General features: G+C 37.0%; 2 non-coding genes across 2 annotated transcripts; both read left to right on the top strand.

The window, feature by feature from the left end:
* The first annotated feature begins 18,868 nt into the window (after positions 1–18,868).
* LOC118021458 lies at positions 18,869–19,016 on the top strand. Its single transcript, XR_004682188.1, has one exon. It is a non-coding gene; the product is annotated as a U4 spliceosomal RNA (small nuclear RNA).
* A 40,790-nt stretch (positions 19,017–59,806) lies between these two features.
* LOC118021468 lies at positions 59,807–59,913 on the top strand. The gene has a single exon (XR_004682192.1). It is a non-coding gene; the product is annotated as a U6 spliceosomal RNA (small nuclear RNA).
* Positions 59,914–69,286: the final 9,373 nt, after the last annotated feature.

The following is a 69,286-nucleotide window of genomic DNA, read 5'->3' as shown; positions in this document are numbered from 1 at the left end:
ATATATATATATATATATATATATATATATATATATATATATATATACAAACTCTTGTGAATATATATATATATATATTCACAAATACACCCACACAAGCACACAGGCACATGCACACACACAGATACATGGGTATTCCAACATCTGACAAATAACACTAATGGCAGTGAAGATAGTCTACTAATACAATGTGTAGTGATGCAGATGATATAACATGTAAAAGATTTATCCTTTCCTTGAAGACACTCATATATTAGATATGAAATTAAAACAGTAACATAAAAATATGCCTATTTTTGTAGCAGAGTCTAAAGGAAAGCAGTATATGGCCTAGAAATGTAGTATCATGTCACATAACAGCTTGAGACTATCAGCAATTAGTCTCTTAAGATTTAAAGTAAGATACACATCTACCAGGGCGCCTGGGTGGCTCAGTCATTAAGCGTCTGTCTTCAGTTCAGGTCATGATCCCAGGGTCCTGGGTTTGAGCCCCACATCGGGCTCCCTGCTCAGCGGGAAGCCTGCTTCTCCCTCTCCCACTCCCCTGTTTGTGTTCCCTCTCTCGCTGTGTCTCTCTCTGTCAAATAAATAAAATCTTAAAAGAAAAAAAAAGATACACATCTACTGCATTGTAGAATTCATCAATGTTATGTATTTATTTGGTTCTGAGTGGAAACAGATTTAAAATTTCCTAAAGACAAACTCTGTAAAACATAATCTCAAACAGCAGAGAGGTGGTACTTAAAAATCACTGTAAGAAATTAAACATTCTCTTTGTAAACACTTAAATAAACCATAATCTAGTTTTATGTAGGAGGCTTTTAATGTTCAATATATAAAATATTTTTAGCAAGGAGCATTTATGAAAATATCACACATTTAAATCATGTTTATACATACATTCTAAAATGATATTAATATCATGTTTTTTATACATCAAATGACTCTTCCCAATTAATCCATGAGCTTTGGGGAAATTCAATTGTCATTTTAATTATGTGTGTAAAATCCCCATGTTCAAGTGAAAAAGTTCTGACTCTTACCTAAGGAATGAATAAAGGTTAAAGAAAAGATAATTTATTTTCCACCTTCACAGATATAAGTGGAAATATTTTAAATATGTTTCTATTCTTTGAAAATTGAAAAGGGAAATAGGAAGTAAAGGTAAGAGATTATAAATGCCCTTCATACAAATGTCCCTCATTTCATAGTCTTCAATATTTGGGGTAAATCCTATAGATTTCGGTTTTAATGAATTATCTTCTCCCATGCGAGTTATTTAGCTTACCTGGTCTTATTCCCATCCTTAAATCAGTATTTAATTTAAGTGCAACATGAATGAAAATCATTCTTGCTCAGTATCCAGTTAGTCTGGATATTTGAGTATAATATCTACATCTGTATCTCTATTGATCTGTGCATGTGAGGTTCATTCTTTAATAATAATAGTAATAATAATAACACTTATTATAATTATTATAATAAGAGTTATTATAACAACAAAGCAATAGCCAACTCTTAAGCATTTACAATAATTGGGCACTGTTTTAAGCACTTTATGTGCAAAAACTCATTTATGTTTACAACTCCATGAGAGAAGTACATATCATCCCATTTTACAGATAGAAATGGATGCACAGAGAATCTAGTTTTTCCAAGGTCACACAGCTAGTAAGTGGCAAAATCTAGATTCAGACTCCAGTAGATTTTCTCTCTTAACTATTGTATTGTGTTGCTCCTTCAATCCAGACATACCAAGTTATCATGTAAATCACAGTTATATACTGGCATGCTACATGGTGCCAAATTGTATATAAAAACATTACATGTAACACATGATCTTTTTCACAGATAATCCTATCTTTATTAATGCTCCTAAAAAAAAAAGTTCCTAAAACTATTATGTTCTTTTCAATTTATTCAGATGACCTCAATTAAAAAAAAAGTATACATTGATTCCCTTCCAGGCCCCAAGAAACGCACCAGTCCCATGTCTCACTTAGCTTGAGTGTAGCAAAGGAGATGGAGACATAAACCAACAATTGCAATCTTGTGACCAGTTTAATAATAGAGGTAAGATTTAGGAAAAAAAGTGGCATAAAGGAAGGACTGTTTGTTCCTGTAAACACTTCATTTCTTCAATTTCAGAGATGTGCCATCTTTTTAACACTATAATTTTAGGCATCAAGGAAACCACAATAAGACCCTCCAAATACCTCATTACAATTAAGTGTTACAATCTTAACAACTACAATGAAGATACATCTTGATGTGAATGGTATAGTGCTTATATTTGCCTGATGTCTCACTCTAATTATTAATAGTACTCTTTTCAATTTCAAAAGTTACATGATTTGACTGAAAAATGACAAGGTCTGCCTAAAAATCCAATAAAATATCCTAGCCAGTAGGTATAAATCTCTCTGTGTCACATGAATAAAAGGGGAAGCTTCCAATATGAATACCTCTATAACCTACAGACAAAATTCTTGTACTTAGGGTTGTCGAATATAATTCAGATATACCAGCACCTGGTTATCCTAGGTAAAGAACTGCAACATTTTTTGCCAATTCAGTAATGCTGAGGGCAGTGATTAAAAAACAAAAGCAGGGACTTGTTTAAAGAATGCACTGGTCAAAAACCATTGGAAAGAAGTCATTAACACTAAGGACACAAGTTAATTATAACACTGTGGAACCAGACACTATTCAGAGGGCTCAGGACATGATAACTCCATTATACATGATAGCCAAAGTGGACCTTTCAAGATAAAAGAAAGCTTTGCCAAAGCTGTGTGTTACTCAAAACTATATGTTATGTTACTCAAAATTATATTAGTCTATGTTTCTGGAAGCTATATTATGAATATACATTTTTCTCATTATCTGTAAGAGGAAGAAGAATTTTTTGGAAAGAAATTAGATCATACTACTGGCATTTAACAAACATGAGGTAAGTCAATAGCATTACAATAGCCAAAATAAATTAAAATATAAACAAATGACCTAAGATACTCAGTGAGAGACAAAGACATTTTAAGACAGAACCAGTGTCCCTCCATCTAGTTTTGGCCTTTGCAATAACCTTAACTTTTAGCCTCACTCAAAACAGGTGTGCTGTGCTAGGGCTGTGAGTGGCAATGGATTCAAATGGAAGCATTCCCTTCATTTCTGCTTAAGAGATGTGTGTTTGCAATTTTACCCAAAGAACTACTATCATAATTTAAGACCACAAAATATGTCCCTGCCGAACGAATGGCAAAAGGCTAGCATAACCGCCTTAAAAGCCTTTAACTGTGCCTTTACTGACTTCAACCCAACCTTACCCACACAAGACCTAGATGGGCAGTTTTTGAATACTGGTCTTTCTATGTATACTCTTTCCTCATTTAAAAAAAAAAAAATCACTGGGGTCAATTTTATGTATGTATAAAGCTGTTCTATCCTTAAAGTTATAGAGATCCTAATATTTTATAAAGTTGGGCATCATTTTTTTAATTGTTAAAGCCAATGGAAATTTGATAGTAGTCAACTCATTCACTCCAAGTGCTTTGTCTGGAAATAACCAAAACCTCTCAAAGTAGTTTAAGGGAAAAAAAAAGAACATATCATAAGGAAGGGCTAGAGTGAAAACAGGCATCAATAAGAACATGAAAAGCCATCAGAAATGGAGTTTCTCTTGGCTTTTATATTTTCCCATTTTTTTTTCCCTGTGTCCACTTCATTTTCCTGTTTTGGTCAGTGGATTTTCTCTTTTGACTTACTCTTCTAGATACATGGTTCCTAAAATAGAATTATCCAATAACAGTATTACAACCTGATTATAAATGTCCTAAACTTAACTGGTTAGAGTTTTCTGGATGTCAGTTCTAAACTCCTAGGAGAGAGAAATTCATTTGGCTCCATCTGAATAAGATGTTCATTCCAGATGGAATCCATTGTATCCCAGTAACTGGAGGCAGAGAGTGATGAGGACTTCCTGTAAAGGAAATGTTTCCAAGTTCTCAAGGGTAGGTAGGGATTTGTAATATGTATCTGTAATGCACCAATTTTTTTTTGTGTGTGGATATGTTTCTGCCTCTCTTTTTCCTTTTGTAAATCTATAAGGCCCAGATTTCTTTTTTTCCTAAGTTTCTATTTAAATTACAGTTAGTTAACATACAGTGTAATATTAGTTTCAGGTGCAGAATTTAGTGATTCATCACTTACATACAATACCCAGTGCTCATCACAAGTGCCCTCCTATAAGGCCTTAATTTCTATAGATTTATAGATCTTGATATCAGAAGGGGGCAAAGTAGATCTTTTTATCGGTGGGGTAAGTTTCCTATACTTTGTTCTTTAAAATTCTACAACTCTTGGCCCTTTGTTTTTCCATCTGAATTATAGGATCAGCTTATCAAATTTCATGGAAAACTTGTTTTTAGTGGAATTTAATGAATGTGTAGAGAAGAACTGACATTTTAAAAATATTGAGTCCATCTGTAAGAACAGTGTATTTTTGTTTTCAACTATGATTTACAATATTCTCCATGAATGCATTGCCCGTTTACTATTAGATTTATTCCTATAAATCTATGGATTTTGGTGCTATTGTGAATGAGTTATTTTCCCCCCACTATATTTCTTTTGGGAAATTATTAATATATTGTAAGACTTGATTTTTATGTGTCACTTATTCAATTACTTTGCCAAACTCTCTCACTAGTCCTAATAGTTATTAGTTTGACATTTTGTTAGTTATTCCAATAGTGTATAAGAACACTATGGATTTTTGCATATTCTTTTATGCACTTTGCAAAAACTCTCACATTAGAACAACTAGTTTGTATTATTTTTAATCATTTTCCTTGTTTCTTTTGAGGTGAATGTTTACCTCATTTATTTTTAATCCTTTTTCTTAAAAAAAGTTCATATAATACTATAAAATAAAGCTAACATTTTTAACTGCATTGAACTGGTTTTGAGATAATTATATCTCAAAACATGTATGTGTGTGTGTATATATATAATATTTTAAAATTTTCCATTCACTTCTAATTATTTCCTGTTTCCCAGAATTCCCACTATAATTTAACACATAAATGTGTTATTTAACAGGACATTTAATTTTTTTATGATCTCTGATTATTAGTGTCATAGAATATGATTTATTGCCAATTATTTGAACTATGTTAACACTTCCTTTGTAACCTACTACATTATCAATTTAATTATTATTCTATGTATGCATTTTTGGGTATAGAATTCTGTACATATTTATTATATATTTAGTCTGCTTCAACTAGCATTCCTTGAAATCTACTAATATAATGGAGGAATCCACTTCTTCTTGTAATTATGCCTGTTTCACTTTAAATATTTCAAGACTCTTAGTTCTTAGTTGCAAATAAGCTCATTATTGTTAACATTTCTTAAGTGAATTTTTCCCTTTCTTTTTGTCCATGATATCCTTATTAATATTTTACCTTAAATTCTATGCCATCTTATATTAATATTGCTGTACTAGTTTTCTTATGGTTAGTATTCACATCACCTTATCATACCTCTTGCTAGCAACTTATAGCTGTATTAAAAAAAAATCTAATCTGTAATCTGTCTTTTAATAGATGAGTTTGAGCCATTCACAGTATTTTAATTAACTAATATATTTGAATTTATTTGTACCATGCTATTTTGAGTTTATATTTTATGGTTTCTATCTCTTTGTTCTCTATACTGCATTCTTAATGAATTCCTTAAATTATTCTTCCAATTCACTGCTTTTCTCTTCTACTCTGATGTAGAAATTATTTTTCAAATTTTAATAACCATGATTTTTATTTAAATGTATAGGATTTGTTCTCTTTCATGCCTAGCCATTTTCATTGTTCTTTTAAAAAAAAATTCCTTGCCATTTAAAAAATAGAAGTATTCTTCCATTTATCAATTTCAGTATTATAAATGTAGATATCCAAAGTCTTTATTAGAATATTTCATAAAATTAATTTAGCTTGAAGTGAATGTGCTAATTCTTGATTTGATTAGCTGTATTTGGTATTTGATTTCTTCATGTGCTTTAGAATTTTTGTTTATAAGCTCATTGTCACTTTCTTTCTCTGAGTTTATTTCTCCCTGTCTCCATCCTAATTTGTGGTTCTTTTCACCTGGCTTCTTGATCCTCACATGCAGAACAACCTAATCATATCATCAGATTTGGGGGCTTCTGTGCTGTGGGGACAATAGAAACATTGCAGATTCTGTCAGCTGCAAAGTCAGTTGGTTGTTTTTGTGCTATTCTTAACAGGGAGGCTCTGTCTTTAGACTTGCAGCTTGTTAAAGTTGCATTCCAGGTTTCGGTTTGTGTTTTCTCATGAGAGAGCACCACTTCCAATTGTTGGATTCAAATTGTGAACACTATCAAATGTTTGTATTTATCCCAGTATTGTATGTGTCATATCCTAGGAAATGGCAGGAATGGGAACTGGAGGGGAGAAAAATTCAGTCCTGCATATTAGCTAAAAAGGGTGTTAAAGGGAGAAGAACAATATGTGCACTGTCTGTCTCTGTTTAATAATGTCCATTTAGGATTATCTCACAGTAATATAGTGAGATAGTTTACTCCTAAGAAAGGCTTTGTTTAAAAAGCTTCATTGATCAATGCCAGTTTTAACAATAGCAACAGATATTGGTTGAGTATATTGTCTTTTACTCTCTTTGATTAGTGCTAAAATTTTAAGTAATAAGAATTTAGAATTTTATGTTTGTACTGGAATTAAAATAAAAAATTAGTAAAATTTAAAATAGAAAAAGAAGTTAGAATTAGATCAGAAATGCTGTGGAATTGATTTTTCAAATATTTATGATTTATCCATAAATTATACTACCACATATCCTTTTATGGAATTCAAAATATGTAGAACTTACATTTGAACATCATTATGTTAAAGAGAAAGAAATGATTTGTTATTAGAGGTTCCTAGGCCTTCACTAAAATGCTTGTTTCCAAGGATTCCTTAGGGCTTGAAAGGTCTATGTCCAAATGCCTAATGGAATCAAATCTCCTTTGTCATGAAATCCAGGTACATGCATTTGAAGTAGTTGATATTATTTTCTCATTTCCTCACACTTGTAGCAGAAAAGCTGAAAGTGGCCTGTATAAGGGATCACAATCCCATAGAGAAACCTGAGAGAGAACTCAGCTTTTAGATTTCTAGGCTTTTTCTTTTCCACTTCATTTTATGTCACACTCTCCCTTTCTTTCTTCCTAATCTTTGCCATTGTGACGATAATCTTTGCTGCCTTAAGATGATCTCAGATACTTAAATATATATATATATATATATCATCTTGCAAGATTTTAGGACTGAGTCAAAGCAGGTTAGTATTTGCTATGATCCCACGAAAGTATGATCCTACTAAAATATAAAATAACACCTAATACAGGCGCCTGGGTGGCTCAGTTGGTTAAGCGACTGCCTTCGGCTCAGGTCATGATCCTGGAGTCCTGGGATCGAGTCCCACATCGGGCTCCCTGCTCAGCGGGGGGTCTGCTTCCCCCTCTGCCCTCTTCCCTCTCGTGCTCTCTGTCTCTCATTCTCTCTCTCTCAAATAAATAAATAAAATCTTAAAAAAAAAACACCTAATACTAAAATATAAAATACCTAATATTGTATAAATTATTCTCATTAAATAACTAGAGAAAAGAAATAAAAAGTTATTTTAGTGCTGAAAACCAATTAGCCAGTGACTGATTTAGACTACTATCATGTTTCAGTTCCAAAACGCATGACCAAAACATAGCAACATCAAAATACATTGCGACCACTCCTCTGGTTATTTGTGTCACCCTCCTGAACCATATCATGGCGTATGGCTGACCTAACAAGCTATCAAGTCCTGACAAGTGTAAAATCCCTTTCATCTTATTCAGGGAAAATGCCTACTATATGTTTACTTTTCATTATAGGAAAATACATCTTTATGTATTACCTCATCAAAAACATGCTTTAATATAACCTAGAAAATTGAGTATGGTTCCTCAGATACCAAAACAATTCTTGTATGGGAAAAGATTGAATTAAATTGGGATTTTACTAGAATATTGAGTAAACACTTCATCTTTGATATGTTAACGCTACCTGGGGACCTTGTGAGGTTTTTGCTTTCCAATTTATAAATTAGAATTCTGCTGTAGTTGTGACCAAGTACAGAGTTTTTGTTTTAAATATTCCTACTCAGGGTTTTCAAAGTATTCTGCCAACCACAAGAATAGTTTTTACATGTTTAGGTGAGTCAGTGGAAAGATTAGATTCAAAACACAAAAGATTAGATAATCATTTTTCTATTATCCTGAGAAAAAGTTGGTAATTCCATAGCTGTTTCTTACATTATTGCTAACCATAGCTGGCCATAACTATTTCCTGAAGCTAACAGATGTTATAGTTAGATGCTGTGGAAAATCAGGAGTGTACCACCCTGTGAAAGAATAATCCTGACATTGGGAATGACTCCAAGAGGAGGTGGCTCACGGGTAGGTCTTTAAAGCGATAGGAGGTGAGAAAGTAAGAAGTGTTTTACCCAAGATAGTTGAGTTAATTTAACTCACCAAATACTTAGAACAATCTATAATAAGTAGAGTTAACTACAAATCAGCACTGCTATGTGCTAGGCACTACCCTAAACATTTAACACAAATTATCTAACTTAATCTATTTAAAAACTTGAGGCAAACACTATTAATATTTTCACTTTAAAGATGAAGCCCTGAGGAACAGAGAGATCACTCGGCCAGTAAGTGGTAGAATCAGGATTCAGTCCAGAGCAGCTGACTCCAGAACCTACGCGGCTAAAAACAAGGATCTTGGAGTCGACTGTCTGGCTTCGAATTCTGATTCCATCTACAGCACTTAGATTACTGCCTGCTATGGGGTGAGTGCCTAATAAAAGTCATCTATTTTAATTATGTTTATTGTTATTACTAATAAATTGCTATGTCATTGCTACTTCTCTGTGGCTCTGTGTAAGTTATTCAATGAACTGCAGATGATACAAATATGATAGATTGAAGGTCTCAGTCTTCAGTGAACTTTCAGTTTTTTAGGAGCAATAGATATATACCCCAGAGGTATAATAGGCTTAGTATGGAAGAGATTAATTCCAACTGGAAGAGATTAAGGAAGGCCCCAGAGGTGGTTTTTGAGCAGAACATAGGATGGGTAAGCTTGCATTTGCAGAGATAAGAGGCAAGGCATTACGGGGTGAAAGGACAGTATGCACAAAGGCATACATTTAAAAATGTTCAGAGTGTTTTGGAGAATAGCTTGATTTGTACTTAGTTTGCATAGAGGGAGAGAAAGGCAGTAAGAAAAAAAGTAAGGAAAGCAGCCTTAAGTTTAGATTTCATGGAGCCCGGAAGAGGTCTTTAAACAAGTCAGTGATGGATCAAAGGCATTTCTGGAAGATTATTTTGGGAGCAGGGCATAAAGTGGAGGGCAGGAGGGCAGAGGTATCACTATAGGCATGAAAACCAATTCAGCCTTGTTGCCATAGTTCATTTCACCTTCATTATTCTAATGGCACACTCTATCATTAATTTTTATGTGTGTCACTGGACAAGTCCCTTACTATTGTGATCCTCTGTTTCCTCATCTATAAAATAAGGATATGATCACCAGCTTCTAGAAGTCATGGACTCGCTGTGCTTGACTTTGTGCTTAAACTGTCACGAATAATTTTTGTTCATGATGATGGTTGACAGATAGGAATATCATTCCTTTCTTGGCAAATTATTTTTAATATTTTCATTCATTTGGCAAATAATTCTATATTTTGATCATTTTTTTACCTTATTTGCATTTCTTATCAACTAATGGTAAGTTGAAAGCCACATTTTATACTTCCATATCTAAATAAAAATTAACATATCATATAGGCTCAAAAAATACTTATTTAATTCATTAATGCCAATATGAAGTTCTCTGCCTTTATGGTCCTTTTCCAGTGAGTTTTAAAATTTACCAGACTTAGTTTTCAGACAAATTTGATATATAAAAGTAAAATGATTATTTGTTTTCCCATCACTGCTATGTAAGCTAAAAAATACATATTTTTATTGTATGTATTTTTATATCTTATCTCCAAAACCAGAATATATACCACACAAAAGAGTGGAAGAGGATTTTTTTTCTCAAAATAAATATATACAAATCCATACAGTATGGGACAGTTATATAATGATTATTTTTAAGATTGAAAAGTCTAAATATATATTCCATGTAAAGAGAGCTGACCTCAAGTTAAATGACTTCTACTTGGAACTTTTGTTGTGACTTTCACATATATTTTCACATTGCTCTTTGACTACAGTAAAACACAGATCCCTTGATATTTGAAGACTGAATGTCCCCTAGATACCTCAAGATGCTACAGTAAACAAAGTCCTGTTGATCTGAGAAACCACTAGAAGTAAATCTTAAAACTAATTATGGCTCTCCTGCTGAGAGTTTCTTTAAGAGCCACTTTCCAATTTCTGACAACATTTGCCATTCTAGTACAAATACATTTTTTTTTTTCAGAATTCACTTGCATTTCAACTTCAAGGTAGTGTTTGTCTTTCATTGTGAAATAGGGAAAGGTTATGAAGAAATTTCCAAGGAATTAAAAATTAACTTTTAAAATCCTATTTTAATTTTGCAAGAACCTGATGGATCCAGTTCTAACAATCATAGAGTTACATAACTATTTTATGGATTTGGGATGGTGTGTCATTGCCACTTTTGGCTTTGAATTAAAAAAAAATCAGTTTCTTAAAAATAAACTCTCTGAATTGATTTTATTGCCAATATAAACCTTAGTGAAAAATTACCAAACTTCCTTTATTCTTTTGGTCACCTTAGTTTATTCCCCACAAAAAAACAAACACAGCAGCAATGAATTGTACTATTCTCTGACCAACACAGCAGAGGTATTATTGCCTGTGGATGATACACTCTCCCCAGTCAGGAGTTGCATGGAGATTTTCTACATTTAAGGTGTCTCCCTGGCTGACATCATTTTTGTTCTAGAAAAGGAAATGAATTGGATTTAGTCCAATTTGTCTCTAAGCTCCGTATCTTCACATTTGTTCAAAGTCTTCACATTTGTTCAAAGAGAAGAATCAGATCAACAATAAGTCTAATTGGGCTATTTTCACCAATTAAAAAAAAAACTTGTTATTTTAAGATTAATTATTTGATACTTAGGCAAATACCATATATAAAAGAATTAGTTATATGAATACAAAAATTGAATTTGCATTAGATTATCAAATGCTAAGGTTTATTGTCACCATCTTAACTAAATAATTCATGCGAAGCATCTCATAGTCTCTATATTAACAACCTGAATGGAATGAAGGCTACTATTTAGAATTTACTAACATACCTAGTAAAATGTGTAAAGTTAGTTTCATTAACTAGGTTTACATAATGCATTTTTCTTATGACAATCATACCTCTTATGATATTCAAGGATATATCCATTTAATAAATTTTAAATGAATGACTCACTTTTTTTCTTGGTTCATTGTCATTTGACTGAACCCCATAGTTATATCCAGTAAGAAGTAAGGTAAAAATGAAGTTTCTGTCAACTATTTTCCACTAGCAAACATAGTGACTCACCTTCCAAATAAAAGCATATCAACATGAAAGTTTCCCAAGGGTATATTCTAGGTCATAATCTTTATGTTAATGAATTCCTTACTGAATAGTAAATCGTAAGAATATATTACCTTATTCCTATAATACATTACCTGTCAGCAGGTAATTACCCATCAAAACCTAAACAGAGAGGAAGATTGCCCTGTGACACCAGTGACCCCTACAGGTAAAATTAAAGAAATGTACACTGTAATTGGGCAAAAGATACCTACTGCATATTAGAATGTAGTTAGCTAATGCCAAAGCATAACATTTATCAGTAACTCCCAATGAGACTTGTTATTATTTTCTAATTGCCATTGGAAATTTTGTAGTATATAGAATAAATCAAGCATATATTTTAATATTTTAGCTATTATTGAACAAATTTACCTTATGCATATTACCTAGAGTTTCTAGAAAACTCTGTCCAGATAGGGCCTTTAAAAAGGTATTTGAAGTTATTTGATTAAAGTGCTAGAAGAGATCACAAATGGCTATCTGTTTTATAGCCTGCCTGATAATTAGTTTCAATAACCAGCTAACTGGGTGCTTAAGATGTATGCAGCACGGCACACAGTGTCTCTACGAAAGTTCACAATATGGATACGTATACTTCAATCTCAATTTAATGGCATATACTTAATGCCTACTCATTTGTTTAATATGTATGGAGTGCTTATTTAATATATCATTATGGGTTGGGTCCTGAAGAGATATGAAAAATAGCCAACAATTAGCATGGGGAATTTTTTAAAAGAACAATGTATCACATTAATGGTTTAAACAAATGCAGTTTTAACACTCTGATGGTAATAAAGAGAGTAGCCATCAATTCAACCATTTCATATATATAATTGAGTCATTATTTGTAGTACTTATATCAACATTATAATTCCCCAGAAACCTATGAGAGGTATGAATAGTTTTTATAGCTAAACATTTTTCATGATCTCTTATATTGTTTTTCAGAAGGGATAGAAAGTTCCATTTTTTTTAATTTGTGCTTTGGAATTCAGTATTAAGTTTATCTTCATTTCTTTTTTTTTTAAAGATTTTATTTATTTATTTTGAGAGAGAGAGAGAGGGAGCAAGCGCAAGCAAGGGGAGGGGCAGAGGGAGAGGGAGAATCACAACCAGACTCTATGCTGAGTGTGGAGCCCAAAGTGGGACTTGATCACATGACCCTGAGATAATGACCTGAGTCTAAATCACGCATTCGATGCTTAACAGACTAAGTCACCCAGGTGCCCCTATCTTTGTCTTTTATGTTCCCAATTAACCTATGTAAAATGTGAGGCACGAACAGGAGAATGATGACTTTTGTTACTCTTAGAACATAGTGATGGAGGTATATTATGGTCAAACACAGTCTTTATTATTATTATTATTTTTTTTTTTGGGAGAGTGCATGTGTGCATGTGTGGGGGAAGAGCATAGGGAGAGGGAGAGAAAGAATCTAAAGCAGGCTCCATGCCCCCTGATGCGGGGCTCAATCTCATGACCCTGAGATCATGACCTGAGCTGAAATCAAGAGTCAGATGCCTAACCAACTGAATCACCCAGGCACCCTAAAATATTGTCTTTAAAAGAGCTTTCAAGGGGCACCTGGGTGGCTCAGTCGTTGAGCGTCTGCCTTCGGCTCAGGTCATGATCCCAGGATCCTGGGATCGAGCCCCACGTCAGGATCCCTGCTCCGCGGGAAGCCTGCTTCTCTCTCTCCTACTCCCCCTGCTTGTGTTCCCTCTCTCTCTGTGTCTCTCTCTGTCAAATAAATAAATAAAATCTTTAAAAAAATAAACAAAGAGCTTTCAATTAGCTATAAAATTCCTAAAATCTTAACTTCGTCACTCAAACACATAACAAAAAGCAAAAATAAAAGCAGAATATTCCACACCTTGATATTTCTTTGATTTCCTCCATATAATAGTAAGCAGACTGCCAAAACCAAACATAATAAAAATGTACCAAGACTTCACAGGGAAACCAGGTATTAAATGCCTATTCATTTTTTCCATAAATATTTAATGAACACCTAATATGGGCCAGGCAATGAGACAGAAACTGGGTGTATTGTGGTCAACAAAACAAACATATTCTCCAGAGCTTAACTGTCTACAGGGAGACCTAGCAATAAAAGGTAAACAAATTATAAAGGGTGTTAAGTGCTCCTAAGGAAATAAACAAAGCAGAAGGTGACATGAAGGAGAATGACATGGGGGAATCTAATAGAGTAAGCAAGGCAGGCAGCCATGAAGAAATGTTCCAAATATGAACTGAGGCCTGAATAAATAGAAGGGACAGCCCTGGAAAAGCAGAGGGAAGAGTGTGAATGGAGGATCCTGGGAAGGAAAGAACCAGCTCGTGCTCAGAAACTAACCCCAAGCTAGCTAGGGTGATGGTTGGTGTGCAGGGTGTAATGAGCAGTAGCACAAAGGAACTGAGTTCAGAGCCGGACGCGACTTACGAACCAGGATGGGGAGTCAGAGTCTCATTTAATGTGTAATATTCAGGTAGGGACTAACAGAAGCTTCTCTTGCTGCTATGTAGTGATAAATTACACATGGAGATGATTAGAATGGGGAGTCAAGAAAGGATATTTCAGTGGATAAAACCTAATCTTACCATTGGAAAAAAGTCAGTTATTTCCTCACGTTCCTATAAGTTGACAAGGACTGGGGATATTGTCTTAAAAATATCAGTTGCCATATTAAGGCTAAAGTAAAAAATTTGTGATTGCATTGAATTCAATATTGGTTATACCAGGTAAATACATGCACAGTCATACTGACAATGGCTACAAATGCTGAGTCTGTGGTCTACAATTAACTAAAGCAAAATTATATCCCTTTTAATTTAAAGAGAAGCAGAAAAAAAATTGATCAGTCTTCAAAAAGATTAGTGGAGAAAAGAAATCTTTCAGGAGGTAAATTCAGGGTGCTTTTTTTTCCCCCACTATAACAAGCACGGGCCAAATTAAAATAGCAACAAAACAGTCTGTACATAATGCCTAACAGTCAAGTCAGTGAGGAAAATTAGTCAAGCCAGTTATATGGCTATGGGAGAATTCAGAAGGGTGGGTTTTCTGCATTTAACACTTTATAAGAAGTGACTGACTCACATAACTATAATTACTTTGTTCATTTATATGTAAAATGGATAGAATAATTCCAGCATAATGGGATTTAGGGAGAGTTGTATGAAAAGTGTCCTGCCCAGAGCCCGGGCACATAGTAGGCATATGGTTTATAACCAGAGTTAGGGGCCTATCTGAAGAGAATCGGGATCAGAGACAGATAGATTTAGGGGTTTATGGAAACTTTGCTGAGTCATTAGCAGTTAGTCAATAAAAGAGATTAATTTCAACTTATTTAAAAAATTTCATCAGGCAAATCATAAACTAGGAAATTCTGTTCTTCAAACATTTTAGAATTTTTAAAATCTAACAAAGTGAGAAGAATGTAGTAATTAGACTGAGAAGGTAAGAGAGTCAGTGAAATTCAAACATAACACTAAGTACTCCAAACAATTTTGTTTCTTACTGGGATGTGCTTCTTACCCTCTTCCATGTAAACATATCATCCAAAACATAAGTAGGTTTAGGGAAAAAACAACTGAGAATTGTATGTTAAATTGTGTCCTTCAAAAACATATACTGAAGTTCTAACCTTTAGTACATCAGAATGTGACCTTATTTAGAAGGGTCTTTGCAGAGGTAATTAGTTAAGACGAACTCATACTGGAGTAGAATGGGCTCTTAATACAATTATGACTGATGTCCTTTTAAAAAGGGGAATCCAGAGGCAGAGACACTCAGGTAAAAGATGGCGATGTGACAGCAGAGGCATAGATTGGAGTGATGTGTCTACATGCTGAGGAATACCAAGGACTACAGACAAACAGCAGCTGCTAGAAGAGGCAAGGAAGGATTCTTCCCCACAGATCTCAGAGAAAGAATAGCCTTGACAGCACCCCGTTTCAGGCTTTTAGCCTCTAGAACCAGGAGACAATACATTTTAGTTATTTTAAGCCACCCAGTTTGTAGTACTTTGTTACACCTGCCCTAGGAAGTTAATACAAGAGTAGAGCCACATGGAGGCCCAGCTGATTGTAGTCTTCACTCTAATTTTTACCCCATCAAAACAAGAGACGCTAAAGACCACATGGAATGAGAGGATACCAAGAGCATTGAGTTCTTAACCTTAATTTTGATCTGGCCAACAGCATGCCTTAACAAAAACCAAACCAAACCAAACAAAAAAGCAAACAATCAACCCCCGGGCCCCCACACATTAATTATATCTTCTCTTCTGAGTCATTTATGCCTCATTAAGTGACAGACAAATGTTTATCACTGCCAGACCTCCAGGGCCTCCACAGCTGTAGAGAAATAAGGTCTACTCCACTGACTTCATGCATCTTTAACAAGGGTGCCATTGTGGTCGAACACCAGAAATCTCTTTTATTGGTGATGATGTACGTGACTAAAAGAACACAATCTGATTTTTTTTTTTCAGACTCAGGTACGTGAAATCGAGCTTACAGTGCTGCAAGTTAGGAAAACCTTGTTTTTAAGGCTGTAAACTGCATATAACTTTGTGAATGTATTCATACGCATGATATTAAAATAGCTTATGTGTGCCTAAAATCCTAGATTATAAAAATAGCACCTGGCTAAAAACTGGATTTTTTTAGTCGCTGCTCTCCCTTTCTGTGACCATTATAGTTTTCTGTGTCCTATCTTTCCTGCACAATCTTATTTGCCATCAGTCTTAATTCATTTTCACAAACAAATTAAGGCAGAGAGCCAGGTGAGGTATGCAACTCTACTCTCTTATCATTCACTTCCCTATGCCTCTGTCAGAATCAATAAATACTCATTCAAAGGGGCGGGGGGGCTAAGCAACTCATTAATCCTCCTGCTCACTGCTTCCAAAAATGGGTGGCTTGTTGGGAGGCCTCTGAAATCCATAGTGCAAAGTGTAGCTCTTGAGCACTGTTAAAGACCCAGCAATACAGCTGTAGAGCATGAGAAGAGGGACTTACCAGTAATAATTACACTGGTGTACGTGTGTTCCATGGTAGGTTGTCTCCTCATTGTTTAAATCTGTCCTTGAACACAAGCAACACCCTGGAAATTTCCAGTATTACACAACACTTTTCAAAGCACATAAAAAGAAAGTTCTTCAAAGTCAAAAGAGTGAATAGTGGTTGCTGACTTGTTTAGAGTAAATACTGAAGGAGGTGGTGTGCAGAAAACCTTTAGCAATTCACGCGAGGAATGTGGACATCAACACCATAGAAATTCACATATAATACGGGAGGTTACAGGCAAATACAGACTCTGAATGGGTCTCTATGCTTAGGTTTCTCACTTTCCGTGACCTTAAAGCTAGAAGTGTGATATCTTGGGCTTACTATTTGAAATCTTTTGTTGCCTCCAGTTTGGGAGATTTTATTGTTATGGATTTTTGAATTCTAAGAGAAGTGATGTGAAAAATAACATCAGCCTGAACTTGGTAACCTCTACTTTATTTTATTTTTTTAGTTTGACTTGCCTAAAAGCCTTTATAGCTGCTGTTTATTATTTCAAAACACCATTAATACTTACTATGTGATTCATTTCTATGTAAATTTTTCTTGTAGAGAGCTTTGATTTAGAGCAATGTATGCATTAGGAGGAAAACATAGTATAATTATTTACTCAAAAAACAAGAGAGAGGTGGGTTGAAGGGAGCATATCCCATGAGACTTAAGACTGACAGATTTGCAACAAAAAACCTTTTGTCTGGAAAGTAAGAAAATGATCCTAAGAACCAAGCACAATATACCTCTCATCTTGTCAAAACCAAAGAAGATACTTTACATGTGCAAAATGTCCAATTGTCTATTCTCATACACAACTAACTTGGAAATACATCTTACTTGGAACATAACCAAATTGAAAGTAAAACCGGTAATCATAAACATGACACTTTTATAGATAAAAAAATAAAACTTAGATTTTTCAGTAGTAGGATTTTGCTGCTTCATACTTTCAAGTATTTATTCTAGTGAATTAACTTATTGATAAGGTACAACAAGGTGACAGTTTATCAGTTAGAGAGTACAGAGCATCAAAATCTTAGGTATATTAAAAATAAGAGCTACTGCCTTCTAAGAACTTATAATATTCCAAGCATAATGCTAAGCTCTTTACTTAAAATATTCCCTCTCATCATCACAATGAACCTATGGAGTTCATAGTATTATTTTCATTTAAAAGATGAAGTATCTGAGAATCATTGAAGTTAACTAACTTGCCCAAGATGAAATAACTGAAAAGTGGCAGAGTTGGCGGTCACATGCAGGTTTGTCTACCCTAAAGTAAGTGTGCAGTCTGCTGTGCCCAAGCAATTGTGCTGACCAGATATTAGAGATGATAAGTCTTACCAATTCACTGGATTTCCCAAACTCAAAATTATTCCCCTCCCTTCTACTCTCTCCCCCTTTCTTCTTTCCTTTCTCCCTTGCTCAGTGTTCTCTCTCTCTTTCCCTCTATTTTCATTCTACTCCAAAATAAAAATATGATTTGAAGGGACATATCATGAAGTACATGTATAATAGGACCACTACAAGCTCCCCAAGAGATCATATGTCCATAAGTTTATGGGATATATAGGATTAAGAGTTACAACAGCACTCCTTTTGAAACACAATATTAACAAACAGTTCCAACACTTTATCCATTAATTTAGTGCTCATTCATTCAACACAATGCATTGAGCTGCTCCTATGTTCTAGGGATTGTGACAAGTCCCAGGAATGGGAAGATGAATGTATTATAGGTCTTTCCTTCGTGACAAGTACCTTATTACAGACAATACCCACAAAATAATGTATAAAGCTGATGGGAATAGAGGGCCTAAGTAATGGTGTTCAGGGGAGTTGAAAAGTTTCCACAGGAAAAACCATTTCAATGGGTCATAGAGAATAAGGAAAGATTTTCTAGGAGAGAGAAGGGAAAGAGGTATCAGTATTCCTGTAAAAGGATGAGAGAAGGCTTGACCAGCTCTGGGACTAAAGCATGGGGTTATTCCATGTAAGTGGTAAGATATAGGGTAATATACAAAATTGGAAGGTTTGTGGATTAGATACACAAGATAAGATATATAAGCAATTTGAATGTGTACTAAGCCTTGTGTTACTTTTTTAAAAATATAATTTGGAGCTTTGCGCAGTGGCAGTATCGTAGCCAATGAGGTTTATCCGAGGCGCGATTATTGCTAATTGAAAAATGTAATTTGGAACACTCTCCCACTTACAAAAAAATCACAAGTATACAACAACAAATTTTTTCCTGAACCCCTTGAGAGTACATTGCTGATGTGACATCCCTCGTGAATTCTTTACTGTGTCTCCTACAAATAAAAATATTTTCCAATATAACCATAATACAATCTCAAAATTAAAAAATCAACATCCAGGCGCCTGGGTGGCTCAGTTGGTTAAGCGACTGCCTTCGGCTCAGGTCATGATCCTGGAGTCCCGGGATCGAGTCCCGCATCGGGCTCCCTGCTCAGCGGGGGGTCGGCTTCTCCCTCTGACCCTCTTCCCTCTTGTGCTGTCTCTCATTCTCTCTCTCAAATAAATAAATAAAATCTTTAAAAATAAATAAATACCCTTTTGGTACCCCTCATCATTCTTTGTTTCTATCACAACTGGTTCTAAACTCTTCTTGTTCTTTCCTTAGCTCTTGAGTCAGCCATTTCCCCAAGGATTCTCAGTTCTCTATAATGAAGAGTGATATTTAGAAGTCAAGATCTGGATGTACTCAATGCTGTTGGAGTAGGGCACAGTTACTGCTCTTGGGCCCTCTCATTGGACAAAGTTAGGGAATATGCATACACACATACATGTATGCACATATATATGTATATGTGTGTGCATACATGCACATATAAGGTGGCAGGTTGCATTTTCCAAGATGGCCATAACAAGGTCTCCCAACACACATGAACTACATGATTTTTTTTATGTAGCATGTTAATGCTCCTCTCATTTGGAAATTAGATCTATGCCGATCCCCTATCTTGAATCAGGGTGCTATGCATGCACATATATATGTATATATGTGTGCATACATGCACATATAAGGTGGCAGATTGCATTTTCCAAGATGGCCATAACAAGGTCTCCCATTACACATGAACTACATGATTTTTTTTATGTAGCATGTTAATGCTCCTCTCATTTGGAAATTAGATCTATGCCCATCCCCTATCTTGAATCAGGGTGCTATGCACTTTATTGTGTCCCCTTAAATTCATATGTTGAAGCCCTAACCCCTCAGTGTTATGGTATTTGGAATGGGGCCTTTGGGAGTTAGTTAGGTTTAAATAAGGTCATGAAGGTGAGGCCCTCAACATAGAATTAGTACCCTTATATAAGGAGACACTAGAGAGAGAAGGCAGCTATCTTGTCAGAACCCAACCATGCTGGAACCCTGATCCTGATCTCCCAGCATCTAAAGCTGTCAGAAAATAAACTAAACCTCTGTTTTTAAAGCCACCCAGTCTTTGGTATTTTGTTATGGCATCCTAAGCTGACTAATACTTGTCAGTATGGCAGAAATGCGACTAAGGGACTTCCAATCTAGGTCTTAAAAGATTATACAGCTTCTTTCTGGTCCTTTTGGAACCCAGTCATCATCCTGCAAAAAAGCAGAGAGCCACAAAGAAAGGACAGGTGTATGTTCTATCAAGAGCCCCAGTAGAGACCCCAGGTAATACAGCATGGAACTCTAGACATGTGAATGAGCCTTTGGGTGATTCTAGCTCCCAGTTACCAAGAAATCTCCAGCTTTCAAGTCTTTTCATCTGAGTCCCCAGAGATAAACTGTCCCAGTGTGACTTTTTCAAGGTCCTGATGCACAGAAATCATGAGAAATAACAAAATTATCGTTGTGTTTCAAACCCCTGCATTTGGAGATGATTTGTAATGTATCAGTACATAACAAGATCACATACTTCCAATTATACAATGCCACTGGATTCATTCTAGTTGCCTCTCTTTCTGTATTTGTAACTCCCTTCTCACACTGGGAAAACTGACTTCCATTTTCTTTAATATCTTTTACTTGTTTGATAAATCCTCCTGTATAAAACTAATCTTTTAAAACTTATATTGCACCTTCTTCTATGTGGATGCTCTCCTGACTCTACTTGGACCTTGCTACCTTGAGATAGATCTCCTCATAAATTTCTTCGTATGCACAATGTATGTAATGACTGAGCAGAGTAACTGACAGAAATAGATAAAGATTATCATAGAACAAGTAACTAAAACTGTGGTCCCTAGGCCACAAACTTTCTAATAATGCTTTCATAGGAAAGAAGTAGGAAATATAAGATTTTTATTTGCTTGTCTCTGCTTCTTTTGGTTTGCTTATTTTGTTAAAAGATATACACATCAGTCAAGTTCAAAATAAAAAGAAAAGACACCTTTGAACTTGCTCCCTACATACCACATACCACGTTTCTGGTTGTTTCCTTCTATATCTACCTACAAGTAAGGCAAAATTATTAAAGAAATGCAATCAATCTCTCAGTAGTAAGTTTACTGCCTCATAGTTTAGTACCTACCATAGTACCTAGTGTATTTATATATACTATATATGTACGATACACACACACACATATAGCAGGCATTCAATGTATTTCTTGAATGAATGAGACAAGATGGTAATAAAACTGTAGCTCAGTGATTCTTTAAAGTTCCTCAAATGAGATGGACATCAGAAATGCCATAAAGATACATAGCAGGACAGACTCAAGTCATATACTTCAGAAGATATAGTGGGATACAGGAATCTAGTGATCATAACATTGAAAGTTAGAATCACTTTTAACTCTTTTGACTGTTTCTAACAGTGGAGATAGTATACTTCATCTCTATTAATACACAGACCATTCTTGATTTATCTGAGACATCTATTCAATTCCTGAGAAGACAGATGAGAGATTTAACTGATGTATGATCCTAACACCTTCCCTCACCCATTCTTAGATAACCATGTAGCTGTTTTAGAGAAATCCATGAAGAATTTATGTAATTTAGTCTGCAAATAGTGTACACTATGGAGCCTAGTCTTCTAGTTTGATTTCTTTTCATTTATTGTTTTACTTTTTGGTTTTCATGGTGTTACTTCTTGCATTTCCTTTTTTTTAAAATTTTATTTATTTATTTGAGGGAGAGCAAAAGCGAGAGAGATCACAGAGGGAGAGGGAGTAGACTCACCCCTGAGCAGAGAGCCCAATGTGGGGCTCCATCCCAGAACCCTGATATCATGACCCGAGCTGAAGACAGATGCTTAACCAACTGCGCCACCCAGGCACGCCACATTTCCCTTTTCTTACACTATTTATCTCTGATGTATATGTTTTTTTCAAACACTGTCATATCAAAAATTCTATCAAATGACATTTTCCCCCCAAATTTCTTCCAGTTTTCCTGCTGCAGTCAAGACTACCTGCTTTCCAGGTTTGTTGTCTAGCAGTTCTCCTAGAGCCTCATTTCACTGTTTTCTGGGGCAGGATCTATTTCTCTTGGGTCTTATGTCTTTCTCTTTCTTGATTTCCAGTGTCACTAAAGGTACCTGCTAATGTTAGGTATAGGAGAAATAAAATTTTACATGTATGAAAATTTCTAAAGGATAATCTTTACATAAACTCTAAAGTAATTACTAGGCCACTCCATTCAAATGTGTGTAATAAAATAATTGCTTTCCCTAGCTCCTTTCCCTTAATCAGTTTGAATTATGGGCAATATACTAGAGAAATGATAACTACTTTTAAAGTTCACAGAAATGATTTGGAATCTTTTTTATTAACAAACTTGGGAAGCAAACTTTAATTAATATCAAAGCTTTTTACTATATACTAGAATTCATTCTCTCTAGAAATGGTTTGTATACTAAGTGTAAATTTATATGTGTGCATATACCTACAATACAAATCCTTAGGTTAAAACTAATTTTTAATTAAAATATTTGCCTCTTGGGTGCCTGGGTGGCTCAGTCAGTTAAGCAACTGTCTTTGGCTTAGGTCATGATCCTGGGGTCCTGAGATGGAGGCCTGCATCCCCGGTTCCCTGCTCGGCAGGGAATCTGCTTCTCCCTCTCCCTCCGCATCTCCCTCCCCTCCCTGGCTTGTGGTCTCTCTCAGTCACTCACTCCCTCTCAAATAAATAAATAAAATCTTAAAAAAAAAAATAAAACATTTGCCTCTGACTCATCCTCTTCTTCCCATTGGTTCCCTTCCCCCCAATACCACCGCCAAGAGAGTAAGTGTAAGAAAAATTCTGGAGCTTTTAAAGTACTGATCAGAGGTAAGAAAGTCAAGGAACTTTGAAAAACAGAATTTAGAAGGACTAATCCTGGGAACATCTGTATATGTGGTGATTCCCAAGGCACTTTCTTAAAGTCATGACAGTCTACAGATTAAAAACTCATTTGGGTTAATATTGCTTTCAAAAACGTGAACATTTCTGGGACGCCTGAGTGACTCAGTCGGTTAAGCGTCTGAGTCGTGATTTCAGTTCAGGTTATGATCCTCATGGGTCATGGGATCCAGCCCTGCACTCAGCGGGAGTCTACTTAAGATTCTCTCTCCCTGGGGCACCTGGGTGGCTCAGTCGTTAAGCATATGCCTTCTGCTCAGGTCATGGTCCCAGGGTCCTGGGATAGAGCCCTACATTGGGCTCCCTGCTCCGCGGGAAGCCTGCTTCTCCCTCTCCCACTCCCCCTGCTTGTGTTCCCTCTCTCGCTGTGTCTCTCTCTGTCAAAAAATAAATAAAATCTTAAAAAAAAAGTCTCTCTTCCTTTTCCCTTTGCCCCTCCCCCACTCGCTGTCTCTCTTAAAAAAAAAAGTGAACTTTTCTTAGTTTGGTAAAGTGGTGTCAGATTGCCACACTTCAAAATTAATTATCTGTCGGGTTTGGCCAGCAAACCCTGAGACAATGAATGAAAAGATTACTCCAGACACCTTAGTAGGAGAAAGGAGAGACCTGGGGACCAGACGCTCTAATGGCGAAAGGCCTCGAGCCAAGCTTTGTCTCCACTTTTATTGGGGTCGTAGCAATACACCAAGCACAAGCGCAAAACAAGGAGGCAAGGAGTTCATGAAGTACGTGACCACCACAGGTGCCTGTTTTTCTTCAAAATTTAAACATTTACTCCCTAGATGAGAACCTTGAGCCGCAGTAAGAATCTGGCTGCTTTCAGCCAAGCAACTTCAAAGGAGGCCCAGCGTTCCGGGCACTCCTTTATTTTTCAAGTTGTCTCACCCAGGGTGGCATATACAAGTCACATTTTGACTATCCAGGCACCGCGAATTCCCACAATTATCTCCACCTTCACCCCCTTGATGTTTCTCTAACGTCTAGCCAGGATTATCAGCAGTGAGTCAGAGAAAGTAAAGATAATTTTAGTGAATGGTAGAATGGGCTCTGGGCAGTTCCGAGGCATCCCAAATGTGTTATCAAGTTAATGTGGCTCTGGCATCAGTATCAAAAGGTGAAATTTGTCAGGTAAACCCATAGGAAACAGAAGAGGCTCTAAGAGGGTGAATGATAGTTGAGGCAGCTGCTTCACCACAATAAGATAACAGAGAACGGCTAGGGGTAAACAGGAGCTTAACTGGCTGTGATAAGACTGGGACATTTCCACACACTCCAGTGTTCTCCCACAGCACTTAAAATAAATCCAAACTCTTCACCAGGACCTATAAGGCTCTACAGCATCAGGCATTTGTTTATTTCTTCAGCCCCATCTCATACTATGACTTTCTTCTCAGCTCACTAAATTTCAGCCCCATTGGTATTCTAGCTATTTCTTGAACAGGATAACCTTGTTATGGCCTTAGGCCTTTGCACTTGGTGTTCCCTCTGCTGGGAACGCCCAGCCCCAGATCACCTGGTGTCTTTTCACATAATTCATGGCCCAGCTCAGATGTCACCTCCTCAGAAAGGTCTTCCAATTTAAAATAGACACTCTCCACTTCCACCAGCCCCCCTTTCTGCATTCTCTATCTCTTCTCTGTTTATCTTCCCAGCACTTATCACTTTCTGAAATTATCTTGTTTATTTATGTCCTATTGCCTGCCTTTGCCCTGAGTCTCTAAGTACTTGAGAGCTGAGACTGTCTTGTTACCTTTGTGCCCCGAGTTCCTAAAACCATGCCTGGCTTGTAGTAGGTATTCAATAAATGTATGTTGAATGAACAACTAAATAAATGAGTTGCAGTGATGATGGAGTAGAAATTAAGACAGAACATCAACTTGTTGGTCTGAGAGGGTGGAAGGAATGGGAGTAAGGAAGAGCTATGATGTAGGAGACAATGTGTTCAGGATGGAATAAAAGCTCAAATTTGCCATTCTGTGACATGGAAAAGTTACTTACCCTTGCTGAATGTCACTTTCCTCAGCTGTGAAATGAAGATAACTATTGTAATATGTCCAATTTAAAGATTCAGTTAGGTGAAATAATGAATATATATATACATAAAGAGTAAGGTGCAGAGAAGGTGCCCAATAAATAGTAGACATTATTACCATCAATACTGAGCCAAATAAATTTCTGCATGCTTAGTGTGTTGACACTGAGGATGGGAAAGCTCAAAAACTTCCTATTCAATTTTCTTATTTTTCTAAAATATGCCTTTTTATACGATTTATTATATGTTTATAAAGGTAACAGTAACTTTAGTGTATTTTGCATATCAAATAAAATATTCATATAGACTTGGTTTTCAGATGCAGCCAAATAATAAATTGGACCATAAAGTATGAATACTATACCTAGCGATGAAATAGTAGTATACATGAATAGAAGAGACATAATGGTTGGTCATAAAATATGATTAACCTAGTTGAAACAAAAGGCCTTAGTACCTCACAAGTGGTGAACTCATTAGTGGGTTATAGGAGTTCCACATGAGTGAAGAAATCATGTATAATGGTTGCTCATTACATACCCTATTTATTCGTAGGGTGCCTTTTTTGAAGCTTGTTTTTTCAATTAAGTTTAAGCAAGAAGAGAGAAAAGTATAACTTAAGAATATATTTAAAAACAGTATTATTATGGGAACTTGGTCTGTATTAATCAAAAGAAACTTAACCCTTAATGATAAAGTGTGTTTGGTCTGTATTCCATGTCTGACCAAGCCATTTAACACTGCTTTCAAATCAAGACTTTTATGAAGCAGAACGTTTTGATGGGCTATTTCTTCCCTCTCTCCTTTTTATTATTACTATTACTGCTTCTGTAGCCTGATTCACTACCACTGCTGTGACTTTGGGTAGTACAATTAACCTTGCTGGGCCTCAGTTTCCACATTTGTAGGACAACAGTGTTGCCTACTGTACCTCATAACTTAAAACATGATACTACTTGTGAATGTTGGAAGCACTTTAAAATATCATATGCATGCAGTATGTTATTGCAGAGCATTCAGTACAGTGGCTTTTATATAATTGGGTGGTCAATAAATATTAGCTGAATGAACAGAACCATTATGATAACTGGCCCAGCCTTGCTAGACAGAGATTGGAGGGATAGGAGTCTGACTTACCTCCTTTACATGTATTTATATCTGTAAGTGCCAGGAACATAGGAAACATACAAATGCTTGCCTCATATTTCTCTCCATTAAGATAATTTGAGAATTATTTCACCAATGCTAAGGCTTTTTTGTACATAGTAGCAAATGTTTTAAATATGTCTTCATTTGAAAATTTTTTATCTTTTTAACTGGTGTTTTCTTTTTCAAGTTTTTATTTAAATTCAAGTTAACATACAGTGTAATATTAGTTTCAGGTATAGAATTTAGTGATTCAGCACTTACAACACCCAGTGCTCATCACAATAAGTAAACTGGTTTTCAGTAGGAATTAGTAATTTAGTAGATTTTTTTTATGCTTCTATCTCAATACAAGTAGTATGCTCCTTGTCTAAGACATAACTTTCAGTTTACTAGTACTAGGACACTGCTTCGTTTGTCATCTATATTATCTATGTCATCTCCATTTCTATGCATATAGATATCTATATAATATATATAATTATCATGTATCAGATAATTACAATTATCATAGTTTATTTAAACAAATATTTTGCTTATTCTGGTATAGTTAATACCTCTATAATTTATATTGTGTCAGGCACTTTTCTAAGTGCTTTGCTGTGAAAACCTGCAGCTTGTGAGGTGAGGTACTCTTATTATCTACATTTTGCAGATGAAGAAATTGAGACCCAACGAGATTAAGTAATAAGATCAAGGTCACACTGTTCATAAGGATTAGACCAGGGATCCACACCCACATGTCTGGCTCCAGGTTCCATGCTCTCAAACCTTACCCTACATTGCCTTTACTAAACACCTATATGAAATGAAGCCATTTCAAATATCAGTGTAGAGAGTTAGGCTAGCTGCCCAACCCAAAGAAGATATTTTGAACTTGGCTAGTTACTCTGAAAATTAATCTGCAAAGTCTTTTTGCCTTCATTAAGTAGGTATACTTTTTTTTCCCCCTATGCAGTTATGACCTCTTCCAACATAAGGACCACTCTTGGGGTGCCTGGGTAGCTCAGTTGTTAAGTGTCTACCTTTGGCTCAGGTCATGGTCCCGGGGTCCTGGGACTGAGCCCCACATCCGGCTCCCTGCTTGGCGGGAAGCCTGCTTCTCCCTCTCCCACTCCCCCTGCTTGTGTTTCTGCTCTTGATATCTTTCTCTCTGTGTCAAATAAATAAATCAAATCTTAAAAAAAAAAAGACCACTCTTAATTATTTCTATTTTTCCTGAGCCTGATGTATTGCCCATCACACACCCAAAACATTGTTGAAAAAATAAATAAAAGAATGACTGATGCAGTTAATTGGCAAATTAAAGGAAGGGTTAGGGTAACTGGATGCTTCAGATAGAAATTTTGTTCTTGAGAAACAATAAAATATTTTGGTCTCCATTAATCAAAGGAATAGCCTGTATTAATCTATTTCATTGGGTAAAAAAAAAAATCACTAATTTAATTAGCTTAGTCTATCATTTGTGCCCTTCAGTCATAAACTATCAGAGATTATTCTTGTGATTATTTTAACAGGGCCCAAAAATTGAATTTGAAATTTGAGTACATAGCATTCTGATGATACCATAATGTTGTCTAACACTACAAACACAGAATTTTATTCAAATACGGATTTTCAGCAGCTATTTCAGTGTCTTAAAATATTACAATACATTTAAAAATCTAGTAAATTGGGGCACCTGGATGGCTCAGTCGGTTAAGTGTCTGCCTTCGGCTCAGGTCGTGATCTCAGGGTCCTGGGATTGAGCCCTGCATCGGGCTCCCTGCTCGATGCTTCTCCCTCTCCCTCTGCTGCTGCTGCCCGTTGTGCGTGCTCTCTCTCTCTCTCTCTCTCAAATAAATAAAATCTTAAAAAAAAAGAGGAAGCATAAACAAGACTTTTTCCTTTGTCTTCTCACCAAAAATTACAACTTTATCTTTTTATAATGTATACGGGTTAAAGCAAAACTCTGTTGACTTGGACTGGCATGTTTTAGGATACACTCTTGTACTCCTTAAATACTGAGGATACAGGAAGGAAAGATGTAAATCAAATAGAATAATTCCTAGTCATAGACATTTATATTTTTAATAACTTGTCCATGGGAATTATTATCTAGCACTACAACACTTAGATCAATTTATAGAGCTTAAAAAAATAAGTTCTACAGGTCTGAATCTAATTTAGGGCATATGAAAATTCTTGATGTTTTTAAAAAAACCTCAGATAAATAGAGCAGCTTTCTTTACTGAAATAAAACACTAAGTCTCCCTGATTTGAGTCAGGTAATGTTTTAATTTTAATAAAATTGACCTTTGAGTGGGACAAAATAAACAGATTGGCTAGTTCATAAACCCTGCTATATACAAAAATATTTCTTAATACATGCTTAGGCCTTAGAGTTCAGGAAAGCAGGCATGCCTGGCAGCTAGTGGTGTTGACAGCTGAGCAACTCCAAGTAGAACATAAAGGCAAAAAGAAAAGCTCAAAAGGAAAGCATCTAGGACTCTTATCAATGAAGAATCTCCTTCTTGGTTTTTAATTGCTAAATTCTTATCCTGTGTTGTTTTAATAGGATAGACTTTCCTCAGAAACTTACTTACTTTTAATTACATAAAATTCAGAAAAGCATTATTTTATTTGCATACTTTCTTGAAATTTTTCTTTTTTATTATTTTTTAAAATATTTTATTTATTTATTTGAGAGAGACAGAGCTAGCAAGAGAGAGCACAAGCGGGAAGAAGGGGGAGAAGCAGTCTACCCGCCAAGCTGGGAGCCTGATGTGGGACTCAGTCCCAGGAACCTGGGATCATGACCTGAGCCGAAGGCAGACGCTTAACCGACTGAGCCATCCAGGCGGCTGCAATTTTTTTAAAGTAAGTAATAATACATATTCTCTATTACTATATTTAGCTATAATTTTTCCTGTTATATAATATTCCATTGGGAGAATATATCACAATTTTATCATTTTGTGGCTAGACATCTGGGTTGTGTCTAGTTTTTTTTTTTTTTGCTTTTATACACAATTTTTCTATAATTATAATGAAAACATAAATTGAATGAATTAAAGCAAGGGGCATCAGACTAGATGATACCACTTGCATAAAGCTCAAAAACAAGAAAAACTTTGTGATATCTTGTTTGGGGGGTATATGCATATATAAAGAAAACTATTTTTTTAAATAATTTTTTTTAAGATTTTTTATTTATTTGCGAGAGAGAGAATGAGAGACAGAGAGCATGAAAGGGAGGAGGGTCAGAGGGAGAAGCAGACTCCCCGCCGCGCAGGGAGCCTGATGCGGGACTCGATCCCGGGACTCCAGGATCATGACCTGATCCAAAGGCAGTCGCTTAACCAATTGAGCCACCCATGCGCCCCAAGAAAAATATTTTTTAAGTAACAAAATGTTAAACATAAAATGCATGAAAGTGATTATTGCTGAGGATAAGATGGAGAGAAGCACACTAATTTAACAGTATTTGTAATATTCTTCTAAAAATATGTTTATGGTGAGTTCAAGAAGGTCCCTTTTTAAAATGTGCTTTATATCTTATGTAATATTTTGTATATATAAAGTGTTAAATGTTTTCAAAATTAGAAAATAATTATTACATTTGTTTTTCAAACCAACGCTGTGAGGCAGGCTGACTGGATAGAACTGCCTTTTTTTACAGATGAGGGAAATGATATGTGAGTAATTTACCTAAGGTCTAATTGATGGTAAATTTTGGAGAAGGACTAGAAACTTCTCTTCATTAATCAAACAATTAGTTAATTCAATACACATTTCCTCCACTACTCCCCTTCTCTGGGAGAGGCACTACCATCCATCTAATACCTCAGCTACAAACCTGAGAATCATTCATAATGCTTCCCTCTTTCTACTTCTACAACTAATTAGTTACCAATTCCTACTAATATTATCTCCTTAATAGACTGAAGTCAGTTCCTTTCTCATTATTCCCAGGGGCATGACCTTATAGATTAATCTATCTTCATTTTACCCTCAGATTGAGACAACCACCTTCTTACCTTGTCACCAGTCAATTACTGCAGTCTTATCTCAATCAAACCCATCGTCAGAGGGAAAACGAGAGTGTCCGTTTTAACATGTGACTCTGGCTTCCATTCCTAATATTTTTTTAATGGCTCCCTATTCCCTCCAGGATGAATTTGATGCTTCTCATTATGGCACTACAAAACCCTCCACAGCCTGGCTCCTGCTGATGCCTCTAGATTGGTTTCTTACTATTCCACCAGCTCATGCAATACACTCTAACTACGTGCTGGTTTCCAGGACACAGACTCTTTTAAAGATACTCACAGGCCCTGAAAATAATTCCTTTTGGAAATCTACATCTTATCAGACATATTAGACCCACATTCCACAAGAAGAATAGCTTACAAAAAACTAAGATTTGAGCAGAGTTGTAGCTGACTGGTTGACATAATACCACATTTTATAAAACTGAATTAAATTCATTCATTCATTCAATACTTACTAGGTGGCTACTACAGGCTAGTTTTTATTTTAGATTCTGAAATTCTTCAGTCACCAAAATAGATAAGTTCCTACTTTTGTAGAGTCTACATTCTATGTTTTAACTATGTTTTGCTATAATTAATTCATGGTTGATTTAATTTACAAATTTCCCTTTTTTATATTTCAGAACCAAAAACAAAAAAACAAAAACCCAATAGATTTTTTTAGGTCTCAAACATTTTTGCCATCCTTTGAAAGCTCATAGGCCTTTAGCACCATGCCTCTAGTACTATCTTCTGGTTAAGTAGCCCAGTTAAGGTACTACTATCATTCCTGTCCCCAAACTTTCACATGCTGCTCCCTCTGCCTGCCACAATTTTCTACTCCATTCCCTACTCCTTGAAACCCAGTTGAATTTATTTACCTAGCTAACTCTTATGTGTCTTGCCAAAGGAAACTCAGACTCGTCTTTTGCCAGAAATCTTTCCCTATCTAATGCACCAGCCCTACCCCCAAGTCCAGAACAAATCCAATAAAACTGTATCAGATTGATTTCTTGCTCAAAATATTCCATTGGCATTCTGGCATGTTTAGAATAAAATCCAGAGTCCTTATTACGGTTTTTACAAGATTTTATATGATTTCACCATTGCCCAACTTTCCTAGTTCATTTCCTTCTAGTCTTCTTATTCTTCCCTCTGTTCCAGTTACATTGCCCTCCTGATGTTTTGACACATGCCAAATATGCTCCTGTCCCAGGACCTTTGCATTTGCTGTTATCTCAGCTTGAAATGCTCTTCTTCACATACTAGCATGACTTGCTTCCTTACTTCACTCTAAAATCTGCTTAAAACTTGCTTCTTTGAAAAGCCTTCCCTAAACACCGTATCTAAATAGGACTTTCCTGTTACTCTCTTTCTTCTTTCCAGACTTTTTAAAAAAGATATATTTATTTTTAGAGAGAGAGAATGGGAGCAGGAGGAGGGGCAAAGGGAAAGGGAGAGAATCTTAAACAGGCTCCACTACCAGCACGAGCCCAATGCAGGGTTTGATCTCATGACCCTGAGATCATGACCTGAGCTGAAATCAAGAGTCGGATGCCTAACCGACTGAACCACCCAGGCGTCCCTTCTTTCCAGACTTTTTAATTTCCTTGTTGCATTTACCATTATTCTGACATTGTATTACATATTTGGTTGTTTATTGTCTGTCCCACTCAGAATAATGTAAACTCTATGAAATCTTGCCTGTATTGTTCACTGCTAAATCCCAGCACCTATGAGTATGTCCGACACATAGTAGGTGATTAACAACTGTATTTTGGATGACTGAATGGCCCTAACCACAATAAGCTATAGTCACTGTAGATATTACAATCAGGGAGACATGTGTTCCTCTATGGCCTCTTACAGCATGCTGCATTAATGAAAATCAATTTATTTGCTCCTTTTCCCCACTTTACTGTCAACAGCTGAAGGACAGAAACTGTCTTATCTTAATGCTTAGGATACGGTGCGACTAGAGTACGCTCAATTAACATTTGCCATGAGAAAATGCATTGAGTGGTCTTCACTGTGCAAGGTATTGCACTAGGTGTTCAGAATTTAAATTATTTATCAGTCTAGAATAAGCACCAATTAGCAAACACAGATGGCCTAATCACATTGACCAACCTTCCCCATAATGCTTTCCAGTACTTTCCCACTAGCTCACCCCAGTGCTTGATAACTCTTTCCTCTGTTGTTTCCCCTAAACTGAGTTCAGTATCTCTACCTTATTGCAATAGTTGTGATCTCTGTTACAATACTCTTAAATAAAGCCTTCCTTGCTAAACTTTCTCTAGTGCAATTTTCCCTTGATAGTTCCCATCATGTGTCTTTGTTCTCTCTTCAGTTTCTGTCGCCCTGTAACATAGCAGGAACCAATTTGTTCATTTCCTTTACAAAAGCTAGTATCAAACTTGAGTCATGGTATAGACCCCCTTTTTAAAGAGGGGTAGAAAATAAACTACTTGCAGACCTCCTAACCTATGGAAACATCTTTTTATTTAAAATGTATACACAAGGGACACCTGGGTGGTTCAGTTGGTTAAGTGTCTGCCTTCGGCTCAGGTCCCTGCTCCATAGGGAGCCTGCTTCTCCTTCTGCCTGCTGCTCTCTCTCTCTCTCTCTCTGACAAGTGAATAAATAAAATCTTTAAAAAAGAATGTATACACAAAAGAGATCTTTTATAACTGGTACTTTTTAAAAGATTATCATTAAAGTAAAAACACAAATTTGAAAACATTATTGTGGAAATTTTGACCCTGAGGTTGTATGTCCTGTCTCCTTTCAAGTTTTCCAGAGATCCTGGGAAAACAGTTTGAGAAACTAGTTAGAGCCAAGGCCAATTCTCTTCCTGGTGAGATAGCTATTTTTATGCAAAATAGGTGGTAACAGCCCATCATTTTGAAATTTAACCTTCTATTTTGAATTTTGTTTAACTTTCTATTCTAAAGAAACAGTGCTTTAAGAGCCAAAAAAATGGAAGGAGAATCACTGACCCACAAAGGAAGTTTCTATTAAAGGATCCTGACCTTTAGCATGTAAAGCTATAATTTAGAATTTCCTTTATTTATTTTTTTATCTACTCTCTGGCATACATATTTAAAGTTCTATTTTGCCCTCTAAGTGTGTGAACTTGGCCATTGATGCAAACTGTTAATCAGCCTCTCCGTTCTCCTTTTAGAAAGGATTGTCTATATCGAATGGCCTCAATGTGTAACAATTGGCAGATAACTGTCTGGGATTACTGCATACTACTTAAACAAATGATTTGCCCATATAGACCCAGGGATTGGTTTCAAGGTAGGAACATTTACTTGAATACTAGGAAAAAAACTCCTAAAAGGTTGATTTTGATTATAATGAATATTTTAAAAGCTGCTTTTTCAAAGAAAATTTCCATCTGCGTCTTAATTAGTATTAACTTTTATCAATACTACACAGTGGCTTTTTTTTTTTTTTGGCTCATCTGTGTATAACATGCAAGTAATATATCTGAAAATTTACTAGGATGAATTATATAACATATCATAGAAAATCATAAAACAAATGGTCAAATTCCTAATAGAACTTTTCTCCCTTAGATTCATGTTCATTCCTTTATAAAATCAATTACTCAGACAGGTCCTGAACAAAACAATAGAGGTAGCTGTTTAATACTTTCCAGCTAGTATTAATAATTTATAATTTAAAAGAACTCAAGTATAGGGCGCCTGGGTGGCTCAGTCGTTAAGCGTCTGCCTTCCGCTCAGGTCATGATCCCAGGGTCCTGGGATCGAGTCCCACATCGGGCTCCCTGCTCGGCAGGAAGCCTGCTTCTTGCTCTCCCACTCCCCCTGCTTGTGTCCCTGCTCTCGCTATCTCTCTCTCTGTCAAATAAATAAATAAAATCTTTAAAAAAAAAAAAGAACTCAAGTATAATGCACACACTATTTACAGAAATCTGGACATATGGGGGCTGGGGGGAGGGGAACTTGCCGAAGTGTATCCAGCACCTAGGACGGTTTGTCAGAGAAGTAGCAGAAGCTGTAGAGGCATGCAAGGGGGTAGGAAGAGAATGTGACCACAGGAAAGCAAAAGCAACTAAAATATATATTCTGTTCAGGGTTGTGAAAGCCAAGAATGCACAGCTGAAGGGATTCCTGAGATACCAACTCCTGAAAGATTTGTGGATTTCAGGTTGTTGATATTAAATCTAAGTACGCTGGAATGAAATAGTTGGTGGATTTTTTTTCCCCTTTATGCAGTTTTTTTTTTTTGCATGTTCCTGATCCATGCATGTAGGATGTGATCCATAAATGCGGATTAACTAAAACACAAGAATCTTCCGTCCCTAATTCTATTGAAAAGTACACATGTGTTAGCTTTTATACTCTGAAGAGAAAGGTAAAATCAGTGTCCTTTAAGGCAGCAGTGGCTTTAATGAGGGTGAGTCATAGCACTCAGGGAGGCAAACCTATTTATTTTTATTACACAACATGTTTAACTGGGACCATTGTAAAAAGGCCGAATGACAGACAGGGGCCAAGATCAGATGCATCCTCAGTAGACAGCTGGCAAGCCCTGCCAGAACAAGGATTTAGAGGAGTGTAGCTGGTGAGAAATACCCAACAAGTGGGGAAAGGGGGAGTGGAGAAAAACTCCCTGAAGAAAGTAAAAAAAACAGGTTAATTCCCCTCAGGACTAAAATGTGTGACATAGCTTTTGCATTAAATCAGAAATTTCAGAGTAAGAGGAACTAGGAAAGAACCTAAACTATGGGGAATAATGTTGCTATTGTCTTTGGGAGGACTCCAATAAAAAGTTACTGAGTCTTTTCCAAACCAGCTAGCTTAATGGTGTGCTATTTCTCAAAAAGAACTTGCTTCTAGGAAAAAGGAATTAGGTTTGTTTTCCCATTTCACATTCAATTACACTAGTGAATTTGATAACTAATCAGCTAAGGTGCATATGGTGAAAAGAAACTTCCTTGTACTGTGGCAAAAAAAATGTATTCCAACACTTACCAGGTGACCTAATATTGGACACATTACATCATGGAAGCAAATTCATTGTGGACCATTCCCAAAAGTTATGATGCTGTTTCTAGCTTCTTCTAAAAATGACTGTTCTGTCTATAGTTAGCCTTTCCAAGGATGCCACTCGCCTCCCTTTAAACTAAGCAATAGTTTAGTGTGTAAGTTTGCATTTGGGTTTAAGGATCTTCCCTTGAACACATTTTACTTTTTTTTTCCAGAAGCAATATAAAAAAATTTGCCCAAGCCTAAAACAAGTGAACAGAAATAAATGGTGTACTTCTGAGATGCAGGAATTCCAAAAGAGTCAAGGGCTTCCTGCACTAAAGAAACACAGAAAAGAATCAAGGGCACCTTCTTGATCCGAACTATAGAAGCTGCAGGGGAAGTTGGAGTTGCACTAGCTGAACACCCTGCGAGAGAGACAAGATGCTGTGTGGAGAGCCTCAGGGATGGAGGGAAAAGAAGTGATGCCTCTGTATTGTCAGGAACTAACACATTGCCTGGAACTCAATAAATTTTTGTTGAAATAATAAGGATGACTTTTGATATGGCAGTTATGAATAATTCTGCACAGCACAAAAAGTTGCTACAGATAATTAAAGTTAACTATAAAATCATACAGAAGTTTTCCAGTAAGTTGAAACTTGTGCAGTTGTAATGTCTCAATACATTACATTTTGGGAGAAGATGGGGGAAATAAAACGATGAAAATGATATAAAGTGATTTTTTTAAAAATTAAAGCATAAAAGATGAGAAGTTTACTATACGTTATGTGATGACTTTCTAATTCTGAACTACTTAAAGATAATTGTTTCTTTGCGTTGGTGGTATAGTGGTGAGCATAGCTGCCTTCCAAGATAATTGTTTCTTTGATGACATACGTTTTTCCGTATATACATATATTTGATGCATATCCTCTTACATATATTTTTCCTAACAGTGACCAAAATAAGTCTTTATAAATTAAAAAATCTAAATAAAAAATATAATTCATTCCTAACAAACTGATGCTCTGAAATATGAATGCTATAGGTCAATGACTATATCAAAACCCTAAGATTTTAAAAATATACATCTATTTAATACATAAAGCAATACATTTATAGCAGAGTGTTGATGTAAATGTGGGGAAAGATTTCCTTAAAAGAAATAATTTCACAGTCACTCTGTGTATATAAAGATGATTCTCAGGGCAGTCCCCCAATTAACAGGGAGAGAAAAAGAGAGAGAATTTAATTAATGTGCATTAAGAACTTTTTAATTTCCTAGGACGACTGCTGAGAGAAGGGTTGGTGGGGCCCAGAATAAGGTAAACAGAGAGTAAGGAAGGAGAAGCATGCAGAATATAGGAAGAGAGGACCTAGGGAGAGTGTATCAATAATGGGAAATGGCTTGTGGACGTGAAACACAAGGGATTTCATCTTGAACTAGAAGTTGTCTGTTATGCAATCCTGAAAAAATAAACCTTGTCTTTGTCTTCAGACTTTCAGAGTTTGGTAGAGAAATTGTCATTTTTTATCACAATTAAAAAAATTTGATATTTACTATAGTCAAGTGAGCTTCAGAAGGACAACTATATTTATTTTTAACACATATTGCCTTGACACTCTGAAAAAAATTTTTATTGTGGAAAATTTCAGTAACATAAAAAGGTAGCGATAAATATAATTATCATCTAACTTAAGTAACGATCAACTCATAGCTGATTTTGGTTTATAAACTCCACTGCATCCTCCACTGCTTGCTTGCCCTGGACTATTTTGAAGCAAATGCCAAACATTGTATCATTTTATTCATAAATATTTCAGTATATTTCTTTACAATATAAGATACAAAATAATAAAAAATCCTCATGATACCATTATCACACATAAATTTTACCAATAATTTATTTTCATAATCATCTAGCCAGTGTTCAAATTTTCCTAATTGTCTCATAAATATTTTTAACTTTCAGGTTCAGATCCAGATAAGTTCCAAATTCTGCAACTGATTCATAGATGTCTTAAATTTCTTTTACTACAAAGCTTTCCTTTCCATTTCTTTTTTTTCCTGTAAATTTACATGTTTATAAAAATGGACTGTACGTCCATTAGAATCTAGATTTTTGCATCACTAGTAAATAGTAACAAAATTTTGAATTTTACCAGTCTATTAGATGAGAAAGTATATCTCAGTGAATTTTAGATTATGTGTGATATTGAGCATCTTTTCACATATTTGAGAGCACATGCCTTGGGATCTTTTTTTACGATCTCATTATTCATATCTCTTGTCCATTATTCCAGTGTGTTGTTGATTATTTTCTTCTCTATTTTAGAAGCCCTTTATATATTAAGGATATTAATTCTTTGTGACATAAATTAAAAATCATTTTTGTCCCAGTTTCTCACTTGTCTTTTTATTTTGCTGTCATGGGTGTGTGTGTGTGTGTGTGTGTGTGTGTGTGTGTGTCTGTTTACGTGTGTCTTGATATACCAAATAAAAATTATTTTTATGTAGTCCACCATGTTGAAACCTATATAGTATAAAGAGCCTGGCTCAAATCTCTCTTCTCCTAGAGCCAAGTTATTATTATCTCTGAGTTTTTCTTCCTTTCTTTTTTTAATCTCAGCTTCATTGAAGTATAATGAACAAATAGAACTGTAAGATATTTAAGGTGTGCGTCATGGTGATCTGATATATGTATACACTGTAAAAGGATTCTCCCCCACTATCTAGTTAATTAACACATCCATCATCTCACATATTTATCTCTTTTTGTATATGTATGAGAACAGTTAAGTTCTATTCTCATAGCAAATTTCATTATACAATAGAGTGTTATCAGCTATATATGTTTATTCGTGGAATGAATTGATACATTGACCCTATCTACCTTGTAGAATTTTTGTGAGTATGAAATAAGCCTACCTGTGTAAAACGCCATCACTTGCTGGAATATTATAGCTATTGGACAGCTAAAATAGTTGTTCAATAAATACTAGTTCTCTCTTCCCAACACCTTTTTCTGTACTCTATGTACACAGCCTAATGATACAGAATAAATCATGTATTTGCCTTGAGATTCTAGGGAAAAATAGCTTTTTCTCGGGTAAGGTCAGTGTATGTCAAATACTGTCCTAGGAACCGGAGCTGCATCTCTTAACCTTTTCCAGATTATAAAAAATCTCCTTGGGTTGCCAAAATGAACCGGGATATTCACTGGTTCTTACGAAGCATGACTTACCAGGTTAATTTAAGAGCTCAAATGTTTTAGAGGATATTTGTCAGTTGGATTAGAAACATCTCTACTAACCAGCAGAACTTATCATAGCATTACCTGGCTCTATAATTAGAGAATACCGGGAGTAATGGAGGGAAATTAATAAGGTAATGATAAAAATATTGATGAAGGTTGCTCTTCTGATGGATGCGAAAACTGACGTACCTTTCAAGGCAGCAAGAAGCTCTCGCTGATTCTGTATGACGTTGTCTGCTTGTAAGGAGACATAATATAAATGTCCACCATCCACTGTGTGCTCAAAAACCATTTATGAGTTAAGAAAATTGGATCCAGGTTGATCTGAAGATTTCTCGGAAAATATCTATAAAGAAAAAACTTTTTGATAAAACAAGAAGGGAGACATATATATTTAACTTCAGAAAATATTTATTTAGAGATAGTTTTTTAACACATATTTAAGAATGATGGAGTTAATTACATATGAATCCCTTCTCATTAAATTATATTTTGAAGGACCTTTACTTGAAATCCTCTTGTTAACAGTTAGACAAGTAGTCTTCATTTTAGCCATTTCATTGATCACCATGGAATTAACCCCTCAAATTAGTCTGGATCAGTGTGGATTTACACTATAAACTACAAAAGTTGGTCTACAGACATGACAGACATGGCAAAAGAAATTAACACTTCAAAACACTACCAATTTAGTGACCTACTTTTAAGGAAGATTAACCTATAGTGAGAATGTGAAACTAAATTAAATTCCAGTTAAATACAAATATTTTTCTTCACATACTGAGTCATCTGATTCAGACCCTGCAGGGTACAGTGTTACCTTGCTTGGTGAACTGCATAATTATTTATAGAGTTTCTCACTATTAAGCTTACCCCTTATCTAACTTTACACAGGCAGTCTAGTTAGTGACTCTTATAGAGATATCCTGCTGCATAATATGGTCCCACATGGTAGGTCAGGGCCCAGATGCCCCTTTTTCCATTCTTTGTTGATGGTTTGAAAATATCAGGACAATGACTGCATGCCACATTGGTTTTATAATTCCTAATCTAATGTCTCTACGGGGGGCTCTAATTCCATATAATGTGTATAAAACACAGAGATAAATGTTACTTATTATTGAGAATGGAGGTTCAAGGACCTATTGTGAAGCTTTGTACTTATTGATGGAATTTTAAAACTAGGGTATAAAAAAGTCATTTCTTGATGAAGCATTAATGATAAATAACAAGCCTTCAGGAGACTAAAATACTTAACACTCAAAGACATTTCCATTTGAAGCATTTTAAGAATATGAACTAATGGAATGCAAATTGTATTTCTCATAGGGTACAATATTAGTTCTATGATGAAACTGATTTAGTGTTAATTGAGTGAAATCTTTTAAGTTCTTAAAAGTAACAATGTGTGTGTTTTAAAGAGAATGATTTTTTGACTGAGATAATGCATATGGTTGACATTAGGACAATTAGACATGTTTCTCTTGCTTAAGAATAGAGGAAGAGAAAAACTTCATGGAAACATAATGGTGAGAACACTTTCTTACTGCTCAAAGTAGAAATGAATAGGAAAAGAGAAGAAAGTGATAATGGTGTCATCTAAGGGAAAACCTCCTGGAGCCAGACAGAACCAGATAAAGTCCAGATTAAGTTGTCCATTTTCTCTAAACGTCCAACATTATCCTAAAGATAGCCTTAAGAAAATTCTTTAGGATAACTAGGATGCATAAAAGTTTGAGGGACTGATGCCAGGCTGTCAATGTATTAATTTGCAATTAGAATGGGGACTATCATATGGTACTAGAATATTCTGTTCTAGTATTGTATTCTCTCTCTATAGTCAAGCTCTGTAGGTAAAACTAAATCATAATCAGGAAGATGCTATTTCAGAGTAGAATCTGAACAAAAGGAGTTAAATGAATTAAATATGGAATTGCCTCATTCTAAGGTGGCTTAACACACCTCTCTCAAAAAGTAAGGGGTTTGCCAATGGCACCAGAAATCAGTAGTCTATCAGCTATCATCACCTCCATCCATTTCCACTGGAGGAACAGCCTTGCCGTTTGGATTGGAAATACCCGATGGCTGAGAGATGAGTCTTTCTCTACCATACAGAGTGTTTGAATGGGTACTGTTAACAGCAGCCTATATGACTTTTATTTTTATTTTTATACTGATCAGTTGCCTTTTGGATGGACATAGTTCTTTTGAATGTGTGTGTGTGTGTGTGCAATGCATGTGTGTGTATAACTGGACTGGAGTTAAGCCTGATTGTATGGCCTATCAGTCATCCTGTTTCTTTCCAGCAACTGCTTGTCTCTTTACTAATTCATTACTTGTTGCTTTTACAATTTACTTCTCCATGGACAAGTTCGCTTAACTTATTCCCAAAATCTTTGAGGGATATCTCTGTGTAGCCTTATACTTATTAATTAAATGTTATTATATACTTTCTCTTACCAAAAAAAAAAAAAAAAAAGGATAAATCACATGGCGTAACAAAATTCTGACAGTTGATCAAACTGTTCTACCTCTTCAACAAATGAAGTCCTTTTAGTAGTGTTAAACAAATTTCCATTGATGGTGCAATGATTTAGTATAATGAATAATTTGAATTACCTGTGGTAATAACTATCTGTGGAAAGATATATAGCATCTGAGCACCACCCAGACAAATCCTATATAATCATCATATGACCTGACATATGACATCAGGGAAAGAATTTGAGATTTGTTCCCAAGCTTAGGCTCCATATTATTATCTCCACTTAGTCCTTTGTCCTGGTTTGTTTTGAATACTGTGATGTAAGCTTTATAACATTATTAGAAAAACAAAAAATGCTATGTTCTTATTTCATATAAAAGAAAAGTGGAGTTTTAACCAGTAAAAACAAGCTATCCCATCTAATTTTTTCACAAACTGTGCTCCTGGGATGTTTGAAAGCATCAATGGATGATGCTGAATAATACTGCATGAGTGAGGGCTTGGGTGTAGTACTTTGAATAACCTCGTGATGTTTGCTTTAAGAAGAGTAACTCTGCTTTCTGAATTCTATTAAAAAATCAATTTGGTTGCTAAAATCAGGACTGTAATTTAAAAAATTTTTCAAGACATTAGTCAATCCCTTTGTGAGTAACTGATTCTTTATGGGCAATATCAGCACTTTAGAAGTTACCTTACTGAAACCACAATGATGGCTGGTAACAGAGTGCTTTCTTGCATCACCTCTAGTGTAGTAGACAGAATCCTGGACTAGGAGTATAGTAGACAGAATCCTGGACTAGGAGTTAACAGATCTAGATTTTAATCCTGATTAATCCTATGATTTCAAATTATTTAATTCTTGTCTATTGGTCTCTGTCATGGGTTGAACTGTATCCCCTCAAAATTCATATGTTGAAGTCCTAAGCCCTAGTACCTCAGAATATGACCTTATTGGAGATAGAGTCTTTACAGAGGTAATCAAATTAAAAATGAGGTTATTAGGTGGACCCTAATCCAATATGATGGATGATCTTCTAAGAAGGGAAAATTTGAATACAGACATACAGGGAGAACTATGTGAACATAAAAACAGGACAGAAGCCTGGATCAGATCTTTCCCTCATTGCCCTCAAAAGGAATTTGCCCTGACAACAACTTGATTTCAGACTTCTAGTCTTCAGAACTTTGGGACAGTAAGTTTCTGTTGTTTAAGCCACTCTGATTGTGGTATTCTGTTACAGCAGCTCTGGCAAACTAATATAGCTTCTTTAATGCCAAAAGGTGATAATGAAATCATTCTATAACAGCCCTCCAGACCTTTATCTCTCTGTGTCTCCTATCTCTGTGCTGTTGCAATCATATTTCTGAAATGTGGATCTGGTCTTGTCAATGTCTTGCTTAAAGCCCTTCGCTGAAACACCTACAGAGTTATGTAAGATTCACACCCCTACATATGGCAGACAGGGCCTTTCATGGTCTGATCCAAAGCCACCTTTTTATTGCTTCTTGACCCCTAAATGCCATTGTCATCCATTTTCTCCCTGGAGAGTCTGCTCTTTCCTTTAATTTGGGAGATGGTGACCAGTACAAAGGAATTGTGGGAACAGGAGCTTGGACAGCTAAAAGGGACAGGAGATGGAAAGTAGGAGGAAGAAAGAAAAAAATAGTAAAGTCACATTCTCTGTGTAAAACTTCGTTGATTAAACAAAATGAATTTAAAGGTATGTATATGCAGATTTTTTCTGTTGTCTGGTGTTGCCAAAAATTCTTCAAACTACTAGTGGCATGAATAGCTGCTTTGTAAAAAATTTTTACAGTTAAAATTGAAAGATTTCATATATAAAATCAGATACTTTAATAAAGCCTTTCTATATGCCCAGTCAAGACCAGTAAACTTTGATCAGTGTTGACATAGTACACTGTCTAAACCTCTTCTCTGTCATGGATTACAGGAGGCAAATTTAGTCTTCTACCTCATAAGGCTGTCAGCTATTTGAAGTCAAGGACCACATTTTAATTATTTCTTTCAATCTACTATACATAGCAAAACAAAAAATTTTAATATAGTTTTTAAGAAATTAAAGTGTAAATAATTTTTAAGAAATGAAAGTTACAATATAGTATTGTCATATACCAGCTCTTCATATACTGCTCTAAAATTGCTTGAACGATCAAAAACTGTCTTTAAATATAAAAGTCCCTGCTACTGCTCACCTATGGGAATGTCCATAAGAGAAGCAACCCAACTGCAAGTCAACCCCTGCCTCTTGGGGTTCACTTTTGAAAAAACTGTTGTTTCTTTTTGCATAGCAGCCCTAAGGGTCCTGCTTTCAGCAGCCACCTGTGGATAACTGCCTTCTCTTTGAGATGCCCCTTATCACCACCATTGGCCATAGTACTCCATAATGAATTTTGTTTGTACCATCCCAAACGCACCTTCCAAATCCAACCAAATCCATTCTCCTATGATCTAATAACCAATACAGACAGAAACTTGATTTTAGAGATAAAGATGATAACTGGAGCATACTTACGGAGAGAAATAGCTTTGTTCACAGCCTCTCAAGTACTTTATATTTGGTATTATGTGACAATGCCTTTGGAATTTTAGGAGACCCAGTTACTATGTAACTATCAAAACAGAAAAGATTATCAGCAGCAAAAAGGAATGTAGGGAATAGGCCAAAGGATAGGGTTGGGGAAGATGAAAAGTATGGAGGCTGTAAATGGGGGGAAAAAAAGGGCAAAGCTCATAATTCACCCAGGTCCTGTATATATATTTCTTGACTGCTCAAATGAAAATTAAATTATGGGGGGAGTTATACTGAAGCAAAAACCCTCTGAATTTTTGCAGCTTAATTGGTAGCTTTTTAGAAAACTGTAAAAGACTTTAAAATTACAATTCCAAATTCTACGAAATAGAGCCATTTTAGTGCTTCTAAACCCTATTATTTTAAGTTTTAACATTTTTTCCTGAACTAAGTGTGGAAGATTAAGGTAACATAATTTGGCTCCTGGGTCAGTCTTGGCATTCTTCACCTTGCCCAGATGTGTATGATTACATTTTCTATTATGTGAACCATGGGGACATATGGTATTTTCATCAAGAAGCGATGAAAGAAAACATCTTTAGGAAAGTTGAAAATACTGCCTAACTTAGGAAACAAGTTTCTGAGACTGGGGATTTTTTTTCTGTTTGGCTACCTGGCAGTCTAAGTGTAGCATGTGTATGTGGAGTGTTGAGGGATACGGTATGGTTGGAGAACAAGCATGCAAACAAATCAACCAAAAATATGTAACTCACAAGACTTGGTTAAACTCTAGATTGTTTATGATTTATACAAAAAGAATACAGAAAGAAAGAAATGAGTGATACATGTAGAAACCAACAAGTTTTATTTCTGAAAAGCTCTGGCAAATGGTAAAGATACTTGTGAAAAAGTAAGACTACTCAGTCATTTTCCAGTGTTTCTGGACTTAACTCTTGATTAACTGGGAAGTAGGCTGAAGACTGCAGCTGTTCTTCCAGCTGTACTTTGAGCAAAAGCTAGGTTTAAGTTCTCCCCTCTACTTAATGAGTCAGGAATATAAATTAATAGAGGCTAGCAGTCACTTCCCATAGTGAAGTTTGAGTTCAGCCTTGACTATCCCATAGTTGTTCTAAGCTGAGCACCCATTGTGTGACTTTTGGTTGGGTGAAGAATCATATGTTCTCATAAAATGTTTGCTTAGTGTATGCTGGATTTAATATCCATACCCACATTCTAAGAAAAACAAAGCATAGAATTTCAAAAATCAAAATATCTAAGTAATTAAATGAGTGGGAGGACAGTATTAAGAATATTTTAACCATGTATTATTTTTTTGGTCCCTCTACAGCCAGGAGTAAATTTCCCCCCAAAAGTAAAATGCAACTAAAAATTTTTACCGATGTTGTATCCATTTAGCAAAATTGTCCAAGACTAAAGAGATGATGATCTTATTACCTATGAAATAGTTTTCTTTGAGAATACATTTTAAAGGATTGATACTAAAGCTGGTCTATAAAGGTAAAGTTAGTGTTAAGACATTAAATAGGAAATTTATTGTGATATGACAGATTTTTTTTAAAAATCTAGAATTTTTGCTTTGAAATCAAGTGTTATCCAATGAAGGAGACAGTCATTAAGTGCAACAAGAATATGGCTGAAGAAGTATTTATCTTGGCAATTATAATTATGCTCTTATGTTAGCTACAAACGCCAAGCACATTATCATTTGCATTTATTTATTTAAATAATCTAATCAAAAATCTATTTGTAGTATTTTAATATGCAGGGGCCATCTCTAAATAGAGCATTGGGTCTTCCAAATGGAAATACTTTTCTCATGTTCAGACCACTCTGTTACATTGCTTCTGAAATGACAGAGTAATTAGAAATTCAGCCCAATACAAATATTAGAATGTGCATCAAAGTACTATTTTAGATGGACATGTTCTCTGGAATATTATCTATCTTTCCTTCAAATATATTTTTCTTTCCTAAGAAGCAAAATGCTAGAAAATAAATAATATCATTGGGTAGAAAATATATAAATAATGTGCCAAGAAATGTAGAAAAGATTGAAAATCTTTTGGAAAAAGGCAGATTTAAAGATAATAACCAAATAACAATAAAAAAATAATAATAGAGGAAAATAATTTTCAAGAGTCAATATAAGAGGCATAGGAAATTTAGTAGTAATAAAACTACACTGAAAAAAAAACCCCAATAGTCATTCTCTGTGTTCATCATGTATTTGTCCTTACTGTATTCAATTTTAGTGACAGTTCTTTCTTTAGTACTTCTGTAAAATACTCATGCTCTTGTGCTCTGAATCTATGTTTGAGTTAATGTGGATAGCAAGTGATGCTTATAAGCAAGCATAGATAGGTTCTCTGCCCTGGTCTCATTAATTAATGCATACAAAGGGTGCATCTGTTTTGATTTAATCATAATTTTGAAACCATTAGCTCATGAATATGGCTCAGTTGTCTATTCAAATGCCCCTTTTTCTTAGTGATAAACTTCTCAGTGACATTCTTTTTGAATAACTTCATTCAAGGCACAAAATATGGAATAGTACAAAATGCAGAAGTTTATAGTAAGATCCATTCTTTATATGAGAGTGGTTTAAGAAGGACTAGTTAAGGATTTGATAGTAACATTAAAGGAATACATTACAAACTACAATGATTTTTTTCAACATAAAGTGAAATGGAAGTCTGGTATTTTTCTGGTAAATATGACAAGGCAGAAATATTGCAAATCTTGCTTTTTATTTATTTTTTTGCAATTCTTGCTCTTTAAAATATATACCCAATATAGTCTTAGAATACATTTAAAATTGTTCTTTTTATCTCATTCTACTCACTGATTAAAATATTATTCTATAGACAATTTCACAAGAAGCATTTTCAAAATATACTTATAATACAGACACTTATTTTCTTGAGGAACATTGATCAAAAGAGCTGTGTGGTAATATATATATATTTGCATACCCATATATATGTGATGCTAACATGTTTGTGTGTTTATGTGTATAAATTTATGCACACAAAATCTCTGCTTCTGGCTCAGCCAGCAGTGGTATAACAGGTGTGGTAACTTTCAGAGCTGAGTTGAAGGACAGTTGGACTCCAAAGAGTGTGGGTCCAGGACTCCATCAGTTCAGGATGCATCCAAGAGCATCAAGGAAAGAATCACTGTCCATTCCTGCTTACTCCTTGCTCTTTAGCTTTGTTTAGGCCATCTCCACAAACCAGGCATGCACTGTCTTCTGTTTCCAATTACTTAAGCCCTACATGTTTTTCAAGGCTCCTCAGAGCTGTATTCCTTCAGGGATCCAAAATCTGGTTGCCCCTATTCCAGGATTTACTGACTATTCCCTTCTCTCCTGTAACATTTAATATCCCTCTATTTAGCACTAACTTTTAAAATTTCCTTCTGATTCTAAGGACCATCGTCCTTTTCCTTGTAAAATCCTCTGCTAATGATCATCTCAGCACATAGCTCAGTCCTAAGCACCATGTAGGCAATTGAAGGACCAGGGTCAGGAAGAGTCCTTTATTTGGATCTCTCTTATAGCTGCACACATGAATTTTAATATTTTGGGGGGTCACTGAACTTTTGGAGAATCTTGAAGATAGTACCTCTCTTCTCAGAAAAAAACGTGCACGTACACACACACACACACACGCCACCGACACACACAATTTTGAATGTAATTTTAAGGATTCATCAACCCCAACTTACCAGACTCTAAATTTCTTTGCCTACAGATAATGTGTTGTATTTTTCAACACCTAACATAGTACCTAGATGCTCAATAAATCTTGTCTGAGATAACAGAACTGACCTCAAGCCTTTGCCAGATTTAACATTTCCTATATTTGTATTCCATGCAGTACTTAGCACAGTGTCTTGGCCATAATAGTAATTTAATAAATATTTGTAGAATCAGATTAAATTGTGCTTTCTTTGTATCTCAGGGAAACACCAATTACAGTGATTTAGGTAGATGGGGCTAAATAAATATTTAGAATGTCTCTTTCAACACTTAATCTTATTGTTTTAACATTCTACAGTATTGAATCCACTAAATTAAGTATATTAGTGTTAATAGATACACTTTTAATCTTTTTTCATGAAGTGTTTAAATTTTGAAGTATTTAGGTGTAAAGAAACAAAGTAGAATTCATTCCTCCTTTTATAAATGTCACTACATTCTATTTTGAGAATAATGTGAATAAGGACCAGGTCTCAGAATTCTAAAAAGAAGCATTTCTACCAGTGAAGGGAGAGTATGAAGCACCTTTTTCTTCCATAATCAACCCAAATGTCTCACCACTTAAAACAGATTCTCTTCTGCTTGGGTAGCAATCCTGTTCTTAGCAGTTTTTGGAATAATGAACAACCCTCTTCATAATGACAGAAGTTTGAGCCTTAAAAATAAAATAAATAATTAAAAAGGAGAAGGGAGAGCTGACTGATTGGAACGACACCAAATTTTTATTTTCAATGGCATTTGTAGCTGCTAGAAGTGACACAATTTGTGTCAGTCTAGGAACTCGAGGTAACCAAACATAAATTGTAATTGACCAAATTAAAGTCAGAAGAATTGTAATTAGTTCATTAAATAAATGATGTGGAGAATTTTCCAACTTAGCGGTGAGATACAAAACAACAGACCATCTATTCAATAGAAAATAAGATGAAAAGGGATAAAATGAGAATAAAAACCTAACTTTCTCTTCAAAGGAAGCAAGGAAAAGACAATGGAAAGAAACATTAAAAAAAGAAGATTCAATTAGCAAGGAAGGAGACAGGAGAGAAATCCAAGTGGGATTCTCTGGGAGGGAAAAGAACATGATGAAAGTTTAGATCATAATCTATAAATAGCCTTTTATTTTATAAATCCTTCATGTGATGCATAGATTATACAGTGAGCCTCCCTTGTCCTTAATATGTACAGTCTCCCGGCACATACCTTTTAAGGCAATCTGCAATAGTAAGCACAAAGAACTAGCTCTGGAAAATGACTTGGGCTTCTCTCTTTCAAAAACCAAGAAGAAAATTGATGAGGAGAGAATCTGGGAACATTGCACAAATTGTCAGGAGGGCACAGGAGGGATCGAGTCTTAGTAGACTATGAAATAATTCAGAGAAATAGTATGCCCCGCTTCTTCTAACTTACCGGTGTGAGAGATAATTTTAATTACCATCCTATAATGAACCTTCCTCCAAATAACACAGGCAACCCCTTTACCTGTCATTCTTCACAAACAGGTCAGGTCCTGCGTTCTGTTGATCTCTTCTCACCCCTTTGTTCTGATTTTCAATTCTATGAGATGCTAGTGGTGGTGGAAGGGTGCTGAGGATGGAAAAGCAGAGAGCATGAGAGGGCAGATATTTTGTAATTAATTCTTTGATGTTTTGTTGTATTTTCAAGGACTACTTTCCATAGTGTTTCCAAACAGTCTTTGTAATCTTACACCAAATTTAATACTCTCTTCCAGTTTTTTAGTGGGACAAGGAATGGGCAAAGGTAAACCGCATGATAGTTGCCACTTCTCTAGAATATTCTTTATTGCTGGCCATTATTATTTTTAAAGAAAAAAACCTTATTTTTAAAGAGGAAATAAAATAGGCCTTGAGACCCCACTCCCACCCCTAGACATAGGGGTGGGTTATATACATCTGCATTCTCAGCCTTCTCTTCCCACCTCGCTGGGAAAACCAGAGTGACTGAGGAAAAAGCATTCATCTGTGGTTTGATGGGCACAGTCAGTGGATCTCCCTTCCTGTTAGACAAGTTTCAAGACATTTAAAAATCAATGCCATCGTTTTTTAGGAAGTTAAATATATCACATCTTCCTTCAGTCACTTATTTTGAATATCACTCTCTCCTACACATATCTTCTAGCCAAAAAGATTATATAGAGTTTTGTTTTGGCATTTTTATTACAAAAGAAATGTGTTGTATTTTGAGAATTAAAAATATATATAATTTATACTTCCCACTGACAATTTTTCACCATAAATCTCTTTGTACTTTCATTGAGCTTTTCAAAATGTCCATGGAAAAAATGATTTAATATTACAAAGTAATGAGTGCCAATAAGAGAGGCTGCATTTCTCTAAGGAATCTCTTCCCTGTTCTTCAGATTAAAATATATTCATTCTAAGAGTCACTTTCTAGATTCAATACTCCTGCCTACATTGTCTAAATTTCTCTTATTGACCACAAAAAATGTTGTTTTTTACCTTTCCATCTTTGGCATTTTTGTCTTATTTCAAATGCTCTGTCTGGGGAACCTCATCTGTACCATAATTTAAAATACTTTCTTTGTGGGGTGCCTGGGTGACACAGTCTGTTAAGTGTCCAACTCTTGGTTTTGGCTCAGGGCGTGATGTCAGGGTCATGATGTCAGGGTCATGATGTTAGGGTCATGAGATGGAGCCCTGTGTCAGGCTCCACGCTCAGTGTGGCATCTGCTTAAGACTTTCTCTCTCTCTCCCTCTGCCTCTCCCCGCCAGCCCTGACCCCACACTCTCTCTCTAAAATAAATGAATAAATCTTTAAAAAATAAAATAAAATACTTTCTTTGTATCAATAGCTCCCAAATGTACACCTCCAGCCCAGAATTCACTCTTCAGCTTTCATACTAGAGGTCATATCCACCTGTTTATTCAACATATTCCTAAAGAAGGCTATTATTCTCTGGTAACCAAATCTAGACCAGCTCATTCTCCCAGATTCCATCTCTCAAGATATCACAGTTGACCTGGGTTTCACTTTTAACACCTTCCATTCTTTCACAGTTTCCTTTCATCCCTGCCTCACATAGTGGCATCCAGCGATTCTTCAAACCCTGTGAATTTTCCCTCTGATAGGATTTTTGGAGTCATCCCATCATTGCTATTTTCACTGGTAGTGCTATTACAATGTCTTGCCATCTCTTGCCTAAATTATTGTAAGAATGTCCTACATGATTTGTGATTCCAATGTAATCTGTATATACTTTCATATTTTTATGAAAATATGATCCTCTAAGTCCCTTCAATTAAGTCTCCTGATACATACTTTTAAAATTCCTTCTAAATCTGGCCTCTGCCTACCTGTTCATCCTCATCTCTTACCACTTATGGTATCACTTAACTATTTTGGGCATAGTTCCATATCAAATAAAATACCTACATATTTTAGCAGCCCATATTAATAGCTACCAAATTTGCATTGTATATACAAACCATAACATATTTTAGTAGTTCTCTATTGATAAGATTTATAATCTTTACTATTATAAACAATGGTGCAAAGACTATCCTTGTGCATATAGTTCTTCATATTTTTACACTACGTGATTATCTCCATAAGATAAATTCTGAGCCCCAAGTCCACAGGGTAACTGCAACAAGGAGCAGATGACACCTGAACATGTAGAGTGTTGCATGGGAGGAAAGAAACACTGAGATTCTTGAATCTGGATCTTTTAAAATGGATGCCTGCTTTTTGCCCTGAAGAGAGACATTATGGGGAGCAAGGATGCTTGTCCTTTGTTCTGGAGAAAGACACTAACTTCCAAGACTAAGCAAGCTCGCTCTTTGCTCCAGATAGAGACATTATCTCTATCTTTCAAAGCTGTTCACTAGACAAACATTCTTGAAAGGATAGTTTGGAGCAAAAGACAGTCAATGACTCACTTTTCAAGACAAACAGAAATGTGAGGGACCCGTGGATGGTCTCCCCACAATTCATTCCTTCTAAACCATCTTGGCTTCTGGCAAATGTTCCCAGGAGTACATGACTGCATCAGCCACTGTGATTTGACCAACAGAGGCTGGGGCAAAATTCTTTCAATTTGTCTCATACAAAATTTAATTAAGGTTGATATCAGTAAGACTTCAAGCAGGAGGACAAGGCTAACTTGTGGGATTGACATCTACCAAGCCCCCCCAAATCCCATGCCCAACCAGCTGAATAAGTCCCATAAAAGCATCATGGCCTACCCTCAGGAAACCAGGTTGCTTTCTCATTAAGTCTCTATTTTGACCTTCCCACAAATTGGAAGCATTAATCCAGGTATCTGGCTGCATGGAGAAAATCTAGATCATCTGGAAAATCCGCCATTTATAACAACACTGACCAGTGGTGTCATTAATCATTTCAGCTGATGACAGGGACAAATTTCATGCCACTTTTTCTAATTAGATGATCCCTATTATAGAGGTCTCCAGGGTATATGTAATAATGAAGGAGGAGTCCCTCCAGAAGCTTCCCCAAGTAATCAAGGATGGCTTATTTTGGAGAGATCTTCACAGTCATCTAAGGGCAAAATTATCTATTCGTGGTTTCTTTAAACACTGGAAGGTCATCTTATGACCACCCATCAGGCACAAGTCACTGAATTTTGGGGAGGGAGGCAAGGTAATGTCTGACTTCAACATAGATAGTATAGTCCTAGAGATGTGTGTGGTGCTTAGAGAAAGAACATGCTATCTCTAGTTGTCCATCTCCATCAGTAGGACCTACATCAATTAGGAGCATAGTCTGACAGTAATCAAATATGGCCTTCCACTGGCTGTTAACCCTTATGATTCCCGGTTCTGTTTGAATTTTTGAATCTAATTCTCAGGCTGTTCTTCCAACCCAACTTATTTGTCCACAGCACCAGTCAGGTGGCACTTAGCTGCCCCATGGAATGACAGGCAGCTACAGCCCTGGGGAAAGGCAAGTATCCCCAAAGTGCTCACAGATGTTTTGTGTGGTTGGTAGATGAGCTGGGATCATAATCTGCTCTTTCCCATAGATTTTTCAGCTAGGTTCTAGGAAAGAGTAATCAAATAATGGTCAGGCCCATCTGACAGGACATGACAGATCTAGTAGTCAGTTCTATTCAAGGTATTTGCAACAGCTTGGGAGAGCCACAACAGGACATTTTCCTTCATAAATAAAGTGGCAGGGGTGATTACAAAAGACAGAATTCATTAATGCTCACTCTCGCTCATACTTTCTGGGGTCTGAAGTGTTCCTTGCCCAGAAAACAGGGATGTTGCTGTCCCTCAACCACCACAAAATCTGTGCATAGCTATATCCTCCCCTTTTTTTATAATCATCTCCTGCTCGTACCCAGGCCTTTCATACAGAAAGCAGCAGGACATGGGCATTTTTATAAAACTTATCAAAACCCTATGTCTCCCACTTTGACATGTGTTGGCCATTGTAGGAGGACACTCCAAGCAGTAGTATATAACTACTCAACCAAGTAGTTATTATCTTTATGTTCTAAGACCATGTCAATTCAATAAGATAAACCAAGTAGCTGACCAAAATTAAGTTAGAATTCATTAGGTCCCCTTTTGGCTGGGCTGCCACCAAGAGGGTTATCAACCAGGCCATCCTGAGGTTGCTATTAGGGACAAGAAAATTCATTATGCCTAAGAATAGCTCAGAAATCTGAATTTTCAAAATAGGTTTATATAGCGTCTCCTTTTGTCCTGATCATTATGACAATTATCCAGTAAGTGGTCAGGGGAAGATGATCCACTTATGTAGAAAGACATATTTGGTGATCAAAGTGTCTTTTTAAACTGTGTGGACCAGGATGAGGTGAGGGAGTTAATGTCAGAGAGCTTTTGAAGTCAATATTTTATGAGGATATTCTAAAAATCAATAATATCAGATGATTGTGAATGGTCAAGTACATGGAAGATCATCAAAACCTTGCTATTAACCCTTGTTCACTGCCTTCTGTGGTAAGAGTTACATGACTGTCAAACTGCAAATGAACTGGAAAGCTGAAAACCTGATACCTATTAGTAGCCAGAGTTGGCTCATTGGACTGGAAAGGCAACAGCACAATCTGAAAAATGTCAATAGTGGTAAGGTACCATTGGTAACCCTGAGAGGGGGTCAAGGGCCAATTTTAGCCAATCTGCCATAAAGATTCTTACAATCTGCCAGACTACAGTTTTCTAAGTAGCAGAGCAAACATCTAGGCAACAGTCCAAGAATCATTCAATCTATAACTAGGTTCATCAAGGGTAGTAATGGCGAGAGCTATGAGAACTGTCTTATGCTCTGCCCACAGAGAGGAATAACCACAGTCATTTTTTGGTTCTATATGGCTGGCACTGAGACTGAGTAGCCAGAGTTGCTTAGTAGACACCACTGTGTTTCTACTCATTTGAATCATCAATGAAGTAGGCCCAGATATTTTAGGGGAAGCTCTGTGAATTCAGGGCACCACTCAGGGCACATAACCAGTAGCTTTATTTTTGGCTGCAGAGATGACAGAGAGAGATGATAGGAAGTATTTTATGTGTCCCACTAGCACTTTTCCAGATGTGGCTCTTACTGATCAGAAAAATCCCCAGGACTTTATGAACATTCACAGTACAAGCATGTGAAAATTAGTATCAATTACACATTCAGCAAGGGAAGCCACAACAACAGTAGATTGAGTTAACCCAGAGGGTCCCATCTACAAGTTCACTTTAACTTCCTTTCCCCACTGCAAACCTTGTCCAAACCCCATTAGTTGAATTTGGGCATCCTTTTCCCCACCATGGGACTGTATAGGACAATACAATTCTGCTGTACCAAACAGAGCTGTAAAAATTTGAGTGCTTACCCTCTCCAAAATTTTGCAGGTTACTAGGATGAATAGGTATGGACTTCATTCCCCCGTGGGGACAAGGAAACTTTAGCTTTTCTCCCTAATTATCTTCCTTTTAAAGCAGCTGAGATCAAGCTAGAGAGGAAAGGAGGGAAAGGAAATGTGGAAAACTGTTGTGTTATTAAGTAAGGCACATTTACTTTAGGTTTCCAGTGACATGGTGGCTGTTCATGGCTCAAGCAAACAAAATTCCAAAGTTAGTGATGCACCAAATGCTTTTATCAACCAAGTTCATTATCACTTACATGAATATTTTAGCTTTGGGGACCCTTGGATTTAGTAGCCATAGACATACTGCTTTGAGATTGTTGCTGTCAGGTTTGTACACTTTGATTCACTTGGGATTGACTTGCACCAGTAGTCATTTTTTTTAATAGAATCCATCTTAATCTATAATATTTGCTATCCCATTGCCAAAATAGTATAGCTTAGGTTCATACCTAGTTTCAACATAAAGGCTATGGGAGTTTCCCATGGTGTCAGAGCTGACTGCAATAATTTACCTAAAATTCTCTGCGTCAGTTTTTCATTCTCTAGTGAGTGAACTCCATTGGTATTGTTAGCCCAATCAGGGCAGTAAGAGTCCAAAGTTTAGTCAATGTCTCATCTATGGTTTCTCAACGGAATTTATTTGTCTAGGAAATCTCCCTGAGGGGGCCTAATTTCCCTTATGGCAGCCATGACCCACAACAACTACAACAACAACAACAATAACAAAAACAAAAAACTTATGACCTTTTACTGTCATCTCTGAATGGATCTAAGTTAGTCATGCTAGACTATGGAGAGACTGAGTCACGAAACTGCTCAGTTGTTGTAAATGACAGGCTTCTCATCCCTTCATCTCTCTAGTAAACTAGATAATGTTCTAAAATTTCCCTAGGTCCTACCCATACTATTCATGGTTTTTCCTTCTTTCAGCCCATTGTAGTGTACATTCTTTAGTTACCTGAAATGGGTTGGAAAATTCTATTTACTCAGGATGACTCATAGGATTAGTTGCTAGCTGTTACAGTGGGGCAGACCTAAGACTGACTGCTATATTGTCAAGGAATCCTCCCCCTCCACCATAGAGGAAGAGTTAGCAACAATCAGACCACCATTCATGTATATCTGTCTATGAGCGTACTTCCTGGTACTTGGCCTACAAACAGCTCCCTAACACTTCCTCATTAATAGATAATAAAACAAAGGATCATTTATTGCCAGGCTGGCCATACAATTTGGTTGCTATGTTTACTATTGATTCCTATGGGTTTCCCTCAGATACCATTAATTGCCCCATAAGGCCCTAACGTTTCCTCTTCCAGAAAGTGTGTCTTTGTCAGTATCCCACCACCAAACTGTACAGAACTGTGAAGGGTCTGAGATTTTACTCTACTTGGGAACTAACAGGTTAGCCTGCCACAGTTTTAGGGGTGCTCATCATGGATGTCAGAAATCTTTTTCCAAGTCAAAGAACTCAACTACTCATAGCACAGCAACCAGCATGAAAATTGTACTGAGGCACTGAGACCAAGTTCTCACAGAGCAAACCAAAGAGGGCTAGAAAATAACTGCACACGCAATGGTTGTGCTCCAGGCAGTAAGCATGCCTGATATGCCCTGGAAGGAGACATTATCTTTATTATACCAGACAGCAAGCTAATCTGCCTCTTCCTCTGGAGCGAAATACCATTTCTATCTTCCAAGTCTGTTTCCATACAAACATCCTTAAAAATTTAGCCTAGAACAAAAGGCTCTGCTCCCAAGACACAAAGAAACATGAAAGACCCATGGGGATTTTCTCTCATCTCTTTCCTCTCTACACCCCACAGCTCAGGAACCAGGCACCCAATTCCAGGACTCTGAATGCTTACATCTATCTCATCTCACATAGTTAATAGATCACCTAGATCATAAACATCTCCTTTCAGAATTCCTGTTCTATTAGGACATATGCCAGTTTAAAAATCAAGGCATTCAAAGCAAAGTATGTTGTACAACATAAATCCTTATTCACTTTTCTAGTCTTCCTACTTCCTTTCACTCCTCCTCTTACCCTTTCATGGAAAAGGTTTCTTACTTGATAGATTTATTCCTAAAATTAAAGTACTGTTTTAATAAATAAAGATTTTCTTTTATTCAATATTATACTCAGTATGTTTAGAACACAACTAGCAAAAAAAATCCGCTTTATTCCGGACAGCAATTTAAAAACCTAGAAAAATATAGGCTGTACTCAAATTAAATAAATATTGTTAAGGTTATGAGAAAGGAAGATTTACACTGTGCATAGGATTTAGTATTTGTGATTTCCCCTCAAATATGAGAATTGCATTATATGAAGTTGATGAGTGAGCAATCTGCCTCATATTTCATTTAGTTGATTAAGTTTTATAGAGGAGATAGGATTTCAATTCAATAACTCTAAGATATGTTGTTTCAACCCCTTACCTTAACAGCTTTAGTCAGGTTTTATGTAAGATGCTTACACAAAAAGATGATGGAAAACCAGAGTTTTGGTATAAGATCAGAGTAAATATTAGGATATTTATAGCAGAATGCACTAATGGTTCAAATTAATTCATTCCAATGGGATGCACTTAAACTATGTCTAGCTCAGTCATAGGAAAACATTAGAAGTCTGGAGTATATACATATATCGAGCAATGTATGATCACAAAAAAATATTCTTTATAAAATGAACTGAGGGTAAGTTTCCCCTCATCGTCCTAAAGTAGAGTGTATTGTTTCTTTTTCTAAAAGTATATTGTATTGTAATTTAGAGAATTAAAAAAAAATCCTAATTAGTTAATATCAACCACTTGTCTTTTGTCAAACTACTCATGAATAGCATGCCCATTTACAGGATAACAAAGCTCTAGAATAATCCTTTTGCAGTTTTTTTTTTTTCTTTTTTTGTAATGAAGTATTACCATTTCTGAGATGCGTATATGACTTTAGGAATACTTCCTATTTCTTTAACAATGAGAAATCTCAGCATTTACTGACAGTGAGGTGGAAGGAATTATATTTTACACCATAAAAGTTGGTTTCTTTTCTAGAATGCAAGTGACATGAAAGGTGAGGCCTCTGACATGTCCTTTAAAGATACAAGGACAGAAAGTCATGCCATTTCCCTCTAATTTTAATTGTTCTAGTCAGCAACAATTTTCCAGCTCCCTGTCAAGGAATGGTAAATTAAGTTATGTACAAACCTGTCCCAAGACCAGAATTCTCCTGCCTTCATACAGAAACCACTGGATCATCACAGGGTCTACCTGAGTCCCATGGAGAAAACTATTCAAACTCATGCCTGGATTGCACAGGTGATCCCATCTGTCAGTCTTTTGAGACCCTTTCTGCTCTCTCTGGCCTTAATTGTTCTTATTTTCTCTTCTGGCAAGAGAGCAGCAGTCAAGGCAAGCTGGGAACTAGAGTGTTATCAACTTGTTTGTGATGCTTTATTACCTGGCTTTCTGCTAAGCTCTAATAACAAGGAAAGGTGGTACTGGCCTGTTAATAATTAATAGCACCCAGTGCAAATGAAGTACTTCTGTCATAGGGCTTCATCAGTAAGGTCACAGTACAACAGGGGTTGCAGGTTCTGTAAGCATGAGTGGTATTTGCATATGTCAGAACAGACCGTGCATGCTAACAGTACAAACACTTCACATCTGCTTCTGTTTACTTCCATGCTAACACCCTAAAAGCACAGGAGTCCTGTGTTAAATGCTCAGTTACAGACTGACTGTTGATGTGTTCTCCACAGAGCTTTTCATAAGTGCACTGTTGCAAATAAACTGCTAATGACTTTGCTTATTCCAGCCAACCTTTAAAGGAAATCTACAACATACACGCAGATTAATGATGCCTCTATTTAGCAGTGTGTCTTGTGACTAGGTTTGCATAGAGGCAGTATCAATTAAGTAGCAATTATCTGCAAAGTGGAAAAAAGAGGGAAGATATAAATAAGTAATGAGTATGATGCTAAAATCTCTGAGAACAACTAGAACTGAACTCTGAGGCAAGGGCACCGACTAGTGAACATTTTTTCCCATCTTTTCTTATACCTAAACCCCACAGAGTCCCCATGAAAAACCAAAATGAGAACACTTAAGTTCTTAAGTAATTTCTTTATATTTGACTTTCAAGACGACCACTATTTTGAAATAGCCAAGAAACAAGAAAATGGGCTGAATGTAAACCTCATTAACAAACAGTTTATAAAAAAAAAAAAAGAAAAAATTGGCCCTATAAATGTTTATTTTATGAAAGGACCTGACTAAAACATATCAGATTTTCTATGTATCTTATCAAGAGTTCAGCACAGAGTCCCAATTTATCCCTTGATTCTTGTCAAGCAATAGCCTTTATCAGTACCTCATAAGACTTATCTGGAAAATTCTGCATTGTTTGGCTCTAAAGAAAAAGACCAAGCTGTGTTCTGAGGATGTGCATAACATCTAGATTGGTGGGGTTAGTAACAAACTTTATAAAATCTACTTTTGTTTACTAATCTTGGTTTGTAACAACCAAGTAGGTTCTTTCAGCTCAGGCTCTGCTTTAATGTGAATTAAAGCAGAGAGCCAAATGTTTTAAGGTTTCTCCAGATGATCTAGGGCCCAACAGTTCCTTTGATAGCTTTTTTTTCCCTCAAGGATGACTAGGATAGGTCAAAAAAAATGAAAAAAAAATTAACCTATAGCAATCATATTTTCTAAATCCTAAATGAAGACAAATGGTTTGACAAATATATATGGAGAAAGACAATTAGAAATGTGAATGGAATTGGCTAGAAAACGGTTAGATTCTGCGATAAAAATACCCAATAAAACAGAAGTTTACGGAACAACGAAGTATATTTTGCTGCAATATTCCAATCCTAAGTAAAGCTCCCAGCTGCTGGGCTGCTCTGCTCCATCTGGTAAGTCAGGAATTGTGGAGGCCACTGAGTCTACCACCCAGACTTTCTTAAAGAAAACCTGCTGTGAGACTAGCTGGTGTACCTTCAGATCTGCCCAGACATTCATGTTGTGGCTACACTAATGCCCAGGCTACTCCCAGCCAATGAATAAGCATGACAGGGGCACCAGAGCCAGGACATTTCTGTCGAGTGCAAGACTCCCTTAATGGGAGATTTTGTTCAAGAACTCCATATTGCCTTGACTGAGACTTCTCAGAGATGCTCTGCAGTCTGGAGCATACCCCACTCTCTCCTCCTTCCTTCCTGCTCTCCGTCCAGAGGTATCAGAACTACATTGAAGCCCAAAGGCTCTCCCCATGTCTCCTTCTCCCTCTCCCCTTTACCTTTCATAAATGTTCTCTTTAATATTTGCTATAGGTTCAGGCTCATATGAGTGCATTATTTTCTTGTAACTGAAAAGTTTTTGAACAACTGGAGGTACCCATTCCCTTTTCTGAAACTCTTTGGGCCAAATGTGTTTCTGAATTCAGAATATGGTGCATCCTGCAGCACGTGGGTGATTTAGTCAGTTAAGCGTCCAACTCTTGATTTCAGCTCAGGTCTTGATCTCATTAGGGTCATGAGATTGAGCGTGGAGCCTGCTTAAGATTCTCTTTCTGTGCTCGCTTCGGCAGCACATATACTAAAATTGGAACGATACAGAGAAGATTAGCATGGCCCCTGCACAAGGATGACACGCAAATTCGTGAAGCGTTCCATATTTAAAAAAAAAAAAAAAAAAAAAGATTCTCTTTCTCCCTCTCCTTCTGTCCCTCCCCAGCTCCCCTGCTCACACATGCATACATGTTCTCTCTCTCTCTCAAAAAAAAAAAAAAAAAGAGAGAGAGAGGGAATATGGTGCATCAACTTTATATTATATAGTAAACTCCATTTGGGGTACTCCACAGTAACTATGCAGCAAAACCCAAACATGCATACAAAGTAGGATAAATAGAGGCTACGTGATCTCACATAAATATAGGTCAATTTTTGCCAAAAATATGTCTAGATCATGCTGGGAATTATCTCTAAATATATTACAAAACAAACAAAAAATAAAGCGAAATTTTTTGGTTTTCAGAACTTTATGGATTTGAGAAATGTGCACTGTTTATCTTTTATACTATTACTAATAGTTTCATTTACTGTCAGATTCATAATTCCCCCCTCTTTACATTATTCATCTATTAGATCCTAATCCAATGGTTCTTAAGCTTCAACATCAATAAGGATCCCCTAGGGGTAGTTTTCAACTCTCAAATTTTTATTCAGTAGGTCTAGTGTAAGGCCTAGAAATCTGCATTTTAACAAGCTGGTCAACCCCATCCTCTCCTGCGATCCTGATACAGAGTGTTTTGAGATTCAAACTTTGAAAATACTGTTCTAGACTTTGAGTTCACCTTTCACTATGGTAAACTACTAATATCACTAGTTCCAGGTTTAATCTCATGGATTTTCGAGGCCCATTGTTTTTTAAACTTAGAACGAACTAACTAGCTTATTCTCTTATTCTTCCTCTTTGACTCTAGCTCTGCAGCTAGGTCATACAGCCATTCACTTCCTAGTGTGGTATTCACCAATAACTCTTCAGGGATATTTATCTTGGAATAACAGGAGTTAGTTTTTTTTTTTTTTTCTTTTTGAACTGAAATAGAGCTGAATAGTTTCTACTTATCTTTGAGTATCTGTCTCACCAGAGTATCAGCTTTGAGCTTATGAAATTATGCAGGGGGTCCCCCGTTCCCATGATAGTTGGAGTTTTAAGGATGGAAAACTATAGATAACTCTAATGGGTAAATGAATCCACAATAGGAATAGCAGGACAAGTGGCATAAAATGTATTTGTAAGTGTACTCTCAACTCAGTACTACTTTTAGCTTGGTTCTCTTGCAGGACCAGTTTTCTTCTGAACTAGTAAAGCAGTTGTATTTCTAAAGGTTCCTTTCCCTTTCCAAAGATATTGTTTCCTTTTTTTTTTTTAAAGATTTTATTTATTTATTTGACAGAGAGAGACACAGCGAGAGAGGGAACACAAGCAGGGGAAGCGGGAGAGGGAGAAGCAGGCTTCCCGCCAAGCAGGGAGCCCGATGCGGGGCTCAATCCCAGGACCCTGGGATCATGACCTGAGCCGAAGGCAGACGCTTAATGACTGAGCCACCCAGGCGCCCCGGATATTCTTATTTCTATTTTAAGTCAAGTGCTTCCAGAAACTGGAGACTAATCAGAGATCGTAATGGGATATGTTAAGAGGAGAGGTTTAAGGGAAAAACCAATGTCTGTAAAAGTGTCCAGGGATTTATTTGGGTAATATGTTTACTGCCAACAAATATTTGCTCACCTCTGATTTGGAATGTAAAGTCCTCTGCTAAAAACAGCTTGGTCATTAATATTAATATTAATAAGGGGAACACAAGAAAACCTAAGTCCAAAAGCATCCTTTAAATTACATGAATACCATTATTTCTATAGGTTTCATGATTTTCAAACTGGGGACTATGACATTTTGCTAGAATTTAACTGGAATTAACAGTTAAATGTGGTATATATCCCTAGTGAATCAATTTTAAGAAAATTTTAGAAGAAACTAGTAATTTTTATGCTAAAATAAGCAGAGATATTATGGTATAGAATACAAAGTCTGTGTGCTTTAATTAGTAAAACACACACTTATTAAGAAATACCATAAATAAAAATGCCTCTTTAGACTAAGACCTCATTACCTACAGAGGTCTGTCTTCTTTCTCAGTGATTCAGGGTAAGTTGGTGGGGAAGTTTAGAAAACACTACAGTTGATTGTGACATGTGTGGTTAGGTATTTCCTGTAAAGCGCATAAACGTGCCTACTTTATTATTCTAGTGCCTGCTCCTGGATTCTCCATCTCAACTTCCAATATATGGAGTTGAAAGCTGTATGAAAATTGTGTGTTTTAGTTGTGCTACCAAGGATATGCAACAGGATGTTAAAATTGAACTATTTCTGACTCTGTTTTGGCTAAAGCCCCAAGACAATATTTGCCAACTATTCCACATTCTAAAGTTAGACCACCTATGTAGGACTTGCAAAGAAATACAGGAAATAGAGAAGGAACACACAAGGCCCTTTTCCCCCTTCAGGTAACAACCTAGAGCAGGCCAGCTGGGGCTGAGGAGAAGCTCTGACTTGGATGAAGTTTGATCTTACACGGACTAGACATTTTAATTGCTGAAATGAGACTTTCCTTTTGTGATGAGAGGTGATCAGAGGACTTTTTATTACCTAAGAGTGACCAAAAAGTCACAGGATTTCCTCTCAATTTCATCTGAGTAGCAGAGCAAATAACCCTAAAGAGTGGGTCTGAATGGGCAGTGGGAGGAAAATAAAGTTCTTTTTTCTTTTTTACTATATGCCTGTGACTGGCACATGAATCAGGAAGAAAGAAGCAGTATAAGAAAACATTTAAAAATTTCTATTGATTCTTTTCTTTTTGTTTGTTTGCTTTAAGGGGCGATAATGCTTGCTTTTATGAACCTTAATCTTTTACCAAAACAGGACTTTTCCTTTCCACTTTACAACACATTCTCTGCTTACCTGTTACATGTCATGAACTCATTCTCCATTCATTGCTGTTCTTGGTGTTCATTTTATCCATATTTCACTTGCTTTAAAATACTGCAACGATATGGTATATCATCTTCTATATGCTCCATCCATATTTTCCCATTTGATGATGCTGGGATAACTTTCTGACTTCATGGGAAGTGTCTTCCAATTTCCAGAAACACCTTAAGCTGAAAACAGCAGAGAAAATTACATTGTAAAAAACAGACAAATAAATAAATACTGGTTATAACATTGATCCCTTGCCAAGGGGGTTCTGGGCTTCCCCACTTTCAGTGGTTGGGGTTCTTAACTTGCCTGGGTTCATCCTGACTCCATAGTCTCCCAAAAACCCCTTTCCCTGAACTTTGGGGCCAGTAAGCAGTGTGGAGTCTCCAGGTGATGTTGAGAGATTTGGTCAAGACCTGTACAATGTCTACCACAAATGCGGGTCCATTGTCACTATGGATTGTTAATGGCAGGACAAACCGGGGCACGATCTCCAGCAAGAGGACTTTAGCTACTTCCTGGCTTTGCTCCGACCTGGTCGGGAAGGCTTGGACCCACCCAGAGAATGTGCATACTATTACTAGGAGATATTTGAACTCCCTGCTTGGCTGCACATCTGTGACATCTATCCCTAGATCTTCGAAGGGGTTTGCTCCCATCCTCTGGACACCTGGCAGGGACCATGGTGCAGACCGAGCATTATTTTTAGCACATGTTATGCACCGATGTAGTAGTGCTTCTTGAGAAGGGCCTCTAATGCAGTTTTTCCCAGATGAGTGAGTCAGTGGTGTTCCTTGACTAGATGCCCTCCAGTTGCTGTTGGAACAAAGATGTGCCCATCTGGCATCATCCACCAGCCCTTTTCAGTCAGGGTGGCCCTCTCAGCCATGGCCCATTCCTTTTTAGTGTAACTGGGCAGAGGGACTTCTTCCGGGGGTGTTAGGGCCATGGTGAGGGAAGGGGCTCTGTCTTGGCTGCCTTATCTGCCGGATGATTTCCCCACGCTATGGGGTCGTCTGCTTTCGGTGTCCCTTACAGTGCAGGATTGCTACTTCCTTTGGAAGCCAGATGGTTTCAAGGAGTCTCAGTATCTTCTCGTCAGCCCATTGAGCTGACCATCCAGCTGGTAATGCCTTTGTTTCTAGGACTTCAGTGGTTGTGGTTACTGCATAACCCACTTTCCGGGCACCCTCTTGTAGGTAACTGCTGCCATCGCTGAACAGCGTGAGCTCTGGATTCTTTACAGCTTGATCCCGCAGATCTGGACAGCTCGCATAGACTTCATCAGTCACCTCGGAGCAGTCATGGTCTGGTTCCCCCTCTTCCATGGGGCGAAAGTTTGCTGGATTTAATGTCCTGACTGTTTCGAGGGTGACCCACGGGTTTTCGCAGAGGAGCCCTTGGTATTGTGCTAACTGAAAGTCGGAAAGGAACAGTGTCCCTGTGCGTTCATGAGGGACACAACTGCATGAGACACCTTGACGTTAAGTTCTTGCCCCAGGGTAAGTTTGTCCGCCTTCTTGATGATTAGGACTGTGGCTGCCAGCGCCCTGAGGCATGGTGGCCATCCCGCTGCCACGGGGTCCAGCTTCTTTGACAGGTAAGCAACTGGCCGTTGCCAGGGTCCAACAGTCTGGCTGAGTACCCCAAGGGCTATTTTTTCCTTTTGAGTCCAGGCAGGGGGTTCTCGATCTGGTCCCCCTAAAAGATCAGAAAGGGGTCTTGCTATTGCCGAGAACCCAGGGATCCAGATGTGGCAGAATCCTGCAGCCCCCAGGAATTCTCATAGGCCCCTTTTTGTCTGGGGCTGTGGCAGGGAGATAATGATCCCTTTCCTCCCTGGCCCTAGTTCTCTTTTCCCTTAGGTGAGGAGAAAACCAAGGTATCGGACCTGTTGTTGGCAGATTTGTGCCTTCTTCCATGAGGTTCAGTGTCCTGAGTCTGACAGTTTTTTTCTGAGCCACTTAGGTGACCCCAAGGGTTGCTTTTTAAACACACAGTTTCTAGGATATTCCCCCCATCCCATCCATTATGATTCAGTGGGTTTGCATAGGCCAGATAGTATTACACCCAGTGCTCATCACAACACATACCCTCTGTAATACCCATCACCTGGCTACCCCATCCCCCAAATAGTTGCCTTTTTAACAAGGTCCTTCCAGGTGACTCTTATAAAGGAGGTTTGGAAACAATGTCGAAGCCTTGCTGTTCAGAGGGCGGCCAGGGGACCAGCAGGATCTGTATCACCTGGGGTATCTTGTTTAAATCACCAATGTCAGCCCTACCCCAGACAGACAACTGGAATCTGCCTTTGAACAGTGTAGTAGCTAGGCTTTTGATCTGACCTCTTCTCTGTTTTCATTTTAGTAGGGTTCCTCCCGTGACTTCCTTGCCCCAGTCCTCTCCAGAAGAGCCCGTGTCCCCTGCCTATCCCTACCTGAGACCTGTCCCATCCCTGGGGGATCCTTGCTCCAACCTCCCACCACCCAGAGACGACAGGGAAAGGTGCTCTGTGAAGCTAAAGAACCTAAACAGCTGGAGATCTTGCCTTGTTAGAGAAGACCGACTTGACTCCCAGGTCCTCTGACCTCTGCAAATTCCAGACCCCCAGAACTGTCTCATGATCTCAATTTTGGTTGCTCCGCTTTGTCTCCAAGTGTTCTGAAGCATTTCACACACAACTGGGCTTAGGCAATTTGTCCAGACCTTCTTGAAATTTTTGATCATGGTTTCTAGAACCATAGGTTTACTCTGCCCTGACCCCATGGTGATGTCCCCGTGTGCACTGGCGCAGAGACAGACAAGGGGGGTATCTTCTGAGATGAGGAGACCAATCAGATGCCTGCCTGGCCATGTCCTGAAGGAGCTTAGGTGAGGCTTAGCCGTAGCTGTCTCAGCGTTGTGACAGGATCGGAAACTATTCCGATGCCGCCATAGACCATATGCCATTCACCACGGAATGGCAGACAGGCCCACTCAGACTCCGGAGGCTTCTGGGGACCTTAAGGGTGCCCACCCATGGAGCCACAGAATTAGTCCGCTTGAGCAAGCCAGGTTGGACTGCACATTCACTCACACATTCACACTCCAGAAGTTATTACAGTCCCTCACTGGGAATCCCTACCTGTGAGACCTCTAAGAGGTCTCTGGGAGGTGATCAGTCTCCCCTTACACCCCAGTGGGGGTGTGCCTGTCTGGGTCCTGGGGCTCCAGGTCTTACCGGAGTCTGACGTCAGGACCAGGTCCTCACCTGCCGAGTCTCCTCAAGTCCGGCGGGAACAGTGGAGTGGGGCTGGCCTGAGGCGACCTGGGCGGGAGACTGCCGAAAATTAGGCAGGGCATGCCTTCTCCGTTATGATCCCTCCTTCTGTCACTGCCCCACTGTTGCCCCCAAACCGGTGGCAACAATGGGCCAGCGCAGTTGGGTTTCCTGGTCAGGGAACCAAATGTTACGGAACCTGGACTGGATCTCCAGACGGAAGAACCAAGCGGCACTCGGAGATCTTGGAGGACAGAAGGTTTATTTAACACTGGCTAGCTCAGAGGAGAGTGGTCTCCAAAGGTCTGAGCCTCGAGCACAAAGGGGGCAATTTATATACTACTACTTCTGCATACTTGGCACTTTTGGTGCGAAGCGGGGCAGGGAGAAGAATCCGGATTGGTGTGCATGGGAAGCAGAGCAGGGACAAGAACCTGGAAGAGCCCCAGGGCAAGGACTGGGACTCTCTTGCTGGTTCAGTCAGCCATCTTAGGACACAGATTTTCCTTATCAGGAGAAGCAGGCTTCCTGCAGAGCAGGGAGCCCAATGCGGGGCTCAATCCCAGGACCCTGATGCTTAACGACTGAGCCATCCAGGCGCCCCTAAGAACAATTAACTTTTGAACAATGTAGGGGTTAGGAGCACTGATTCCTATGCAGCCCAAAATCCGCATATAACTTTTGATTCCCCCAAAACTTAACTACTAATAGCCTATTGTTGACCAGAATCCTTATCAATTATATAAACAATTAACACATATTTTGTATATTATATATATTATTTATTATATTCTTACAATAAAGTAAGCTAGAAAAAAGAAAATGTTATTTAAAAAATCACAAGGAAGAGAAAATACATTTACAGTACTGTACATATACTTATTGAAAAAAATCCATGTATAAGTAGAACCCAGATTTCAAACCCATGGCTCTTCAAGAGTCACCTGTAGTGTATACCACTTCTGCCTATATTCTACTGGCCTGAACCCAGTCAGATAGTCACATCTATTTTGAAAGGGGAGAGCTGGGAAATGCAGTTTCCTGTGTACACAGGAGGAAAATGAAACAGTGCGATAAACACATAAACATGTCTTACCTTATCATGATATTGGGAAAGGGACTAAATTGAGGACTCCCCACAGTTTTCAATCTCCTTAGTGTGTAACTATGACTCTAGATAGTCTGGCATCTGTCTATGTCTCCAGCTTTATTTTCTCCCACATCCCACACATATCCTGTGGTGCAGGATAACTGTTTTCACTTATCTAAAATACCATGCTCTCTTGAGCTCTTTGCATATGCTCTTCCCCCTTTCTTCACTGAGTTTCCCTGTCTACATCATAACTCCAGGAAATACTCTCCAGCCTTTCTCCTGTGACCCTATAAATTTCTGTATTTTTCTATTCTAGCAGTTAGAATGCTGTAGTATAATTGATTATAAGTTTTTTGAAGATAGGACAGGAAAATGCAGAGACATGCTGATTTCATTTTCATTCAGGATGCTATAGGCCTAGTGGTCTGAGAGCAATCTGTATACCAAACACTCACTACAGTATTTGCTCACCTCCTTTGTTTCTCCTGTTCTCTCATGCTCCTTCTTTTATATACACTGCTCTTCATTAAGTGATGTTTACTATAACTCTATTCTTTACAAAAAAATTTTTAATAATACATGAAAGGGAAAAAATAATATATGAAAGGGGAGCAGAATATACCACCACAAAATATGCCTCTTTGCCTTAAGAATCATTTTGAGCTGGTTATTTTTTAAAAGCAGTAGTCCCTAGAGAAGCTTAGAAAATCAAGCAGAAGTTACCCTTTTGTAAGAGACACTTACATTGATAAGGGAAATATCCATCTGTAAGGAAGTCTCTCTCTCTGGATCAGGAAGAAAAGCATGACCAAATCTCTAGACACTCTTCTCAATGAGAAGGTAAGAACTTAAATCTACATAACTTTACCCTTGTTTACTGTGTCTTTCCTGGTAACTTCCCATAATTGGCCTTCCCCTATCACCCCCCCCCCCACATCTTCTGTCTTTAGCTGAAAATGGTATTAAGGTGGTAGGTTGGACCATTTGGGAGGGTTACTCAGTTTTCCTGGGTATCTCCCATGTATACAGGAGATATAAGGTTATTAAACTTCTATTTTTCTCCTGTCAATCCATCCTTTATTACAGGGGGTTCTCAGCCAAGAACCTAGAAGGGTAGAAGGAAAATTATTTTTCTTCCCCTACAATATGATAACTAATACTTACTGATAATCATTATTCTAAGTATTTTACATGTATCAATTCACTTAATTCTCACAACTTCATGAAGGTGTTATTATTATCCTATTAAAATAAATGAAGAAAAGCACAGAGAGCTTAAGTAACTTGCTCAATCTGACACAGCTAGTAAGTGTTAGACTTGGGATATGGAGACAGGCAATCTGGCTTTGTGGCCTGAGTTCTTGGGGCCAGAATTCATCCTCTGTCCAGTTAGCTGTGGCAATAATGGTGGCATTATTTGTACCAAGAATGTGGCTGTATCAGTCAGGATCCAGATGGAAAAACAAATTATTTAGCATAATTCATTTAATAGAGAAATATTAATCAGGATTGGAGGATGGAAAATACAAAGGGAAATATGGAGGTTATACAGAGGTTGAGTTATTAGAATCATAAAACTTAGAGAAGGGACCCCAAAGAGCTGGGACTCAAAATGCTGAGGATATACTGCCTGGCTGGGTTGGTACCTCAGGAGCTTGGAGGAAGTAACTTGCAGAGGTAGGAGCAGGATTTTGAGCTGGGTGGGTTATTTAGCTGGTGATGCTACCTCAGGAACATGGAGGAAAGATCCTACAGAACTAAAATTCAGACCTCTGAAGAGGGAGGGTCATCTAGCTGGTGCTGGCATCTTAATATCATAAAGGAGGTTGCCCAAAGAATTGGAATTCAGACTTCTAAGGAAGAGTGCCTGCCAACTGATGCTAGTATTTTGGAGGGATTACATGAGTCTATTTCAGGGACTATGGGAGACACAAGAGCCAACAGCCACTACCAGGGTGAAGAACTCTTGTTGTAGAGATGTGGATAGGAACAAGCAAACAGTAATAAGAAAATTTCTTTTCTTGTCATCCTGGCTTCTAGTTTCTCTGTAGTACCCTCTGTTTAAAGAACCTAACAGGGAGCCAGCTGGCAAAGAAGAAATGTGGTTTGCAAACAAAATGAAATGAGGCTAGGTTTACCAATCTAAAAACATGGAGGAAGG

Source organism: Mirounga leonina, unplaced genomic scaffold, assembly GCF_011800145.1.
Source record: "Mirounga leonina isolate KUSES-001 unplaced genomic scaffold, KU_Mleo_1.0 Mir_174, whole genome shotgun sequence".
In the NCBI taxonomy this organism is placed as follows: Eukaryota; Metazoa; Chordata; class Mammalia; order Carnivora; family Phocidae; genus Mirounga; species Mirounga leonina.
This window is presented reverse-complemented; position numbering and strand designations above follow the sequence as displayed.